Source organism: Schistocerca piceifrons, chromosome 1 (assembly GCF_021461385.2).
Source record: "Schistocerca piceifrons isolate TAMUIC-IGC-003096 chromosome 1, iqSchPice1.1, whole genome shotgun sequence".
Classification (NCBI taxonomy): Eukaryota; Metazoa; Arthropoda; class Insecta; order Orthoptera; family Acrididae; genus Schistocerca; species Schistocerca piceifrons.
Genome location: NC_060138.1, coordinates 599,297,164 through 599,369,252, shown reverse-complemented (window position 1 = coordinate 599,369,252; position 72,089 = coordinate 599,297,164).

Genomic DNA, 72,089 nt, shown 5'->3' with positions numbered 1-72,089 from the left:
TGGTCGAGATCCAATAACTGTTAGCAGAATATGGAATCGGTGGGTTCAGAAGGGTAATACGGAACGCCGTGCTGGATCCCAACGGCCTCGTATCACTAGCTGTCGAGATGACAGGCATCTTATCTGCATGGCTGTAACGGATCGTGAAGCCACGTCTCGATCCCTGAGTCAACAGATGGGGACGTTTGCAGGACAACAACCATCTGCACGAACAGTTCGACGACGAGTAGAATGTTTTTGCAGGTTCTGGACCACTAGACCAATCTTATAAAAAATAAAAAATTACTCGTTAACACTCGCAATTTTTTTCCATAAGATTGATCTAATTATCCAGAACCTACAAAAACATCCTACTCTCCCTTTTACCTAATAATAATATAATATAATAACATAATATAACAGCTATCATAAAAATCATTTATTTTATATACATTTCCCATAGGTGAATGTAATGTAATTAAATATATTAGGTAATTAACTACTATTTTAAAAACAGTTTTAAAAGAGCCATTTTTTGCATCATTTTCTTAGTTCCAAAAATTATCCTATTTTTGACTTTTGTGAAAAACGTGTTTTTTAAAAATTATATTAAAGAATAAGTACATAAAATTATTTACTTTTCACTTTAGCAGCCATAAGATTATTATGAACTGTTGTTTGTAAATGTTTTTTGAAGGAAGATTTATTTACAGTTCTACCACATTTACAAGTTACAATTAATTAAAATGTATTAGTTAACAAAGGCAAATTTTAGTAAAATTATAAATGGACAACAAATTATAGCAAACAAACGATTTATCTAAAATACAATACGATTTATCTAAAAAATAATACGATTTGTAGCACAATAACATGTATTAGTCAACAGAAGTAAATTTTAGTAAATTGTAAATGGACAACAATTTATAGCAAACAAATGATTTATTTAAAATACATCAAGATTTATCTAAAAAGTAATACGATTTGTAGCACAATAACATGTATTAGTTGACAGAAGTAAATTTTAGTAAATTATAAATGGATAACAAAAAATGGACAACAACAAGAAAAGAAAAAATGAATTAGTTAGCACAGATGAATTTCATTGTTAATGTAAGTAAAATTCATTAGTTAACAAAAGTAAATTTTAGTAAATTATAAATGGACAACAAAAAATGGAGAACAGTTATTTTTTACCTGAATTAAATGGAGAACATAGAGCAAAAGAAATGTGCTAAATGCTGTATTGTTAAAGACATTACAGAATATGGAACAAAGTTAGATAAACCAAGATCGATTTGTAAAAAGTGTATAAATAATGATCAACTTAATAGATATTAATCAAACAAAAACATTAAGAACGAAAACACATTGAACACTACAAATGATGTAAAAAAGTGTACTAAATGTGAAACAGTAAAAAGTGTAACAGAATATGGAAAAAAAATTAGGTAAACCTAGATCAATTTGTAAAAAATCTTTAAATAATGATCGTATTAGCAGATATTCTATTAAAATGGCCAATATGCGGAATAGTAAGGCAGAAATGGAGCACAGAAAACAACAAAATGAACAAAATTGTATGGAGAACAAAGAACAAAATGTATAAAATTCTATGGACAACAACAGTTTAAAAATATGTAATTTGTGTAATATTATAAAGAATTTAGATTGTTTTGCAACAAATCATGGAAAGATACTATCAATTTGTAGAGATTGCAGAAAATTAAGGTCAGAGAATAAAAAAACTAAAATAGATTACCCAAATCTATGTTTTTTGTTGTGGTATAATTCCCAGTTGTCTAACAGAAAATGAACAAATCTAATGTAAAGATATTAAAATGAAAATTTTAAGAAATTTATTGTTCGGATTTTAGAATATAAAGCTTTTAAACATATTGATGAAGATGATAAACAAGTATTAAACTTAAACCTGTCCAATTTAAATGTATTAAAAAGGCAAAAAAAAACGCTATATTTGTAAATAAATAGATCTGTTTCCTCCATTTGTAAACCAATACATCTGTTTCCTTAGTTATGTAAAACACAAAGATTATTGTATACAGCAACAATAAATTAAACACAGAAAATACACCAGATTGTTATTGGTTTGAAGAAGAAATTAAAAATAAAAGTGTATATCTAAATTACAAGTTTAAAATTAAGTTAGATAAAAATAAAACAACACCAACTGAGAATAAAGAAAGACTTATGTTTGTCATTTAATCTATATTTATCTAAAGCCGGTAAACTGCTGACATGATGGTACAGGGTGTCATTGGTTACACGTCTCGGTCACCTCTTGTTCGCACTGATGGCACTTTGAACAGTGGACGTTACATTTCAAATGTGTTACGACCTGTGTCTCTAGCCTTCATTTGATCCCTGTGAAACCCTACATTTCAGCAGGATAATGCACGACCGCATGTTGCAGGTCCTGTACGGACCTTTCTGGATACAGAAAATGTTCGACTGCTGCCCTGGCCAGCACATTCTCCAGATCTCTCACCAATTGAAAACGTCTGGTCAATGGTGGCCGAGCAACTGGCTTGTCACAATACGCCAGTCACTACTCTTGATAAACTGTGGTATCGTGTTGAAACTGCAAGGGCAGCTGTACCTGTACACGCCATGCAAGCTCTGTTTGACTCAATGCCCAGGCATATCAAGGCCATTATTACGGCCGGAGGTGGTTGTTCTGGGTACTGATTTCTCAGGATCTATGTACCCAAATTGCGTGAAAATGTAATCACATGTCAGTTCTAGCATAATATATTTGTCTAATGAATACCCGTTTATTATCTGCATTTCTTCCTTGTGTAGCAATTTTAGTGGCAGTAGTGTACTTGCTTTTTTTCATGTTATTGATTGCGTAATAAATAATATGGGGTGCACATTTAAAAAATAAGAAATTAGTGCTGAAACTTATATTTGCTTACGTTATAGAATGTCTTGTAGTATTTACTTCTATGAGTCACTGCCTTACACGCATTAGTGTGAAAGTCGTTCTTCAGTATCTGTTGTTGTACTAGAGATATTAGTGCTGAAACGTATAAGTGAGCTACTCTGTATATTATGTGTCTAGTTGTAAGTGGTCCAGTCAAATTAACATAACCCCCGCCTCGGTTCGACGTCAATGGGCAGTAGCCACTCACAGGCGGCAGATAGCAGCCTAGCAGTGGAGGGTATACGAAGCCTGTTGGGGACACTGAAAACAGTGCAGCCGATGTCACAATGCGGGAACAGAGTGATTTAATTGCCGTCCAAATGGCATAACCTTAGGTTTATGGGCCAAGGATGGAAGCATTTCCGAAATGAGTAAGTTTATAAATTGTTTACGTACCACCTTGGTTAAAGTATTATGCGCATGGCAAAATGGAGCTACAAAACCAGCGCCGAGACATCCGCGATGCACCACAAGCCATACTGACACGGGTGAATGACGGGTGGGGAGATGTTTGTGGGCGAACAGAGGTGCAACTGTTAAGGAACTGACTGCCAGATGAACCAAGAGGCTAACAACAGTCTCTCCTAAATGATCGTTCAGCAAACTTTGGTGCATATGGGCTTCCACAGCAAGCGCCTGGTTCATGCACCCATGCTGTCTGCTGTTCATCGGCGACAATGTTTGGCAACAGTTGGCCTTCTCACTTGAATCAAGTTTAATGCTCCATCAGACAGATGGCCGTAGCATGTACGGTGTGAAACGTCTGAAAGCAAACAACCTAAAATTAGCAAGGAATGTTGTCGTGGCATTCCATGGGTGATCTAATCATTCTGGAAGGCAGAATGGATCAACACAAGTATGTATCTCTTCTTGGGGAACATGTCCACCCATACATTGTTTGTTTCTCCTCAGTAAAATGGCATTTACAACCAGGACATTGCAACACGTCACTAGCTTGCAGTGTAAGTGCACAGTTCGAAATGCACCAAGATGACTTTACGGTACTCCCCTGTCCACCAGACAGCCCATATTTATACCCAGTGTGGGATCCTCAACCAAGAAAGCTAGTGGATATGGCCATGGCCCTGGAGTCAGATGGCCATGTTGGTACCTTTCAGAACCTCAGTGACTCTCTTCCTGCTTGTCCTGCGCTGGAAAAAGTGGTTATTCAGGCTTTTGACAGGTAGTCACATTAACGTGGCTGGACAGCGTGTATTATTCATACTACAAGTGTACAGCTTATGTCTGTTCGGCCGGCCGGAGTGGCCGAGCGGTTCTGGGCGCTACAATCTGGAACCGCGCGACCGCTACGGTCGCAGGTTCGAATCCTGCCTCGGGCATGGATGTGTGTGATGTCCTTAGGTTAGTTAGGTTTAAGTAGTTCTAACTTCTAGGGGACTGATGACCTCTGAAGTTTAGTCCCATAGTGCTCAGAGCCATTTTTTTATGTCTGTTCGAATGTTTATTAGAGTATTGTGCAAAAATTTGAAGTAAATCAACCAAGAAGTTTTCGAGGTTTTGCTAACAAAACTTCTTTAAAAGGATAAGCCACACATAGTATAAAAATATTTGTGTGTGTGTGTGTGTGTGTGTGTGTGTGTGTGTGTGTGTGTGTGTCTAAAACATTGACTACCTGCTTACTAGCTTGTTTGTCTGTCTGTGAAACGAAATACATCACTGATTCTGCGTATCAGGGATCCAACAGTTTATTGGTAGGTTTGTGGAGGTATGTAGCATTATATGTCTATGCACAGGTCATTTAATTTGCGTAAATAATGGGCTGCTGATTTGCATACGTGGTGATGGCATCCAATAACGATCCAGATGGGTTACACAGGATTTGCGACAGGCGAATTTGGTCGATTAGACATGAACGTTAGTTCGCTGTAATGCACCCTAAGAACTGTAGCGTGGTTCTGGCTCCAAGATATGGGCAATTATACTGCTGAAAGATTATATCGCAGTCGACGAAGTCATCAAGCATGAAGGGATGCAGACGGTTAGCAGGTGTCAATGTGTTTCGAGTACTACCACAGGTCCTGTGCAAACGCAGGACAGTGTCTCCCATAGTATAATACTGCTACCACCAACCTGGCTTTATGGCGTGCTGCACTTTTCAACCCGCTGTTCACCTAAATGAAACGGTTTATGGAGATGACCCTCAATCTAGTGTAGCAAAAATGTGACTCGTCCGAAAATCCAACACGTCTCCAAAGATCGACAGTCTAATCCTGATATTCCTGTGCCACTGCAATCGTTATTGACGATGCCGTTGGGTCAACGTGTGAACATGTAGGGGTGGTCTGCTGCAGAGCTCCAAGTTCAACAACGTACGATGAATGGTGTGCTCCGAAACACTTGTGCACACACCAGCACGGTACTCTTTTGACAGAGATACCACTGCTCACCATCTAACCTACTTTACAGATCAGACTAGTCTCCGAATTCCAAGTTTTGCGAAGAGTTGTGGACGTCCAACCATTTAGCCTCTAGTAGTATTTCACTGTCCTACCTCTCTCTGTAGATACTCGCGACAGTAGTACATGAACATTCAACCAGCTTCACCGATTTCGAGGTATTCACAGGCTCTGCGTAATAATAATCTGCTCTTTGTCAAATTCGCTTATCTCAATGGATTTCCCCATTTGCAGCCCATATCTTTGCTAGAATGATATCCCGTACGTGTCCACTACACTTCCACACTTTTGTTACCACGCCCACGGAGCCACCAGGCAGCATCCATTGTCCAGGTGGACAATGTTCATAATGTTCGGACTTATCAGTTTGCGTGTTTATATACATACAGAGTGATTATAATTAAAGTTTCAGAACGCTGTAGAAATAAGCCACTGGTCAGAATGACGTCACATTGCAACGGAATATTAGCGGAGAAGGGGGAAAACGTAGGGCAGAAGAAAAAAAGTAGTGTGAAAATTGATTAATAGTGACGCTGTATGTGTCAGAGTGTGTAAATAAAAATATCTGTCATGCGCACGACCCACTGAAGTCGATATAAACACGCCGGGTACACGGCTTTTCCTCCTTTCGCGACTGTGACGTTTGCCATGACTGTATCAATGCAGGATCGCGGTCTGCTGTATTACACGAGTGATGACTTTGCACACGTCGCTCTGCAAAAGTTACAGACACTGAAGGGTTTGAAAAAATGCGTTGCTCCGATGACTGCCGTGGGTCTCGAGAAAATGATTCGGAAATTCGAAAAGACAGGTTCTTTTCGTGTGCAACCTTGTAGAGGGAAGAAACGAATTGATTCGACGTCACAGGGAACAGTGGCCACAGCAATGCAGGAGGAGACGTGTAGCTCACGAAAGTTGCCTTAACGTTAGACATACCGGCGAGCACAGTGCGTAAAATCCTACGAAACATCCTTCTTTGCTATCCATTCAAAAACCAAAATTACCCATGTGCACGAGTTGCTTCCTGTTGACCTGCCAGCAAGAGAGACCTTTGCTTTAGAATTTCTTGCTCGCATGGGAGTGGACAATGATTGGCCGTGGAAGATTTTATGGACGGACGAAGCCCAGTTCCATCTGACAGGAAATGTCAATACACAGAGTTGTCGAATATGGGCAACAGAAAATCCACACGCAAATCAACCAGTACCACTTCACCCTGAAAAGGTCACTGTGTGGTGCGGGTTTACGGCATCATTTATCATAGAGCCATATTTTTTCGAAGATGCAGCTGCTTCCGGTCCTGTTACCTGTACCGTCACTGGTAAGCGCTACGAGTGTCTTTTGCGCAACCACGTCATTCCGGTTCTCCAACAGCATGGATGTGTGGATGGCACCATTTTTATACAAGATGGCGCACTTCCACACATTGCAAATCCAGTTAATAAGCTGCTGAAGCGCCATTTCGGAAATGCTAGAATTATTAGCCGCCATTTCCTACAGCCTGGCCGATCACAAGATCTTAACCCGTGTGAGTTCTGGCTGAGGGGCTATCTGTAAGATGTTGTGATTAGTGTTCTGATTACAGACTTAGCTGCATTGAAGGCACACATTGCACAACACATTCTGAAAGTGACCCCGGAAACACTTCGATCAGTAGTGGAACATGCTGTTTCTCGATTTCAACTTGCAGCAGAAAACGGTGGACAGCATATTGAACTTGTTTTGCGCCAGTCACACGGAAATTAATAATCCGATTTGAATTTGATGGATGCTTTTTATGCAGTTTTTGACGCCAGGACAATTAAAAACCGATTTTTCCCATCCGGTGTCATTTGGAGCTTACGTAACTAACAGTATAATACCTGAACACCCATGCTCACTGAATAATACGGTTTGTTTAACGTCAAACGCACACCTTAGGCATTGTATGATTCATTTGTCATTTGTACTCGACCACTATTAAATTGATGCTTACAGCACCGTCTGTTGGTACATTTTGTAACGATTTATTTTTCTTCTGCAATACGTTTTCCCCCTTCTCCGATATATACCGTTGCAATTTGACGTCATTCTGGCCAGTGGTGTTATTTCTACAGCGATTTGAAAGTTTAGCTTTAATTATAATGAATCTGTATATATATAAATCTTATGATAACGCAATGACATGGGAATTCCAGAATGTTTGATGAGCCAGTAAAGCAGTGTGTATCTGAATGTCAACATAAAATAAAGTTCCAATACAGGAAGTGGCGACACAGAGTGAAATGAAGCACATGTATTGGAACTGCATGTAAATTTATTGTGCTTGAGTACAAATGCGACAAAAGTTAATCAAAATCGACCACTGTCCCTCAAAATAGCCCCCCAGTGTATCCAGACAGCGTTTCCAGCGAAAGGGAAGGTGTTGTGTGGCGTTGCTGTAACCATCAATGTGTGTCACTGGTTGCCAGAATGCCGTGATGATATCTGCCCTTTTTGCAAAGCTTCTCTCACGCAATGGTTTCTCCAGTTGTGGAACGAGGCTGAAGTCACTTGGATTGTGCTCTGTTGAGTAGAGCGACTGAGGGAGGATTTCCCTGCCCCACCGTTATGCACAATTCTTGATGACGTCTGCAGTGTGGGCTGTAGCTTTATCATGGAATATGACTGTATTGTCCACCAGTGCCGGATGTTTTCACAGTCACCCGCAGCTACTCATAGTTCCGCATGAAACTGAGAAACATTTCTGTCAGCCAGAAAGACAATTTTCACATATGTTCTCTGCTCCACTCTACTTGCACCCATCTTGTAGCAAGGTCAAGCTCACAGTGGACGTGTCAGGCGCTGATATTGAGCCATCCTCAGATGTAGTCACAATGTATTGGGGTGTCAGGCGCTGATATTGAGCCATCCTCAGATGTAGTCACAATGTATTGGTTAATATCAGCATTATTTGCCTTTTGTTTTCAGATGTGTTTACTGCAATACAGTGATGCCACATGTTGCAATGATTTATGAAACCACCCTTTTATATATATATATATGCAAATTTTTTTACATGTTATTCTACAAGTAGAACTAAAGAAAAAATTTCATATAAGCATAGGTCAACAAGTGTTTGGTTAAGGAGTTACGGCTAATAAAATGAATCAATTTTATGTTATTAGTGTATTTCCTACTTTTATACTTTGACGCTGATTGGCAGTTATGAAGTAATGTGACAGGAAGTAGGCGGAGCCTCTGCATATTTAAGCTCGTGCTCAGCACTCATAACCATCAGTTGACTTCGAAGCAGCTGAGGAGAGCTCCGCCTACCGTCCTAAGGGAACCATGGGTATAATTAATTTTATTTTATCTTGTTAAATTTTGACGTCATTAGACACTTTCATTTTATTTAAAGATTGGTTTCTAGTATTTCCTAAAATTGATCCACAGGTCTGATGATGGTTATGTAAAAATAACCGAAACCGGTTACCTATGTCATTGAAACATAAATGGTGTGATCAAGACTGAACTTTAGTCAAAATATAATAAGACTTTGCCTGAAATTTAGCAAATTCGCTAATATGAAGCCATCGCAAAATTGTACGAAGTTAAAGTAAAACACGATTTCCATTTATTGTGTTTTTAGTGATCTGGTGAATCTAATAAAACATGTCCCAGAAGTGTATTTGCGGTAGTTTTCCAGAATATACATATACATACACACGAGGGTCATTCCATAAGTCATTGCAACTATGGTACCCCACAGGTGTTCAATGTGGGTGTGGGTGTATGGTGTTCATCTTGACTGAATAGATCGAAATATCTCGAAAACTAAACATTGGATCAACAAAAGCAATAATTCAAATTTTTTTTACATCAGAGTGGAAAATCCAATGTTATCACACTCGACCCCCCCATCCCACCCCACGTTGTGAGTGCGTGGCTGGGGGAAACATTGTAATCTTCAGTGGGAGCCCCCGTTTTTTATTGCAGTTTACGATTGTACAGCAAAATCTTCATAAGTTTTGTCTGAAGCATTTTCTTCGTTTTGGAGCAGGTGGCGCCGTAACCGAAGGAACAGAAATGGGCACACAATCGTTATTTACGACATGCTACGCAAAGGCCCTTGAATGTCCAATAGCATGTGAGAACCTACCTCCATTCTGCGAGGGTAGGACAGGCCAGTATTTCATAACTTCTAATTGGATACCCCATTTGCAACGTTGTATTACTTAGACATATCGAACAGGAGACTACTCGACAAGCCACAGGTGTTCGAACGCAGGATCGACAACTTCAATACACTTAATGATTCACTTTTCAAACACCATACACAGGACAGAAGCATATCTGCGGGAACGTCAGCACAAGCGTTTCTAATGAGTCGACCATCTTCAGGGGCTGTTAGAACTTGCTGGTACACTTTCTCTTTTAAATACCCCCAAAGAAAGAAATCTAGCGATGTCAAACACGGCGACCTTGCAGTACAATTAATAGAACCCCTTCTGCTGAGCCACCGACCAGTGGAAACATGGTCTAATACCTCCTGTGCTTCATTTGTGTAATGAGCTGGGCAACCGTCATGTTGAAAGCACATACGTTGTCGAACGTGTAGGGCAACATCCCGCATTAGTACCGGTAATTCCTACTCCAAAAACGTTAGATATTTGCGTCCATTTAACGTGCCGTCGATAAAACACAGAACAGTGACTTTACTACCCATGATGGCCCACTACATGTTGACTGACTAACGACACAGATGGTCAACTTGCCGCAACCACTGGAAATTGACTATACTCCAGTAATACATGTTATGCCGGTTACCGCTACCATGGTTTGTTGAATGGAGACTCATCGGAAAATAGTACCTGGGCGATGAACGTGCGGGTCGTTTGCATTTGCTGATGTGCCCATTCACAAAACACTACCAATTTATGGAAATCAGAGCCATGAAGCTCCTGTGCAGCGACACATGGTATGGGTGATACTTATGACGATGCAGTATTGTGACGTAACTACCTACGGACTTACCAGAATCACAGTGTAATTACTGAGCGTTTATCCGTGGGTAGTGATGGACTGCCGTTGGAACATATGTTTCAATCAGACATAAAGGTGTTCAAAACCTTGTAAACGAACGAACGTGAGCGAGCTTCCTCCGGAAAACGCTCTGCATACAAGGCAACGCAGACTCAACATTTCTCCTACAGTCTCTGTAAATCAGGATCATTTCAGTTTTTTCTTCTGTGGTTGCAACATTCATCGTCCATTTGCACGTCTGTTCTTCAAATGGTAGGTAGGTGTGCAGGTAATAAACATTGCGCAAGTACTGTAATGTTCGGCTCCGCTATCTGTTGTACGTTTGCAGAGTACGTGAGCTTAGATCGCAGTATCCTGCCTGTTATGATACGTCGCAGTTCGCTACACAGCCGTGGTGGCGCGTCGAGTTGTCGGCTGTTCGATACGTCGGAGGAACACATTGTTGCGAATGGGGTTTCCAACCACAAGTTGTGAAATACCGGCCTGTCCTACCCTTGCATTATGGAGGTGGGGTTCCACATGCCACTGGATATTCAAAGGCTAGTGAGCAGCATGTCGTAAATTACGACTGTATGCTCATTTCTATTCCTCCGCTTGCAGCGCTATCTGAGACGAAACGAGGAAAATGGTTCAGGCAAAACTTATAGACTTACGTAGATTTTTTTTTATAAATCTTAATCTGCAATAAATAAGAGGGTTCCCAATGAAGATACCAAAGTTGCCTCCCCCCCTCCCCGCCCTCTCCCACCGTCATCCATGCATGGAGTGGGCTGGCGAGTAGAATTTGGTATCGTTGGAGACAAACAAATTTGAATTATAGCCTTCTTTGATCCGATGTGTAGTTTTCGAGATATTTCAATGTCTTCAGTTAAAATGAACACCCCATATTAATATAAATCGGTTAAGATCTTTTCGAGAATTTTGCTAACAATGTTTCCTCTTTATTCTGCCCTTATGTGTATTAAAGTATCATGTAAAATTTAGAAATAAATCGTTCAAAAACTATTCAAGATTTTTGCTAACAATGCTTCTTATATATATATATATATATATATATATATATATATATATATGTGTGTGTGTGTGTGTGTGTGTGTGTGTGTGTGTGTGTGTGTGTGTGTGTTATGTATGTACGACATTGGGAAGGTGATCTTCAGGAAAGAACAAGAGACAAAAAGAAAGCAGCCTCATAACATTGAGGATCCCTAAAGACAGAGATTAGAATGCATGAAATTAATGTGGGCAGAAAGGAAGGAGAAGGAAGAATGCAAGAATTGCTGAATCGATTTAATGTGCTCTGTAAGAGTGCCATTCGAATAAATAAATAAATATTAATTTATTTAAAAATGTAGCTTATGTCCATTTGAATGTTTATTATTGTGTAAAAATCTGAAGTAAATATGTCAAGAGCTTTTCAATATTTTTGCTAACAAATTTAAATCTGTATTTATAATTTCTTTCAACAGATGGCGCTCCTCTAGGTATATAAAACCACATGTGTATTCCAATGGAACATTGTATCAAAATATCAAAGCATTCAGTGAAGATCTTTCAGAGATTCAAGATTTTGAACGAACAGACGTGTACATTTTTATTTATATGGATTTATTAATTAATTTACAGAGATCACTTCAGTTGGTACTAATGATTTATTCAAGCCGTAACAGGTTTGGGGACGTTAAAATCCCTTCTTCAGATGTACAAAAGTCTAATATGCAAAGGAGGAGACTGAAGAAATATAATATAACATTTAGAGCGACCAAAAAAGCAGACTAATGAAGCAAGGCAGCTCAGTATCTATGCTCATGATCAGTATGTGATCGAATTAGTCAATGCAAAGGCTCCAAATCACTGAATCTTAGGTGGAACTAAAAAAAAGAGGAGAGGGCACAATAGTCAAACAGACCTAAAAATGTTATGTCTGGATGGATAGGACGAAGGAGAAGGAAACCGAAACCAAACAATGTAGAGACACTGTCTGCCGTTGGGCAACTGCATCCTATGAACACCACCCACGACTAAGTGGAGGGTTGTGTCAGACATCTGAAGGTGTGGTGCACTGCAGACGCGCATACTATGTAAGAAAGTAAACAGACTTTGTTATTAGTGAAGGTATGGTAAGTCTTGTCTGACTGGTCTGAACACTTGCAATATTTCATTTAAAAGGATAAGCCACACATAGTATAAAAATATTTGTGTGTGTGTGTGTGTGTGTGTGTGTGTGTGTGTGTGCGTGCGTGCATGTTCCACATCTCCTCCTCAACCATTGAACCGATTTCAACCTTACTGTAGGCAACAATCGCTGTGGGGTAGGAACTACCTATCTTTTACAGTTTATTTAGGAGATATTACGTCATGCGCGGAAAAACTGTCGCGTCATGCATGATGTTTAAGTTCACTACTTCTGTGCTACTAACTGTACTCGCAATAAATTTCATAGACAGTATTCACATAGGCCGCTAAGTGGAACTACAAAATTAGGTCAAGGTACTGCCCATAGTTCAAGATATATGACACTATAAACACTGAGATGCATGAACAATTGCTGCCTTGTGCATGACATTTAAACTTTTTACTTCTCTGCTACTAACTCTACTCGTAACACGTTTTGCAGACAGTATCACATATGCTACTGAATGTATCTACAAAATAATATCATTATATAACACATAGACTGCCATCACAATTAAGAAGTCATGCGGGCAGTCTATTAAATACTTCGAAGTGGATTTGACATCTTCATGCTTTTCTCATGGACAAATGACAATGTAGGAAAACATCACAGACACTGGCTCAAATGTGGGATCACCCCAAGAATTTATCCACCGTAGCTATTGGAGATGTAACTAGAAATATTGTTTATACTCAAGGTCTGAGTTAAATAAACAGTACAGAGAATTTTTATTTTGCGCACTATGTTCCTTAATTTGGATACTGCACTTATACATTGCTACATTATGCACATTTCTATGCACAACTGTTCCATAATCTCAAAGGTCTTTTCACAAATACATGAAATTTTTTCGATATTACGCTACAAAAACAGTTCACTTTTTCTTTTTGTTTTAGGTTCTAATAGAAAATTGGAACAATGAATAACTGGGCACTGCTGGGTTTGTGTCAGCTAGTAGAATGTAAGCGAGCTGTAGCAGGCCATCAACCTAGATAACTCTCAGACATGTAATAGCATGTGACGTTTTAGGCAATAAGGGAATGGCACATAAGGAAAATGGATGAAAAACAAAAGCAAAACAGTAAAAACAGTGATAAGAATTAATGGTAACGTAAAGCATGCTAAGTAAACCGTCATAATACATGTATGATATGTTATGGACTCAAGTAACATAAAGAAGAATATATAAAAGCCATCAAAAATCTAAAATGTGAGTGTAGCAATGTAATTAGTGAAATAACAGAACAATGTGATCAGTCTGAGAGCCCTACACTACATAATAAACTATTAATATGGAAATATTGTTCTTCCATTCACTTAATTTTTTCGCCTCTTAACTACCACTTACTTAAGTTATAACACAAATTTCTTGTCTCTGTTTCTATTCAGTACCTCTTCATTATATTCACGATTTACCTATCTAATCCTCTAGCATTCTTCTGTAGCACCACGCTCGAAAAGCAACTATTAACTTCTTGTCTGAACTGTTTATCATCCACATTTCACTTCAGTACAAGGCTGTACTCCAAACAGCTTAAGAAAAAACTTTGTAAGTCTTAAATTTGTATCACACTCGTATGCTAACAAATCCCTCTTCTTTCAGAAATGCTTTTCTTCATGATGTCAATGTGCATTTTGTATTATTTCAACATCAGCCACCATCAGTTATTTCTTCTTCTTCTTTGCCTCCACTCATTTCCCTAAAGGGTCGATATTGTTGCACAAGTTTTGGTAATTTTAGTGACACTTGATGAGTGGACGCCACAACTACCCAAGGGACGAAATCGGTGAACCCTTTCTGTTTGTGTCTACAGTGCATCTCGTGTTCAAGAGTGAGTACGTTTTCTAAATGTTCGTGTAGTACGTATCTGAAGCAGGACGTATGCACCAGCGCGGTATTGAACAAGAGCAGTCCTATCATGCCTGGGGCACTCCTGATGATTCCTTTATCTCTGATGAACTGTCTTCTATTATTGAATGGATCTTTGAGCCACATGCTTAACTCAGAACCTATTCCAGTGCTCAGATCTTCATTAACAGTTTGTGGTGGGACACTGTGTCAATCGCTTATATCGTGTCATGCTCTGAATTTTCAAAAGAGAAGGCGGAGATAAAGAAATTTAAAGGATTCTACATAAAGATATTACTGAGTGGTCAGACTGTCAGAATTGTAGTCCTATACATAAAAAAGACGGTTTTGTGAGGCTGTATCTGGATTCATGAGCAATTAATATAGTTACTTTGCTGCAACATGGCCAGCTTAAGAGTACTGAAGATATTCTGCAACAGTTTAACCGCCTGATGCAGCGTAAGTGTCTCGCCATTGGCAGCGTGAATTAGAAAATTCTAGCAGAAAGAACACACAGCATTTCTCCGCTACAGACAATTTTGTCTCTTCAAGCGAAAGCCCTTTGTACTATTTCTTCTACAGCCTTCCTGCGTGTCTTAGACGAAACTGTGACGTCTCGTTGAGTGTTACATGATCAGCTTCAAAATTATGGAGAGAGCATCTGGATGTTTTGGAAACAATTTTGAAAACGCAGAAGTCAATTTCGATGCCGTATTATATCATCATCAGGAAAAGAAGCAGATCTGAAAACATGAAATGATATTAGAGATTCTACAGTAGCCACTTTTAGTAAACATCTTTAGTCATTTCTTGGATTTTGCAGTTTTTGTCTTCGATCTGTCAGAGGGCAAACTTGATGTCACCAGCACTATTACCGTTTGTTAAGAAGAACTGAATTTGACTTGGAAGTCCACTCAGCAGAAAGCATTTGAAGAGCTAGAAGAGCAGTTATTAACAGAATCTTTATTACAACATTACCCTATAACTGGCTCAAGAGAATATCTACATCAGTTGACCATTGAAAACAAAAGGAAGAACAACATACAGTTGTTTTTGCAAGCTGAGTATTATATTTATGAGAGACAATAACATTCGTGCACGGTTTCGAGAGTTTCTGTGTTTTCCTGCTTGGTAGACACACAATTGACCAAATGGATCACAGAATATTGTCATGGTCGTAGAAATATGAACTGATGCAGAATAACCTCACTATATGGACGCTAGCGCTGCAAGAATTCGATTTTGAAATTCAGTATATTCCAGATAGGTCTAATGTTGTACTAGATGCATTATCTCGCTTCCATCCGATCAGAAAAATGTCTGCTCAGAAAAGCCTAGTATGACAGAAAATAAAATTAACTTTATATAACAAGAGTAGAAGTTCTGCGCGGTTATAAGATGGAACAGAAACCCAATCAAATGCTGAATATGATAGAATACCAACATGAAAATGAAGGAAAGGTTAGAAGTTATTACGTTGTTAATAACCATATCTGATAGTCAAAATCTAACCTAAACTCACAATACTGGAAACGATGTATGCCTAAACAGTAAGTGGAAAATTTAATGAAGCACATGTCAGTCATGCACATTTCGGTCCCAGGAAGTGCATGCAGAAGTTACAGTAATGGGTGGTTTTTGACAATGTGTTGTAGTGCATAAAGGAAGTTCTAAAAAGTTGTGATCTCTTCCAGCTAAAGAAAGTATCAACAATAAGGCAAAGGGTTAATGCGCAGTGTAGTCCCTCAGTCAGCATATGGAACTGTTGTACTGGATTTGTTGGCCCCACTACCAGGATCTAAATGGAACTTTTCACAGAATATAGTTACTGTAGAACTGTTCTCTGAGTTTGTTCGGTTTTTTTACAACAAAAAGGCAATAGCGAATTTTAGTTGGGAAATTAAAGACAGACTACTTTGTGAATACAGTTCGTTGAAACTGGCCTCTGACAGACAGTGGACCACGATTTCGATAAAAAATCTAGAATGAGTTCATCCAGGAGCGGAAGTTCTTGACAGCTTAATTTCAACATATCATTCAGCTTCAGACCTAGCTGAATGCAATGTGATAGAGTTGGAAAGATTGTTCTGGGCGTATTGAGCAAAATTTATGGAAACTGTATACAAAAACTGTCAAGATTCAGAGATATTATTATAGTTTGGCCCACAAAAGAACTGTGGCACAACCATCTACTGTATTATTTAGCAAGACAGCGTTTTTGAGGAAATTTTTAACTTCCAGATCGTCAAGAGATGTCACAAGAGGAAAGGTAGAAGTTGGAATTAGAGAAAATGAAGGATAACGCATTAGCTAGTTAGATAATACATGATATATTAGTGTGGCCGTAAACTGGATGACTTTGTACTGTTTAGATGTCATATGAAATCATTAAAGTTAAAAAAAGGTGAAATAAAGAAATCTATCATTACTATCAGAGGCGGTTTTCGTAACCCTAGAATTATTCATCCAGATTCTATGGAATTATAATGTTTGAGTGGAGAGGAGTATTTTGGAATCAGTCATGTAGAAATTATAAAGCTTTATCGAATGTCGAAGGATAAGAAAAACAAGTACGAACTTATAAAAATTGGTTGTGTATCTAGATATGTTTAATGTTTTCCCAAGTGAGTTACTGGCTGTAAACGCTACCAGTGATAGTGTGTAATGAAATCACGACTTTGTACTGCTTCGAGGTGTTCACATATGATGAGTTCGACAGCGTGGGCAGTGCATGTATGGTTTCTGTGTGATTTTGCTGCCTGTTTTCTATTCTTTACAAGGTGCTGACATATAACGCTTCATCACTGCAAGTGGCTCGTGGGATAAAAGCAACATCAGCTCACATGACACCTTGAGTTGGCATTCCCACACTACACAGCTAATCATGACTGTCTAGAATATTCTGCGTAATGTTCCATCAGATACCAGCAAATGGCTCACAGAAGAATTACAATGTCAGCTCTCGTGACACCAAGAGTTGTCGTTCCCTCTCCTTATGGCACTGCAATTCACGACTGCATAGGAAGTGTTGTATGATGGACCTCCTGTTACAGGTTGCCATGAAACTTCCTGGAAACTTCAGTTGCGCATGACAAACAAAGTGCCAGTTAGGTTCTTTACAAGGAAGGGGTCCCGTGAGGTGGTTGGTTAAAATACACAGTGCGAAGTAAAGCGTGTTCATGACTCGGTATTCGAAAAATGTATGGTCAAACCTGTGTTTACTTATGTAAATTGTGTGCCCACTTCCTTGTTTTCCCTTCATTTCTGAGTTACTAATTTTTAATATTTATATGGTTAAGTTTGAAACGTAATACATATATTGCGAATATTTTACACATTACATAATCGAGATGCTATGTGCAATGAACTCGTAATTACCTGACATTCGTCTACAGTGATAATGCTTATTAAATAATTATGCTCTCTGAGCACTCAGTATTCAGAAGATAATGACTATGTATAATAAGAGGGACCAGAATTTACTGATCTGAATTTTATTAAGTTAGTTTTGAAGAGCCATTTAAAGAGTATGTTGGACAAGCAATTCCTGCTAAACTGCAGCTAGTAGATAGTAGATTATTTTCACATGCGTCTCTAATCATTTTCTTAGCTACGTCCCAGATATATGGGATTCTATGTAAGTCCACTTGCTTTTGTGGAGACACAATAAATAGATTTTCTCGCTAATATGTGTGTATTGGTTAATACTTACTTCTAGATTAATTGCTGTGATTTTATATGATAAACGAGTCCTATGAGTAATTGTATTTTATGCCCTTTCCCCATTTACATTTTTCTTCATTTTGAAGGTTTTTTACAGCTTGTACTTGACTTTTGAAGCTGTGCTCTCATTTAGCAACATTTGTTAAGTGTACATAATTCTATGTGTACGGTAATATATCACCTAGCAATCATAAGCTGTTGTTCCTTTCGTACCTGCTAAGATCTTTTTTGATTAATTGCACACTGAAACTTCAAGTTGCAGCAAACTTCCTAGTGAAATTTATTTCTTAAATTCTAAGGCTGTGTGAGGATCCTGTATCCTCGCACATCGTAATATTTGCTGTTTTTGGCATTTTTTTGTGAGATTACTGTTTATCATTACAACAGGTTGAGTATCATGTGAATGCAGCCACAGCAGCTGTAATAATGGAATCTAAATTATTATTGTCATTGTTGTGTTGAGACCTCACTTGCCTTAATATAACAGCTAGTGTTTCTCGGCCGCGTTCGTTAGATGCAGACTTCCTAAGCGTATGTATATGGATGTAACTGGTGATTATTTTCAGTGTAACTATTTGCACTGCGTTTACAGGATATCTGAAGTGTCAGGGTCAAGTACAGACTGAAACAAATAAAAGTGGCCTAGGCGAATGGATACAACTGGACCTGAATGTATGCATTTAACCACACCCTGTGACGCCACATCACGTGTACGCCAGCCACGTGATCCACACCAGTTCATAGTGTACTGTGAGCTGTGTCAATGTGGGTGGAGCAGTGCAAATGGGACGATGGTACTCACAGAGAAGCAGTGGGGTGTTCGTCGTGGAAAGGTACGTGACAACAAAGTCGTGAGAATTGTGTGGCCAATTGCTTGCAGAGAAGTTTAATGGCGTCAAAGTGCCAGCAAAATGTGACATGCAATGCTTAGTCCGAAAATGGCATCAGCCAGGAACTGTTTTGAAGAACGGGCCTGCACACCAAAAAATGTGGCTGCAGTTCCCCAGAAAGGCATCAGATGAGATCTGTTTTGAAGAAGTTAAAAAACATTATGGAACGTGCTCGTACAGCAGAAAATGTGGCTGGTGTTCCCCAGAAAATGCTTCAGGGTCCTGCCAAATCAATCCGACGCCTGTTGCAAGAAAACGGCTTATCACGTCGATCATATGAACGGATATTTCACCTGGATCTGCACATGCTTCCCTACTCACCACCGCGCGGGGTAGCCGGGCGGTCTAGGGCACCTTGCCACGGTTCGCGCTGCTCCCCCTGTCGGAAGTTCGAGTCCTTCCTGGGGCGTGGATCCCATTATAAGTCGTCGACTGACAACTTATTGCCATGAGGTCACTTCGACGGGCGGACACACACACACACACACACACACAAGTGAAAGTTGCACTACACGAATATCACGGCCCATTCCGCTAAAATTCGCTGAATACGGTCCTTGACGTGGTTGTGCACTCTCGCGACCACATCCTTCCGTCGGACAGTGCATGTGTGTGTGGCCAGCGGTCGGGCGAGTACTGGCTGTCCGGACCTCACTGCTGCTTCGTCCCAACTCCACTCCCTCGACACACGACGACCCGGAAATAATAGAGGCCGCTCCAAAAATGGTACTACAGTATGCGCTATCGATAAGCGCTGCTGCTGCCACTCACGGACAGACGAGGCGAGCAAATGTAGCGGCACCATTGAACAAACTAAGCAAACGAGACGCCACTGTCGCTATTACAAGATTCTAAGCTACGAACGGCATCAACGCGAGCCGCACATGGCTCAAAGATGTTTATGTTGATCTCTATTCCAATTTTCTGCACGGGTTCCGAAACTCTCGGGACCGAGGTGATGCAAAACTTTTTTTGATGTGTGTACAATGAAATATGAGAGAAATGTTCTTAAATACGTGAGACGGAAGACTGAAAAAAAGGTAAGAATATCAGAAAACGCGGGAAGCAGCCTTAGATGGGAAAGAGAATTGGGTTGCACAGGTACCAGGAGGCAGGATGCAGCACTGTTCGTCTGTGAGTCTCTGCGTTTGCCGAATGTGCGCCGAACTGGCCGCAGTTGGTCGCTCTACTTTTAACATGATTCAGTCGAAGGTGTTACTTCGGCTAGTATACCCGGACTTGAGTATATATCATTGCACAACGGTTGCATGTGTTCTTAGCACTTCGCCTATGGTCCAGTCACCAATAATTTAGAACTTATTTGAAGTGCAATGTAAACAAAGCACTGTTATAACACAAGCTGCTACATTGTCGCGAATAAAACAGTGACCCGTATATAGAATAAATTTCCTTTAATTTACGTCTATGGTCACAAACTTTTTGTTCACAGATCACCGGTTTCGGCCTATAGTGACCATTTCAGATGTATGTATTGTCCTTAGCGTAAGTTAGTTGAAGTTAGATTAAGTAGTGTGTAGGCCTAGGACCGCTGACTTCAGCAGCTTGGTCCCATAGGAACTTACCGCAAAGTCCAATTTTCCCTACCGACTGTCTGTTGTTCATGTATTACAACCAGCAGCCCCCAGTTTTGTGAGTAGCTGTTCACTAAGATAACAATGAATGGGTTGGATCTGCTCTTTATGTCTGATGAAGCCTCGTCACCTGAGTGGTTATGTCAGCTCACAGAAACACAGGCTCTGGGCAGGGGAGAAACCGCGGTTTGGTGTGTAGTGTCTGCACGCCGCATTACTGGTCTCATCTTCTTTCATCAGATGCTGAACATTCCCAACATTTTTAAACCATTTGTGGCAGCATTAACGCAGGAGGAAAAGACATACAGTTGCTTTCAGAAGGATGGATCAACTGCCAATACAGCTGGCCGAGCCTTGGAGCACATTTACTCAATGTTAACGCGTGATAGAGTTTTTAGCAGAGGTCAGACTGAAAGCGTCCCTAGATAGCCACCCAAGTCATCTGATCTGTCGGTGTGGGTTTACTTTAGGTGGATCGCCCTCTATTCTAAGGTGTATCATAACAACCCTCGCAGTCTTCAAGAAATGCAGCAGAACATTTCACATGAGAGTGCAACAATTCCAGCAGTTCAACTTCGATCCGCCTTCACCAATCTGCTGAGCAGGGCCCAAGAGTGCCAAGAGATGAATGGTGGCCATTTTCAATATCTGTTATAGTCCTATCCTCTGCTGTGTTTCTTTGTACCCAGCAACACTATTCTCTGGGCCACTTTTATTTGCCCCACCCTTCAGTTAATTGTGTTTTGTGGCAAACAGGTGTTATTAAGTCAAAGTGTTCTTTGAACTATTTTGGAAGAAGTATCAGTTTCATCAATAACTCACAAATCTATTATTCCCCATAACCTGTCGTCAACTAAATCCTTCCTCTAAAAACGCTAACAAAGGAACACATATATCTGGGTAGATGGAGATGGGAGGAGTAATGTAGCACTGTTGCTAGTGTTACTGTGGCCTATCCACATGACGTTTTAAATTTTCCGACCCACCTGTCTCACTTAAGGATCTAACATTCCAGACTCTAACCTGTAGTATGACAGTTTTGTTTCCCTAATTGGCGACTTCCTCCTGAGTGGTACTTGTCTGGATATTCTAATGGTGGTTATTTTACCACCATAATATTTTACCCAAGAGAAAGGCCTCGTCATGTAACCATAGAGTAGTGCTGCATGACCCAGGAAAAATAACAGCTGTAGATTCGTTTTGCTTTCAGCCCTTCACGGTACCAGTACAAGGAGACCATGTTGGCTAATATTACAGACTAGATCATTTAATTCTCCACACTGTTGTCCTTGCAACCCGTATAAGGCTGCTACCCCTCTTCAGGAACCATATGGTTATCTGTCTCTCCACAAATAGTCCTCTGTTAAAATGGCTCTGAGCACTATGGGACTTAACATTTGAGGTCATCAGTCCCCTAGAACTTAGAACTACTTAAACCTAACTAACCTAAGGACATCACACACATCCATGCCCGAGGCAGGATTCGAACCTGCGACCTTAGCGGTCGCGCGGTTCCAGACTGAAGCACCTAGAACCGCTCGACCACAACGGCCGGCGCATAGTCCTCTGTTGTGGTTGTATATACTGTACAGCTATAAGTATCATTAATGCACACAAGCCACCCCATCCAAGCAAGATCCATAGTTCAAGAGGGTTACACGTAACAGTTACGGAAAAGAGTATAGTAATGAACATAATTATTATAACAATTAAGACTCTATGAATTATATTTCTCAAATATACTGCTCACGTCATAATAAACTGTGCAAGTGAAAAAGAAAGTAATGTTACAATAACACAAAGGCATTACAGTAATATCGAATGAATCAAATGTTGAGAAGAAATATTTATCTGGCAAGAGTGTAAAAGTTACTAGGAAAGAGAATAAAAGAAAAAGCAATGGAAATGGAAAAATGTAAAGAGGCAGGGATGAATATATTTGGAAATGCGTTGACAGTGGGTCAAAGGCACTGGTTCGATTACGACACGGGTTGTTAGCCTCACTATGTTCCTCAAGATACTCTCCACAACCCCCACCAGTTTATTGGTATTGTTTTGCTACACAATATGCACCTTACGCAAACTTTCATGGCAAGCTCGACTCATGTGGAGTTTTCTCTGTTCACTTCATGTTCACCAACATCACATTAGTAGAGATTCGATGGGACTAATAATGGCAAAAGTTTTTGTTCTATTTCATTCTGAATTTATTTTCTAATTTTTTTATAGAATAAAAGCTAGACAAAGATTCTTGATTTATCAGAAAGTGGGTTCAGATTAGAGGTTCATCCAGGATTATGTTGAGATCGTTTACTATTTTTGATCAAGAAATAAGGTATCATCAAAGACTGCGGGAAGTACTGCTTCATGAAAACATCCTTTGGTCACCTTTCGGTTGGTGTAAAGATTTTTTATACTTTTAGTAATTAAAACTCTCTTTTGAGGCCTGTAGTCGAGACCATACTAACTCGTAATGCCTTCAAACAGATGACTACATGTGAAATGCTGCACTTGTCTAGTGAGAGCACTGCTGTACAGGCGTGTGTGGTAACATAATGCGCGGCTACACAGTCCTCGGAACTGTCTACCTGTCCGGGATGCACTTTGCAGTACCTGTCAGCCCTCACGGACATTGCTTGCAACGAGGCAGCTAGGAGATGAGGACGTGTACCATATAAAGCCTGACAGCTGTATTTTGAGTTTTCTCTTGCTAAATTACACGTCAGTTACAAGCAGTCGTATATCAGAAAGGGTACTACGTACTGCAGAAGCAGTGAATACAACCCATGAAAGTGGAGCTTTCTTTCTTGGGAATTTTCCACAGAGTTGGGCAGCAAGCGCGAAGTTTTTCAATGAAGTAATTTTTGTGTAGAAGACCATCGGACACCTTCATGGAAAGAAGAACTATGTTCTTCGAACACATAATTAGACTGCGCCAAGTTTATTGTGAACAAGAGAACTGAAGCACGCAGAATCGAAGCATGCTAGATCCAAGAGATGTAAATGAACGTGTAAGAAAGAGGATTACAGGAAACAGATATTTACAACAGAATGACTTTCAATCAAAAATATGGGTTGCCTCGGGCTCAACGTACGGAGTTATACGCTGGACAAAAAAACCACGGCAAGAAGAGCGAAGAAGGTTGTTAACTATAATAAAGAATATTGGAGAAGGATAAAGTCCAGAAAAAAGCAAATTGACCAGTGTTAACATGGTTTTCAAATGGCCAAAGGGAAAAGAAGAAGCTGAAGGATGAGAGATGCACTTCCACACTGCGCAGTCATTACGTGAAATACTTTTCGGCGACAAGTGACTGGAGTCGTAAACTTGCCAGGATCTGTCAGAAAACGCTTGCATCACGTGCTCATTACTTCCGGCGTTGCAGCAACAGATTTCCTCTAGTATTAGTTGTGAGTTGCGCCAGTAACTACATAAAGAAGAGGATATGAATAATAGGAAAGAATTATTTTCAAATCATACGTTCCTTATCCGAAGTAAGTAGAAACCGTATTGCGTGTATGTGGGAATTTGGTATCTCGATCGTATTGCAGAACCAACTGATGCGTCAGAAGTTTCTACAAAAATGTAGGCGAGAAGATAAGTAAGAGGAGGACGAAGAAGGTCGTCTTACTCTCTAAGAATCAGAAAGTCATAAGGTAACTACTGGGGGATAAAATAGTTCTCTTACATGCCACCAGCATCGAAAATCCATTCAAGCCACCGGAATAATTGTTGGAAACGTCGACATGCGAAAGAATGGGATACTGTTTGCCGACGTCTTCATGTTGCTGGCTTCTATAATCACAAGCTTGTAAGAAAACGGGTCATTATATAACGTCATCGAAAAGCACGTTTTGTCTGCTGTGTTTCCCCGCTGGCGGGCTCCTGGAGCGCCATGCTGTGGTCCATCAAAAAAGCTTTCTGTTCGCACGAGGACTGCAGACTGCGTCTGTGGAGACCCTACTTTACAAACCTACAAATCAAGTGGAAGGACTAGCTTTGATGTTTGTAGTTGGATGAGTGAAGACGAAGCGAGAGAATTGGCTTCCTCGAGGATGGACTCGGAGAAACACTCTCACGTTTTAGAAGAATATGTTGTCAATCGGAGGAGCTCTTTATCCAATAGAAGAAACGTCTGTCAAGTAATTCACGATAGGTAACAGTGGCGTGCAAACACTGAAAATTGGTTAAATTCATATTCAAAAGTATCGAGGTTAAAATTTTTCCCAAAGTCTCCAGACTTAAATCTAATCGAACCTGTTTGGACACTAATAGTTCAAGTATGTGAGCTGCGTCAGGACAGTTCTCGGAACCATGTGTTGTTTTTTTTTTTTCATACGGGAGACTTGCAGGTGACAAAATATTTACAGCTCCATCGTGTACTCCATCCTCGAAGGCTCAACTAAGTTGTAGACAAATTGTGACAGTAGAATACATATTAAAACTAAAACGAACGTACTTCACTTCACAGTATTTATACAACATTATGCAACACTCAGCGAAGTGCTAGGCATAGATAGATTGTAGGCTTCGTATTGACATGTCAAACTCTTTGATGTTGCACATTAGTCATATGACTTATACGAAAGTGTTTCCCAATCGGACTTTGAGTTGTTTTAGGGTGATACTTGTTTTCATGATTGTTGGTTAGCCGGAAGTATCCCACAGGTTTTGATTACTGAGTTTTCAAGTGCCAACGTATGTGTCAAATGGTTCAAATGGCTCTGAGCACTATGGGACTTAACTGCTGTGGTCATCAGTCCCCTAGAACTTAGAACTACTTAAACCTAACTAACCTAATGACATCACACACATCCATGCCCGAGGCAGGATTCGAACCTGCGACCGTAGCGATCGCGCGGTTCCAGACTGTAGCGCCTAGAACCGCTCGGCCACCCCGGCCGGCACGTATGTGTCATATGTGGCGATATCGTTTGATTTTGTTGACTTAGAAGTTTAAAATTACACCACCAATGGACCATAGATCTTAATATGTGACATAAATTTTAACTTGATACGTCTACTCGTTCCTCAGAAAAAGTGTTATTAACAGTCTGACAGACAGACAGATGGACACAAAGCGATGCTATAAGGGTTCCATGTTTATAAACTGAGGTAAACAACCCTAATAAATCAAACCTCTTTCATTTTCAATTTTATTATTTATATAACTATTTTTTCGAGAGAACACAACAATTCTGGACAGTGAGGATTAGCGGAATGAAGTACTTAATTTGTAACTTTTATCTGCTATGAACGTGGAATACTCGACTGCATTGAAAAAAGGATTGCATAAATGACTGCATCTACTACCTTACATGACGGCACGATTTTTATTTTCCCATTACTAGTACCAAGTCACCTAGCGATTCATCACCAAATGACACCGTTCTTATCGATTGTTCATAGCATTGTGGGGGTTATTGTGTACAGTTATTTGATTCCGTAGGGTTACTCCTGGTACACAAATCGCTATGTAAAACACTGTTCCCCCACTGTTCATGTACCTTAGTTATATTTATTACGAAATACTCCTCCAAAGGCGGTCACAAGTCCGGTTGAAAAAGGACGAGGGGGAGGAGTAACGCCTCGTTAAAAAACCTTGGTTCACCTGGCCCGAGTGATAGTACCTCGTGAGGGCCCCTTGCCAGGAAAACGGTGAAGACCTCAACGGCTGTGAAGGCGGCGATGAAGATCATCAGAACGGCGGAACTGGCGGAAGAGGCAGGCTTTTGTATAAAAGCACCAGACCGTGGCGTCTGTTCCCACGGTGGGCGGCTACAAATGGCGTCTGTCCCTCATGTCAGTGGCGACCTCACTTACAATTCTAAGCTAAATGCTTGAATTCTTACCATGGTTCAACTACCTTTCCCCAAATTAAACTTTAACCTAAGACATGATGGTAAATTTCAAAAGGAAAACTACTCCAGGACGTATCCAATTTTCCATCGCTATTCACGGCGGTGCAACTAGGCTTTTGGATTCTGGAGAGACTAGAACATCATGTAAGGAAGAGTCGGAGCTTCCTAGAACTTCTTCAAAGATACGAACCAAGAAAAAAACACCTACTGGGGACTCTGAACATCAACACATTTATGGGAGTTAGAAAACTAAAACACCTAACGGACACTCTCAATCAACGCAACATACTTATATTAGCACTTCAAGAAACAAGGTATCTGGATGAAAATGCATTTGAATCAGGTGGTTACAGGATCTACAAAGGGAAACCAGCCATTAAAAAATTCCCGTAATACTACTATATCAGGGACAGCATTTATGGTCAAACAGCAACTTAATTTTAGCTCCCCATCATACGAATTTCATTTCTGACGTTCAAGTCAGGTAATAAACGTTACACCATTATAGATGCACCATGCACCTATCAACCAATATAACAGAACAAATGTTGATAATGTGGAAGATTTTTGGGAAATGCTAGAATACGAAAGATCCAAATTACCAAAAGAACATATCAAAAATTTAGTGGGCGTCTTTAATGTACAAGTTGGCAAAGAAATAAAATTTAAATCGGTAGTTGGAGATTATCCAGCACATGAAAGATCCAAAAGAAATGGGGAGGAACTCATAGACTTTAGTAAACAATTTAAACTAAAACTAATGTCGACATTTTTCAGGAAACTTGCAAGGAAGAAAAAAAGCCTCTGTATCACCTAATCCATAACAAGGTGAATATTAATTAGACCATGTGGCAATAATGACTCGTAACTACAAGAAAATCTTGGATGTCAGAATGAGGAAGGGCCTAACCGTAGACTCAGGCCATTATCTGAAATAAAGACCATGTTACAACCGAACAAACCCTTAACCAAAGCCAAAAAGATTTCCAAGAGTAAAAACTAAATTTCTCACGCAAAATGAGGACAAATTCTGTGATATATTAAACACAAGAAAATGGATGATTGGGAAGAAATTAAAGAAACAATGCTAGATTCAATTAAAGAAATGGGATAACCACGAAGAATACCAAGACACATATGGTGGAACGAGCTGTGTGATGAAGCAATTGACAATCGACTAAAGGCATGGAAAAAATGGAACAATAATAAGAAATATGAATACTTGGAAGAGATTAAAGAAGAAAGGAAAAAGGCGGCAAAAATCATCAGATCAGCGAAAAGAAAATATGGCAAAGACAGATTAGAAGAAATGGATTCAGACTTTAAAAGGAACAACACTAGAGACTTCTATAAGACTATCAAAGAAGTTTTAACAGGATTCCAGTCACCAAGTTTACATTTTAAATATAAAAATGAGAAAATGGTTTAAGCACTAAAGAGAACTGCAAAATTTTAGCTGAACACTTTGAGAATCTATTAAATTGTGAAGAACCTAATGACATGAAAATTCACTATCAGAACCACCTACAGTAGAAGAAATAGAAAAAAACTATCAAAGCACTGAAGAATAACAAAGCACCAGGAGAGGATGAAATAGTAGCAGAAATGTGGAAACTAGGGGTATTATCCGCATGGCAGAAAATTCAGAAAGTAATTAAAAGATTTGGACAAAAGGAATCATACCCAGTAACTGGAAACAAGCATTGATCCATCCTCTCAATAGAAAAGGATATAAAACAGACACCAACAACTACAGGGGTATATCCTTGTTACCAGTAAAGCACTTTTAAATAGAACAGAGGAAAAAGTAGGATCTAATATAGGAGATTATCAAGCAAGATTTAGAAAAGGTAGATCATGTACAGAACAGATTTTTAATTTAAAAGCAATTTTGAGAATGAGAGCTATTACTTTCGTAGACTTCAAGAAGGCTTACGACTCAGTTGACACACAAACACTATTCCAGATACTTTATGAATCAGAGATAGATGAAAACACCAGAAGACTTGTTGAACAAACGCTCACAGATACAACATCAAGGATTACGTTTCAAGGCGAAATTTCTGAACCATTCAAAATCAAAACAGGCGTTCGACACGAAGATGGACTGTCCCCAATTCTCTTTAACTTGTTTTAGATAAAATAGTAAAAACATGGAAAAGCACATTAAAAAACAGAGGCACAAAGGGTAGTATAAGCATGGGCAGAGGAAAGAACAAATTTGAAGTGAAATATTTGGCCTTTGCGGATGATATGGTGTTGATAACTGAAAACCGAACAGACGCAACAGTTATGCTTAATCTGTTACATAAGATTCCTGAAAATACTGGGCTAAAAATATCTTATGAAAAAACCGAGTATATAGAACACAAACATAATACAGAAAAGTTTATGAAAACGAAATATGGAAAAATTAGAAGAGTTGTTAAATTCAAATACCTTGGGGAGTGCATCCAAGCCAATGGACTGAATACCACAACAAATAAATAAAGTATAAAAATGTTAGAATTTGAATATAAATTAACACAAAGCTACTACAATAAGAAATAAATATCCATATAAACGAAGCTTAGACATTATATTTCAGTTATTACGACACAGGCAACATATGGATCAGAGTGCCTAACATTGAATAAGAAAGGCGAATTAAGAGAACTAGAAAAAAGAGAGAGAAAAATACTAAGAAAAATTCTAGGTCCTGGAAAAACTATGGAAATAGGTGGTTTAAAAGGAGAAATGAAGATTTATACAAAAATACAGAAAAGATCATAGATACAATGAGGAAGAGACGGCTAAAATTTTATGGACATTTAAAAAGAATCGAAGAAACACGTATTACAAAGAAAATTTTTAATTTGTTAGTAAGCTGAAAAAAACTGTAGGATGGATAGAAGCAGTAAAGAACGATGCCAACAAAATAGGTGTTATAGAAGAAGTAATACGTGACAGGAATCACTTCAGGCTACTGATAGAAAACGCGAACTATGAAGAAGATGAGCCGAAACCTCGATCCAAGAGAGTGTGGACAGATGAGCAGAGACGAGCCGTTGGAGAGAAAATGAAGAAGTACTGGGAGGAAATGAAGGAAAAGAAACATCGTAAGTCTTAAGTTGTATGCGGTCCATAGCTGGACTAATTCATAAATTTAAAAAAAAAAAAAAGTCACGCCGTACCTGCAATGCTATACACATATTTCCACCGGTAACAACCCCCACTTGTACGTATTGTTGAGTAATTAACATAACTGGTGAACATAAACAATGTTTATCGGAGTGCTTTGTGCACCAGGGGCAATCCTATTGAATCAAATAATTCTACTCAATGATCCTCACAACGCTAGGAACGATTACTAAGAACTGTATCATCTGATGATGAGTTGTTAGTCGGCTAAAAAGCAGTAACGACAAAATAAAAATTCTGCTATGACGAAACGTGGCTGCTGCCATTCATTCCCGAAAACCAGCACGTAATTTATTCTGTTTCTTATTGTTAAACGTTTGTATTTTTTATCGTTGTTCCAAAATGACGTGCCGTTAAATTCCATCAAAAGATTAGTTTTTCCGCTGTTTTTATAACTGCATTTCTATGTACCTTTCAACAGCACAGGTAACCTTGATAATTTTTGCATTATGATCACAAATTTTATCTTAGAATAACGGACTCCGCAATTGGAAAGTGTCTTCATTCAGCCTGCAGAGAGGAAACTTAACAAATATGTATAACAGGCATTTGATTTCAGAGAAGGATCCAGTTACCAAACTCTTCTAAGATTTGTTGTATTGTAGCACCATTATCAATTTTGAGGGATCTTGAGTACAGTGTCCTCCCATCTCCAGACGGTATTAAAATTTTAAAAAAATGTTTAACAAATTAAAAATACGGGTTTTCATCCAACAACCATGTTATCACATGTTTATTTCAACTTTGTCGTGTCATTTTCTGATAAATATCTTAGAACGTAGAAGAATGGTACGTTGAACTCTATGCCTGTTGTTATCTATACATTAAAAGAAATTACAATTTGGAACGGATAAATTCTGATTGTCAATTAGTGCTTGGACTCTGCTTTGCAAAAGGAGCCTAGTGTACAGCTTGTGGAAAGTAAGTGTGAATCCCTTATTAACGAACTATTCTGAAAGGACTTAAAGAAATACTGCCCACAAAAAGTTATACCATTTGTCCTTTGTATGCGAAATGTAGGACATGGCAAATTCTGTGGCCTTCAAATGGGGGAGAGTCACTTCTGAGATTTTATTCATTATAAAGTAAACTGCAGTTTACAAAAATTTTAAACAATGCCCTTCTCATTTGTAAAATGTTCTTGCTTTCTGATAAAAAACACGAATTTCAGAGACTAATAAACACATTAAACTTAATTTTATAAAGATGTGTAAGCGGTAAAAGTTAGAAATCTGGTGGCCTAATTTGTAGCAGTGGGTGCGCAAATTGTACCACCCTATACAGGATGAACATTAACAAAATCGACAAAGGGTAGGGAGAGATTCCTGTCTGGAAATTGAGGAAAAAAGGTTCTACGAACATATGTCCAGAAATGCATCATTGCCACGGTACATGCCGCTGACGAATAATAATTCCTCTGACCTCGTGCCGCGTGTTTTTTGTGTGGTGCAAACACAGTGATTGAAGCAGCGTACTGTAAGTAGCAGGATGGTCTACTATTCATGTCGGGAATAAGCTGAGATGGCGTATGCGTACGGCCAAGCAGACGGAAACGGTCGAGAGGCAGCACGACTATACCAAAACAGGTACCCTCACAGACATCAATCACGTCACACAACATTTCAAGCCCTTTTTGGGCGTTTGTGTAATCATGGGCCCTTTCAGCCAGACAAAAGTGGAGGTAGGCGACGAGTGTGCTTACACCAGATTTGGAAGACCCATTTCTACAGCATATCAAGACAAACTCTATTACAAGCTACGTGCAAGTGGCCCACCTATATGGTGGAAGCCAAAGTACGGTTATGTGCATTCTGCATGACAACCGCTACTATCTCTATCACTCGGATTACCATGCAGGCCACTTTAAAAATCTGTTGTGACGTGGATGCGATGCTGTTCTGTATTCTGTTCTAGGACGGTTTGTTGTCGTTGCACCGTCCATTTACGGACGCGTGTCTATAGGACCTTTTTTCTTATGTTTCCATTCAGAAATCCGTCCCTGCAGTTTGTCGGTTTTATTTATGTTCGCCCTGTATATACCAACTGAGCTTATGATACATCTAGTCTAAGTCTAAGGAAATTTTACATACATTAGTTCTAACATAACCATTTTTACGAATCAGTGTCGTGGTAGCTTCCTCGCATTCTTTATGATAGGCAGAGCTGTAGGTCTAGATTTCTTCTCCTTTTTTCGCTTAGATACTTTTTTAGTATGGAACAAGTTTCCTTACGTCCTACATGCAAATCGAACATCAACTATCGAAATATAAGAAATTGCTCGTGCAATTTATTTTCAACTCCGTTGGAAAAAACCTTTACTACCGCCATAAATTTGTATATCCCAGCTAGCATTTTTTTTATTTTTAGCACGTTGGCTTTAGACAGATTTTATATGCGTGCGCATTCATTGAATTAGTTATGTGCGTTTTGATATATCGCAATTGCTAAATGCAGTACATCTGTGCTCCACTTCCACAAGGTCTTCCGTTGCCATACTGGAATGCAAAACAATTATTTAACCAGTAAGTTAGGATAAATAACACGTTAAAAAATTCACCACAACATTTCTAGACTTTATGTTACACAAATAATGCTACAAGCATTTTTAAATTTCACTATATGTGCAACTTTCTTAAAATGCCGGTACAATATCGGAAACATAGGGGTACATTCTAGACACGCCACCAATTTGCTTCTGCCAATTTTCCACAAATGAGCCACAACGAATACAGTTTCACGACAGTCTGGGAACGAAAAAGTATTTCATGCTCGTATTTTCATCCATACATAAAACATTAGGTTGTCACTTCCTTACAACAATAATTCTCTTCGCCTCGTGCACTGATTGTTAGATGAAAATTACAACAAAATCAACGCTGTCCTCAGACGATCGCTTTCTTGACGTAAAGAGCTCATAGCTAACAATACAACACCAAGAAGCACGTAGTTCACGCGGACATAACTAAATGCCGGTTAGTACAAGAGATACGAATTTTATAGCAGTGGTACAAATCAGGTAGCTCTCCTCCAAACTATTTCGGAAAACAGTGAAAATGGATGTTATATTCTTGTGATATATTCCCTTCCCAATGTTGCCCTACATAGACTTATATTTTACCTTGATACAATCTGCATACATGCCTACCTCGTAAATGCTGTCATATCATCAACCCTTCAGTAATACTTCACATCCATCGCTGCTAGGTAACCCGTAGATATAACTGGTCCGAACAAAGAGGAGATGCACTAAACACAAACATCAGAAACTGCTTGCCGTAAAAATTAAATCATCTGATAAACTTGGTGCAGCATTTCACAAGATGAATCCTGTGTGGTCCGGCGTGACAAGAGAAGATAGCGGAACTAGATGGCCTCGAAGTATTTTAATAGCTGAATGTCGAGTCATGCATTTACTCTTTGATCAGCAAACGCGATCAGCAGAGTTCTTTATTGTCGTTGTTCATTTAGACGCGACCAATAATTTCGGTGATATGCTCGTTGCAGCAAAACGTACATAACCCTTCCGCTGTTCCATTGTTTTACTGTGAACTTCGTTGACATAGTTCTGCTTCATTTAAAACTTTACATTCGAAAGAAACCTCACAGACAAAAGAACTGTTTGCTAATAATGGTCCTAACTCTTGCATTTCATTTCACATCACTGTTCTCTTGATTTTCAGGCATGTCATAGGCTATCTGCAATTATGGCGAAATAGCAGTGCATACCACGTTCTCCCGAATTTAGTCACTTGACTAGCAAATGCTTTTGTACTGAGTTGTGTCAAAGGTTTTACGATTGAACGATACTTTACATATACACGAGGCTGTTCTCTTAGCTAGAAGTTACACCTCTTTACTACAATCTTTTATGTGTAAAAAACTTTGTTAACAATTATGACAGGAAAAATGGAAGCTGCTAATGACTCACTATGTGCATCAGGAGAGCGACAGAAAATGGGTGTCCAGGAGGAGCAGGGATGGACCTTCTACGGGATGCAAGTATTACACTTCACAAAATGGTCACCGTCGACATTCAAGAAATGGTCAGAATAAACCATTAACTTACATCATGAACACCGAATAAAAATGGCGCACCACATTTATCACAAGGTTTGCACCATCAAGATCGAAGACGAACTCCATGGGAATTAGAAACCGTGAAGGACGTTCAGCCTGGTATCCACTCCTAAGGAATATGTGTAGAATGATATTGGTGTAACTGGAATTGATCGAATGTGATGGCATTCAACCAAATGCGAAAAAGTCAACTGCCTATCCTTTAAGGCTTAGCCGCAGATAGTGCGGTGATGATTTATAGGAACGCAAAATTTGTACAGTGGTTCCAGGTGGTATGAATTGCAATGTCACACACTTCAGGAGGAATAGTTGGCTCTAAAAGAGTACGGTTCTTATAAGCAGACCAGGAATCAAGCAAAAACAAGTTATTTTGACTACCTATTGGCCAAAAGCAGTGCTCAAACCACAGTTGTAGATCTCTTAAGCCCGTTTTCCCGATGTTGCTTGCTGTGACTAAACATTCCCTGCTGCCCTTTCAACATAACATACACGAGAAAGAATCGTAGGGCGAGAGCACCACCCTCTTCTTGCAGCACAATAAATAACTTTCCAGCCAATTTACCATCCAGATTAACAGTCGATGTACTCGTATACGAATGAGTTGGTTGATCTTGATACAACTCTCTTGGTACCTCTAATTTCCAGGCTTCCTTTCATATGCATTTCCTCTTCAAATCCCAATAGGTCGGAGTTGTAAACAACTTTCTTACTGAACGATGGGATAACTCTGTTTATCGAATCTACAGATTTTTTGGCGATTCCGCAGTTTGCTGTGCATCGTCAAGTTGACACTTTGTTTGAAAATTCATTATCTTAAGTTTTCCAATTTTGTAGCACTGTTTGAAGTTATGCTACCATCCACTGCTTCCCTTGAAATCGCTGAAATCTATGTCGTGCGCAGTTTGATGTGCACATCCTTTAATTTTTATCGAGCATCCTTGAAACGCGGAAACACCACTTTTTGTAACAAGTGCGCCTTGTCCTCTGTTGAATATGCATGGTTTTGCTTATGTACAACACGGTCACATTGCTGCGAACTTATTCGGAATCTGTGCATAATTGTTTTTTATTATTCTGCTAATGGTCTTCCACGTACGTAATTATGTTTAGTACCCGCTGCTTGGACAACGATTGTCCTTTACTACATTTCACTGGAGACAGGATTTGTGGCTCTTTGTTCGACAAGGATGATGAACAACATGGTTCGACAACTGTTTCAATATCACTTTCACTTATTAAGTATGTATCGTCATCGTTGTATTCCTCAAGTACATTGTCCGCACAGTCGAGACTAGACGACACGACACATTTCACTGACTCATCTTGCAGAAACGCTAATATTTCGTTTGCTACTTGTTTCTCACTCTGTGAAGTTCTTTGGATTCCTATCTGGCTAAATTTCAACTTCGACAACTGTTGTCGCACATGTAACACAACGTTTGCTTTGTTTATCTTTTCTGTCGCTCTGTTTTGTATCAACACCACTAGCACTGTAGCAGTCTTGTCAATTACTCGTCATCTAAGTAGTTTTGGTGCTATAACACATCCAAGTTGTAGCATACCTTTTGAGACACCGTTTATTATTAGGAACCAGTTATAATTTAAATGCGTCTTGAAATACAAGCTATTGGAACCTAACACAAGTTTCCAATTTCAACACAAGTAAAACACAGGTAAAACTGTTAAGGAAACTCAGGTCATTTGCAACTATAACATGTTCCATAGTAAAAGACTTTCTTTTGTGTCAAGGTAGTAGGTCAGGCAGCAGCCGCTAGCCAATACAGAGCAGCGGCAGGGAAGTAATCGATTTTGTGACATTGACAATTTACTAAGCAGGAGAGAATTGTTTAGTCTCGCCCGTGTGCTCTGGTAGTTTAGTTTTTGAATCTCTGCATGTTAATCTATTTTATTACATACAGTTCTTGCGTTTTCGTCAGTGTCTACAGCAGAATTTCGTAGAGTGTGACGATACTCGTTTGTTTTTCTGTGTAATAATGCTTTCCACCGTCTTCAGTATGGATAGGGATTGTGATTGCTGTGTGCAGATGCGAGTGGGATGGCAACATTTTGCTCTCAGCTCCAGGCTGTGATGGCTTCAGTTACACAGCTTCAGGCTGCAATGAACGGACATCACTGTTGTGGACCAGTCGTGCTAATCCAACGGTCTTCCAGCCTGGCCCACGAGTCCGCTGATCAGTGTGCACCAGTGGACAGCCCAGCCAAGTTACTGCTTGCACTGAGGTTAATCGCTCGTTTGTGGTCGAGTGGGATGTCGCCTCGGAGTGTGGCAGGCACCAAACGACTCCCCTGTTGGTTTGACAAACAGGTTCTAGGTGTATCTGTGGCTGACAATGTCACACAGCCAGACCACGTCGCTTGCCCTGTTTCAGAGGAAGCCTCTCAGCTTGCAAGATCCGGACAGTAACAGAGGGTGGGGCTGAGAGGCGGCACGCCACTCTCTCACTTTAACTACACTGTCGGTCAGATTAATATTCTTATTTTAGGTAATGATCTCCGTGTTCCCCAGTACTGTATTTGGTATGCGTGGTGTATGACGTTTTACATAAGGAAATTGTGGGCAGAATGCCCTTATAATTACATGTCTAGCCTGTGGGGAACTTTTACCCGATGGACCGTAATGGAGGTGACAGAGAAAATGGAGAAATTCATGGGTCAGCTACCTGCAGCTACAGTAAACCAGCCTCGTCCATTCCAACACTGTGGAGTAGACTGTGCAGGCTCTATTACTGTAAAGCATGGTGGAAGATGGAGTAAGGTTACCACCAAGGGTTATATTGCTTTATTCATTTGCATGGTAACCAAGGCCATCCAGTTAGAATTAGTTAGTGACTTGGTAACGAGTTCATCTTCGACCGCCCTCAGAAGATGCATTGCAAGAAGAGGGAAACCTTCTCACATGTACAGTGACAGTGGCACCATATTTGTAAGTGCACACAATGAACTTAAACTTTTTTCTCTAATTATACTTTTGCTGAAGATGTGGTGAATTTTTTGACCTCAGAGGGAATCAATTGGAGGTTCACTCCACCTCGTGCCCCTCACTTTGGTAGATTCTGGGAGGCAGGAATCAAAAATATGAAGTCACATCGCAAACACGTCTGCGGCAATGCGATACTGACATTTGAAGAACTGACAACTGAGTTAATTCAGATAGAAGCATGCTTGTATTCAAGGCCGTTGTGTCTTCTCTCTGATGAGCTAGATTCTCCTGCTGCTCTCACTCCTGGTCATTTGCTAATCGGACAGCCCATTTGATCTCATCCTGAACTCTCTCTCCTTAATGTTCCGGCCAACAGGTTGCACAAATGGCAACTTGTACAGCAGTTGCATCAGACCTTTTGGAAGAGGTGGTCCACAAATACATACACGATCTGCAGCAACGCAGGAATTCGACATTGGAAGCAGCATGGCAACCCCAGATCGGCGAACATGTGCTGGTAAAGGCGAATAACTTGCCTCCCTTGGTGTGGAGGCTAGGTGTAATCGACCAGCTGTTCCCCGGTCCTGATAAGTGTGTGCGTGTGGTCATAACCTCCCCCCAGTTTCGCACCGAACTTTATTATTCGCGTACGTTGAAGATGAAGTTATATTCAATTAATTTAGCATAATAAGTAATAGCTCCTTTTCATGAAAATCATTGTTGTGCCCTTCTGTTCTTGTGAAATCTTGGGAAAACTACTACATGATAACATCTCCTTTCTCAAATACTGAATTTTATTAATTAAAACACCCCTTTGTAAACCAACACCAACAGAAATCACATACTGTGTGCCATTATGCCTATATTTTGCCACTCACCTCCGGCCCCATTACCAAACCACCATCTCTAGCCTCTCGCACACCCGACTTCCATTCACGGACTCCCAACACTCGACTCTCGCTCACCCACTCGCACATTGTTGACTGCACTGCATTCTTTGCTTTAGTTTATGATCTCTGCATAGAGTGTATGTTCGATGCTGTGTAAGGGTACTGTACCCTTACATGGTGATGGTGAAAACTGCTAACGAGCAGATTAAGAGGCCTATAGCAAAATTGTATCCCCTGCCTAAGCAGTAAATCAGTTAAGTGTTCCCACAGATCTGTGTAGTGGTACATGATGCAGGCCACTGCCAAATTACCATTAACAAAAATAAACTCCTAATTCATAAGATCAGCTTGAGAAGCTGCGTATGTTTTCTTGTGTACTGAATGCTGTTAGTACTGACTTTCATGTCTTTATGCAGTATGATATTAATGGTTGATTGTTTTGTTTCCTACATGTTAGTACCCATCGTGTCTCACAGCAGTGTGACATTGGCGTTTAGGTAGTGTGGGAATCCCAAATGTTAGTGTATTCATGTCTTATAAGCATTGATATTGTGTCTAGTTATATTTTTATTGTTTTCCTTGTTTTGGATTTGTCGTTTGTTGAATTTACGGTTATTTGTAAAATGAGAAGACTCATTTTAGAGTGGGAGTATGTTTGGACTCTGCAACTCACTCCAGCTGACATCTAGCGGCAGCTTCCAAACTGAGCAGGTCAGAGTGTCCAGTATAATCGGCTCCCTGACGAAAGTCCTTATAACCTGATGTGGATCTCCCAGGTCCTTCGTGAGCACAGGTAAGATTAGCGCTGTTGTAACGGCCGAGCAGGTAGCTTCGAGACCCCGTAGCGGATGGGCGTGTATGTCTCTCAGCTAAGCCAGGAGCCACAGTTGACGCGCTGCATGCGCACTTCGTAAAGGCTATTACAATAAATACACTCCTGGAAATGGAAAAAAGAACACATTGACACCGGTGTGTCAGACCCACCATACTTGCTCCGGACACTGCGAAAGGGCTGTACAAGCAATGATCACACGCACGGCACAGCGGACACACCAGGAACCGCGGTGTTGGCCGTCGAATGGCGCTAGCTGCGCAGCATTTGTGCACCGCCGCCGTCAGTGTCAGCCAGTTTGCCGTGGCATACGGAGCTCCATCGCAGTCTTTAAGACTGGTAGCATGCCGCGACAGCGTGGACGTGAACCGTATGTGCAGTTGACGGACTTTGAGCGAGGGCGTATAGTGGGCATGCGGGAGGCCGGGTGGACGTACCGCCGAATTGCTCAACACGTGGGGCGTGAGGTCTCCACAGTACATCGATGTTGTCGCCAGTGGTCGGCGGAAGGTGCACGTGCCCGTCGACCCGGGATCGGACCGCAGCGACGCACGGATGCACACCAAGACCGTAGGATCCTACGCAGTGCCGTAGGGGACCGCACCGCTACTTCCCAGCAAATTAGGGACACTGTTGCTCCTGGGGTATCGGCGAGGACCATTCGCAACCGTCTCCATGAAGCTGGGCTACGGTCCCGCACACCGTTAGGCCGTCTTCCGCTCACGCCCCAACATCGTGCAGCCCGCCTCCAGTGGTGTCGCGACAGGCGTGAATGGAGGGACGAATGGAGACGTGTCGTCTTCAGCGATGAGAGTCGCTTCTGCCTTGGTGCCAATGATGGTCGTATGCGTGTTTGGCGCCGTGCAGGTGAGCGCCACAATCAGGACTGCATACGACCGAAGCACACAGGGCCAACACCCGGCATCATGGTGTGGGGAGCGATCTCCTACACTGGCCGTACACCACTGGTGATCGTCGAGGGGACACTGAATAGTGCACGGTACATCCAAACCGTCATCGAACCCATCGTTCTACCATTCCTAGACCGGCAAGGGAACTTGCTGTTCCAACAGGACAATGCACGTCCGCATGTATCCCGTGCCACCCAACGTGCTCTAGAAGGTGTAAGTCAACTACCCTGGCCAGCAAGATCTCCGGATCTGTCCCCCATTGAGCATGTTTGGGACTGGATGAAGCGTCGTCTCACGCGGTCTGCACGTCCAGCACGAACGCTGGTCCAACTGAGGCGCCAGGTGGAAATGGCATGGCAAGCCGTTCCACAGGACTACATCCAGCATCTCTACGATCGTCTCCATGGGAGAATAGCAGCCTGCATTGCTGCGAAAGGTGGATATACACTGTACTAGTGCCGACATTGTGCATGCTCTGTTGCCTGTGTCTATGTGCCTGTGGTTCTGTCAGTGTGATCATGTGATGTATCTGACCCCAGGAATGTGTCAATAAAGTTTCCCCTTCCTGGGACAATGAATTCACGGTGTTCTTATTTCAATTTACAGGAGTGTATTTATACCAGATATTGTGTTCCGTCTAATTATTGTGAGAACAGTGAGTCGTCTCGCACTTCACGCTCAGACTCAAGTGTACTAACTTGGGAGGAAGAGCCCGTGCGTACATGTGCCATGAGTACATTCACTAAAATGGTTCAAATGGCTCTGAGCACCATGGGACTTAACTTCTTAGGTCATCAGTACCCTAGAACTTAGAACTACTTAAACCTAACTAACCTAACGACATCACACACTTCCATGCCCGAGGCAGGATTCGAACCTGCGACCGTAGCGGTCGCGCGGTTCCGGACTGTAGCGCCTAGAACCGCTCGATCACTCCGGCCGGCACATTCACTAATTTCATATATAAAAATTAAGTGTGTAGCTCACAATTTGAAGATTGTTGAGAAGATAATATTTTTCTTTACGTGAAGATAATGGCATTTAGCATCACTTGGACATATATCAATGATAAAAGCACATTGCACAGCCAATGTCGGTACCAATAATGTGTGTCGCTTTGGATCAGAAGAGATTCTCTCTGGTTTTGAGCGGCTATCAGAAGTGGTAAAGACTGCCAGTCTTATTTGCAAGATGAAAGCAGAGCTCATCATTTGCAGCATAGTCGACAGGACCAGTTGCAGAACTCTGGTACGAAGCCGAGACGGAGGTCTGAATTAGTAGTTCAGACAATTCTGCGACCGTGTAGGCTGCAGATTTCTGGACTTGCACCATAGGTTGGTTGGGTTTCAGGTTCTGCTGAATAGGTCAGGAGTCCATTACACACAGGAGGCGGCTACGTAGGTAGCAGGGGATGTGTAGTGTGGTCTGGGTGGTTTTTTTTTTTTTTTTTTTTTAGGTTAGGAGGCCTCGGGGAAAATTAGAAAGGGCTTCCATCTCAATTGATGCAGGTCGAACACAAGAATAGCGTAGGCCAAGGAACTATCGGTATTACAGTCTTAAACTGTCGTAGCTGTGGTGGGAAAGTACTAGCGTTCTAAGCACTAAGAGAAAGCACTGATGCTCAAATCGTTACGGACATTGAAAGCTGGCTAAAGCCAGAGATAACTTCAACCGAAATTTTTGTGAAGGACCTAACGGTGTTCAGAGGGAGGCCAAATACTGTTGGCGATGGCTTGTTTGTTGCTAGAAGTGGTTTTTCTTGTAGCGGTATTGAAGCAGATAGTTCCTGCGAGTTAGTTTACGTTGAGGTTATTCTTGGCAATCGGAATAAAATAATAACTGGCTCCTTTTACTGATCTCCCAAATCAGATGATTCAATTGCTGAAAGGTTCGAAGAAAACTTGAATCTAATTTCAAACACATACCCGATTCATGCAATTCTCGTTGGTAGTAGCTTCAATTTACCCCCGGACGTTGGCGAAAATACTTGTTTAAAACCGGAGATACGCATAAAATATCAACCGAAATTGTACTAAATCAATTCTCTGAAAATTATTTCCATCAGTTAGTTCATGAGCCCACTCTAATAGTAAACGATTGCTAAAACACACTTGATCATTTAGCAACAAATTATCCTGATCTAATAATGAGCATCAAAATGGATATAGGGCTTAATGAACACAGAGTTGTCGTAGGGAAACTGAATATTATAACCTCCAAATCCTCCAAAAACAAACTAAAAATATACTTGTTCAAAAAAGCAGATTAAAATTCACTTCATGGCTTCCTGAGAGACAATCTCCACTCCTTCCAAATTAACCAACTAAGTATAGACCAGATGTGGCTGGAATTCGAAGAAATAGTATCGACAGCGATTGAAGAATTCATGCCGAATAAATTAATAAAAGACGGAGCCGACCCCCCCTTCCACAGAAGCTCGAAATTTACCGTGGACTTCAGTACGAGATGCTTATAATAGTTTCCACAACGAAACTTTGTCTAGATACCTTGCAGAAAATACAAAGATGTTTTGGTCGTATGCAAAGTACGCTAACGGCAGGAAAAAATCAATGCTTTTTTCTGTGCGACAGCAATGAAAATACTTTCGATGACAGCGCTGCTAAAGCAGAGTTACTAAACACAGCTTTTCGAAATGCCTTCACCAAAGATGTGGTAAATATTCCAGAGCTAGAATCAAGAACAGCTGCCAGCATGAGTAACTTAGAAGTAGATATTTTCGAACTAGTGAAGTAACTTAAATCACTTAATAAAAACAAGTCTTCAGGTCCAGACTAAATCAGGTTTCCTTTCAGAGTATGCTTAACAATCATATACAACTGCTCGCTCGACGAAAGATCCGTATCCAAAAACTGGAAAGTTACGCAGATCACACCAATATTCCAGAAAGGCAATAGGAGTAATCCACTGAATTACAGGCCCATATCATTAACGTCGATATGCAGCAGGATTTTGGAACATATATTGTGTTCGAACATTAGGAACTACCTCGGACAGAACAGTCTATTGATAGAGGGTCAACACGGATTTAGGAAACATCGTTCTTGTGAAACAATGCTAGCCTTTTACTCACACGATGTGTTGATTTGTATTGACAAGGGATATCAAATTCATTCCGTATTTCTAGATTTCCAGACGGCTTTTGACCCGTACCTGGCAAGCGTCTTGTAATCAAATTGTGTGATTATGGAAAACTGCGTCAGTTATGCGACTGCAGTCGTGATTTTCTGTCAGAGAGTTCACAGTTCGTAGTAATTAACGTAAAGTTATTGGGTAAAAAAGGAAGTGATTTCTGGCATTCCTCAGGGTAGTCTTAAAGTCCTTCTGCTGTTACTTATCTATATAAAAGATTTAAGAGACGATCTGAGGAGGCGTCTTAGGTTGTTTACAGATGATTATATCATTATAGTCTAGTGAAATCGTCAGAAGGAAGCAATTGCAAAACGATTTAGATAAGATATTTTTATGGTGTGAAAACTGTCAATTGACCCTAGATAATGGAAAGTGTGAGGTTAACCACATGAGTGTTAATAGGAATCCTTTAAACCTCGGTTCCACGATAAATCAATCAAAAGCAAAACCCATAAATTCAACTAAATACTTAGGAATTACTATTACGAACAACTTAAATGGGAAAGAACACATAGAAACTGTTGAGGGAAAGGCTAACCAAAGACTGCCTTTTATTAGCAGTACACTTAGAAGTTGCAACAGATCTACTAAACAGACTGTCTACACTACGTTTGTCTGCCCTCTTTTCGAGTACTGTTGTACGTTATGGGATCCTTACCAGATAGGATTAACGGAGTACATTGAGGAAATTCAAAGAAAGGAGCACATTTTGTGCTATCGAGAAACAGTGGAAAGAGTGTCACGGACGTGAACAGGATTTTGGGTGGGCATGATTGAAACAAAGGTGTTTCTCGTTGCGGCGAGATCTTCTCACGAAATTTCAATCACCAGCTCTCTCCACCAAATGCGAAAATATTTTGTTAATGCCGACCTTAACAGGGAGAAACGATCATAATAAGAAAATAAGAGGAATCAGAGCTCGCATGGAAAGTGCTTGTTTCTTCCGCGCGTTGTTCGAGGATGGAATAACAGAGAATTATTGTGAAGGCGGTTCGACGAACACTCTTTCAGGGACTTAAGTGTGATTTGCAGAATATCCATGTAGATGTAGATGAGGATGGTGCACGTCCGACGAAGTGTTGTTAAACTGTCCACATGTTATATAAATAGTTCTAAAAACATACAGCATTTTACTAACCGTAAAATTTTCTACCTGTAGAATTAACAGTATGTTCCAAATCGCTGTAATGTATTATGCAGTAGTTAAATATGTAAAACGCAAAATATTTACAAATGTTGTGCGAAACACAACATCGTGTCTAACAACAACAAGAAGTCTAGCTCAAAAAAATGGTTCAAATGGCTCTGAGCACTATGGGACTTAACATCTGAGGTCATCAGTCCCCTAGAACTTAGAACTACTTAAACCTAACTAACCTAAGGACATCACACACATCCATGCCCGAGGTAGGATTCGAACCTGAGACCGGAGCGGTCGCGTGGCTCCAGACTGAAGCGCCTAGAACCGCTCGGCCACAGCGGCTGGCAGAAGTCTAGCAATTCTAGCAATTAGCAGAATCTGCTTACGGCGATCCATGATGCGCATTCCTTCACGTAGTTCTACAATCGGTCACCACATTGAATTACTGACAAAAAAAAAAAAAAAAAAATCTTCGCTTTTTCTTAAATACACTATTCTCGAAGGTTCAACACTCTCCCCTACATTATCTGTGATGTCATTCCTTCGCTAAGTACTTTGCGAACAGAACATGAGCAGCTTTGTGAATTCCTCCGACCTTCTTGAAAAGTCGTGTTTGCGTTGGTCACGTACATGACTACAACATCGTTCAGAAAATTTTACTTCAGTTATATGTAGACTGTTTTTTTTTTTTAATCTTGGATGTGGTTAATACAAACTAATTTCAATTTTTTTGGTTCTTGTGATACTGGATGAAGCAGTAAATTAATAGCTCTGTAGTCCTATTTGCTCTGTTTGCCCATGAATATTTAAACAGACAACGCTGCTCATTACCATCTGATTTATTAATGTTGCAATGAAAGTATGAACAACTAAACTGGACATCTACCTAACACGCCTTCACAAGGGGGACGTCCAGGGCGCGCCGTAATGTGGGCTCTACAAGACAGAATTTCTTGGCGAACCATCCTGTTACCCATGGGCACGCAACGACCGCCCACAGCTCGTAGAGATTGTACGGAGCCAGGTCCAAGGCGTGTTCCTCCAGCCAGTACTGCCACAGACTGTGAGTGATGGGATTATGCATTGTTTTCCTCAAGATACCAGGGCGCCCGCAAGATTGGCGAACAAACGGCTGCTCGTGATCCGGCGGTAGGTTCTTGTATCCTTCACCAATTAGAAACAATGCGAGTATTTCCATCGCCTGCTTAAAGGAGCTCCTGTTTATAAACAGGGCATCGTTCCTGCGGTAAGTGTTGCTGCTGTGCCGCGAGTGGAGATACACTTACCATCATAAAAATTGGCCGTCGGTAATCCCAACCAATAACGACGCAAATGAAATGTAGCATTAGTTTCTCCTTTCGCCCTGGGAAAAGGTGGAAGAGGAAGTATTATTTCAGAAATTACGTGAAAATGGCCCTGTGAGTATTCACTAAAAATCCATTGCAAATCGTGAATGATGTTTTTATTAGCACATAATTTTGGATGTTGAATAAAAAGAAGAAGTTTTGTGAGTGCCATTTGTTTCTTCTGCAGATAGTGAAGTTCACTGAAACTCCCTGAGGAAGCCTTGTCTTCTCAACCTTTTCTGCTAGGCGCTGGAATGATACATATACGATGTCGAAGGCCAAGTATAGTTTGTTCCAGCTTGAGCCACCACCCGCAGTTGGTTGCTGCCTATTCACTTAACTGGAAGCGGAACAGCCTCTTCAACGTGTTTAAAGAGAACCTCAGGTATATGCACCGTGTGCACCTAATATTTCTTCCCATCTCTAGTAGTCACTTTCCTAACGAGTACCATTATTCGCCATAGTTTTGAACTCATCTGTCAGATACCATAACCTTTGCGTAACATAACGAGAACTGATGCTACTAAGCAAACCGTCTTTTCTCCTGTTGTGCATATCATTTGAGGAGATGTCCTATTTATGAAGGCCAATATATCCTGCATTCAGTTCCAGAAGCGAAATGTTTCATTGCATAAGATGAGATAAGGAGTGGAAGCCATCACTGCGTTGACTGCAATACCGAGCAAGGTGGTTAGCACACTGGACTCGCACCCCGGAGGATGACAACTAAAGTGTGGCTATCCAGATTTCCTTAAACCATTCCAGGCAAGTGTCGGGATGGTTCCTCTGAAAAGGCACAACCGATTTCCTCGCCAACCCATGACATGGTCAGAGCTTGTGCTGCGTGTCTGATGACCTCGATCTGCCTTCCTTACATCCTTCCTTGACGGCAGCGGGCTCTTTGCTTGTAATCTGTCTTTTTTTCTAAAAGGTTAATGCTGTTTGTGTCACTACGCCGTACTGAAAGATACTGAAGTAGTAGTTGTAGGCAAACGGGTTATGGATGTTTCCCAGTAGAGTTAGCCAGTCTTACTGCTGATACTTAAGAGTTAACAAATAGTACTGTGTGTTTTCTGTCATATTGCAATAAATTCAGGATGTTGAATATCTTGTTTTCGTCCTTAACGTATCAAGCTTCATAAAACAGACACTTGTGTTATCGCCACTGGGTGTCTGTTAGTTGAGATAATTAAAATAAAGTGATTCTATTGTAGGGTTACATCACTACTGGCCATTAAAATTGCTACACCACGAAGATAACATGCTACAGACGCGAAATTCAACAGACAGGAAGAAGATGCTGTGATATGTAAATGATTAGTTTTTCACAGCATTCACACAAGGTTGGCGCCGGTGGCGACACCTAAAACGTGCTGACATGAGGAAAGTTTCCAACCGATTTCTCATACACAAACAGCAGTTGACCGGTATTGCCTGGTGAAACATTGTTGTGATGCCTCGTGTAAGGAGGAGAAATGCTTACCATCACGTTTCCGACTTCGATAAGGGTCGGATTGCAGCCTATCGCGATTGCGGTTTATCGTATCGCGACATTGCTGCTCGCGTTGGTCGAGATCCAATGACTGTTAGCAGAATATGGAATCGGTGGGTTCAGGAGGGTAATACGGAACGCCGTGCTGGATCCCAACGGCCTCGTATCACTAGCAGTCGAGATGATAGGCATCTTTCCGCATGGCTGTAACGGATCGTGAAGCCACGTCTCGATCCCTGAGTCAACAGATGGGGACGTTTGCAAGACAACAACCATCTGCAGGAACAGTTCGACGACGTTTGCAGCAGCATGGACTATCAGCTCGGAGACCATGGCTGCGGTTACCCTTGACGCTACATCACAGACAGGAGCGCCTGCGATGGTGTACTCGACGACGAACCTGGGTGCACGAATGGCAAAACGTCATTTTTGCGGGTGAATCCAGGTTCTCTTAACAGCATCATGATGGTCGCATCCGTGTTTGGAGACATCGCGGTGAACGCACATTGGAAGCGTGTATTCGTCATCGCCATACTGGTGTATCACCCGGCGTGATGGTATGGGGTGCCATTGGTTACACGTCTCGATCACCTCTTGTTCGTATTGACGGCACTTTGAACAGTGGAAGTTACATTTCAGATGTGTTACTGTGGGGCGGCGGATGTTTTTGTAAAAAGTCTAATTAATATCTGATTGCTGTATAAACGCTTGCGTGTTGAATCAGTTTCTAGCTTTTAGAATGTTGTTATTGCTGTCTTTTGCCGTTCTCAACACTGGCTCTCTATTTACTCCGTGACCCCCAGAAAGTGATTTAATAAAACTTGGAGCCAGTAAATAGATATCCTAGTGCCCACTTTACCTGAGAATGTTCTTATAGCTGCTGCTTATAGCTCTGAGGAATTAGGAGATTGTCCGGGATTTCTAATCAAAAACGGTTTTCCAAAATAGTTGAGTATATTCTGAAATTCACTAATAAAAACCACAAGTATCCCTACAACCTAACTAACAGAACAGTTCAGAGCCTAATGCGCTGATGCAACTATAAATGTCCGAATCAAATGTTAAAAAGAATGCTCGCCATAATTTGATGAAAATACTTCATCAAACGCCACGCAAAATTTTTGGTAGAATGTCTGTCCCGCGACGGCACGTGAAAATACGACAATACGCAAACTGAAGCTAGATAATGAAAATCATTCCAGAATTAACACTTCACATGAAATGTTTTCATGGTTCCGCATATCTCTAGTAACTTAATACGGCACCCGAGGCTGTTTGTAGCAGATACACTGATGCGACGCGACTACCGACACAGATGGCGTGTCATTCAGCGTCTGGAGAGAACTGGGGCCTTGCTTCCTCGCGCAGTGTTCTTATATATAAAGCCGCGGTGCGGACGGCTGAGGGAACGCCTGATTAAATCCGCTCTCCCGACTAGCCGCTGGGCTAGTAACGCACCACTTCAAGTTACATAATAATTTATAGCTTCTTTGGCTGATGGCCGAAGAAGCTCTTAATTTAAACGTGCATTCAGCACGCAGGTAAGTATTGATAATAAAATTTTGACGTGGCTAAGTTAAATACTTTGGGCGAGAGAATTAATTAAATTACACTGCATGCAGCTGATGAGCTCTGAACTGTCCCTCTTGAGATTCGCTATCGCTATAATTTTATAGGTATTAAAAAGAAACTTTACACATGTTCATAATCATAGCGGACCTCCAACCTATTTAAATCTAAACATCCTAGCCTTATTTACTAGCCTACTTAATCTATCTTTCTTCCTTCAGTTTTGAGACGAAAACCACAAAATCATGAATTTCCACTAAAATCTTAATATGTGAAATCCAAAGTACTGTTTTTATTAAATCATTATGAAAGATGAATCTAAATATAAATTTTGAAGTCTCTAGCTCTTTTCTGTTGCGCCAATGATTTTTCCAGAAAAACGTCCAAATCTCGGAAATGGCTGAAGTTATCGCACTGATTTTTAACACACATTAATTTAGTATTATTTCTGACCTGCTAGAAAAGTTTTAGGTCATTTGCTTGATTTTTAAGGTATTGCGCAACATTTATGACGTCAGAGCTAGTTACAGCAGACTGGCTGGCACATAATGGAAACTGATGTGAATTTATTACAGCGTGAGTAGGCTGCTTCCCTACATTACGACCCGTGGCTCTACCCTTCATTCGATCCCTGCGAAACCCTACATTTCAGCAGGATAATGCACGACCGCGTGTTGCAGGTCCTGTACGGGCCTTTCTGGATACAGAAAATGTTCGACTGCTGCCCTGGCCAGCACATTCTCCAATTGTCTCACCAATTGAAAACATCTGGTCAATGGTGGCCGAGCAACTGGCTCGTCACAATCCGCCAGTCACTACTCTTGATGAACTGTGGTATCGTGTTGAAGCTGCATGGGCAGCTGTATATATACACGCCATCCAAGCTCTGTTTGACTCAATGCCCAGGCGTATCAAGGCCGTTATTATGGGCAGAGGTGGCTGTTCTGGGTACTGATTTCTCAGGATCTATGCACCCAAATTGCGTGAAAATGTAATCACATGTCATTTCTAGTATAAAAAATGGTTCAAATGGCTCTGAGCACTATGGGACTTAACATCTGTGGTCTTCAGTCCCCTAGAACTTAGAACTACTTAAACTTAACTAACCTAAGGACATCACACACACCCATGCCCGAGGCAGGATTCGAACCTGCGATCGGAGCGGTCACGCGGTTCCAGACTGAAGCGCCTTTAACCGCACGGCCACACCGGCCGGCTTTCTAGTATAATATATTTGTCCAATGAATACCCGTTTATCATCTGTATTTGTTCTTGGTGTAGCAATTTTAATAGCCAGTAGTGTAATTATTCATGTAGTACCACCCTACATATATTATTCATGTTTTCGTGCTCTACTAGATTTCACAGGTCTACTAACACAACGAACGTATAACTAAGTTGTTCTTCTCACAAATCTTATTACTACTTGCTAAAAGTAAGTGTAATTCCACATGTTGCCTATGGTCAGGCTAGGAACTGAATTAGCTGTTCACTTCATCTGGCGAGAAGCTGTATTTTTCCGCTTATTCGGCACTGCAGCCTAGCAGAGAGACACAGTGGAAGGACGCAAGCATTCGAACTTTGCCACAGCCATAAACAGGTGTAGCTTTAAGTGTCCTTTGAGACCGATACAGCCTCCGCTCTCTGCACTTCCCTCAACTCAGGGCTGGCCTTGTTAACTAGGTAACACGCTGGGCTACGTGAAAGTGCTTGTGCAAAGGTGCGATGCCACATGGAGGAATGCCTCCTTTACTTAACGAAAACAGCAGTTGGAAGTTTCCTGTAAGAACCGCAAGAGACAGCATCTCAATGGCTGCACTGGAACGTGGCTAAGAAGACGGTTAGCTTCTGCCCATGTAGCCGGATACTGTGTAAATTACATTGTGGCAGTGGCCAGCGTTTTTGGTGGAGAAAGGTATACGTAACTGCTGAAAAACATTACTTGTTTACACATTTCTGTTGGTGTAGTTGGGTAAAGCTTCGCAGCTAAAATGTGAGTAGAGATAAAATTAACTACTTTTTTAGGGTTCTGTGATTCGGTTGGTAAAAACGAAAATCTTCTAGGGTCATTTTGTTGTCCGTCTGTCTGTCTGTTTGTCTGTCCGACCGCTAAACGCGATTTTTCTGAGGAACGGATAAACGTGTCAAGTTGAAATTTGTGTCGTTTACTAGGATCTATGGCCTCTTGACGATGTAAACACTTAAGCTTCTAAGTCAGTGCAATCAGAAGATACGGCCATTTATGTCACCTATTCTGATACTCGCAAACTCTCACTCATCAAAACCTATAGCGTACTTCTCTTTGACCTAGGATTATGAAATTTGGCAAGAAGGAATGTTTCACAAAACAAGTAAAGGAAAAAGTACGAAAATTTTAAATTTCTAATTTATCATATGGAAATAAATATTTCATTGTTTTTTTTATGATCGACGTCAAACTTAAAATTAAAACATTCTCGAAGGTCTTGAAATTCTCGGGACCGATATCTTGCCAATAGCAATGCTGATAACGGGCAAAAATCGTCGAGTTTTTCGATTCCCAGAATAGATGGTGTATCTACATACATAATTAAATTTGTACGGGTCTCTCAGTGCGCGAGTCCTCACAGGTGGCCAATTTCATTTTACTGTACTATTATATTACACACATGACGTTCTGGCCTGCACCGAGGATTAAATACAAAAAAACTACAGACTACCATCTCGCACATTTATTAAATATTTTTACTCCCAGTGAAAGGCAATAATAAATCGGTACTGTCGTTTGAGAGAGAAGGGACTTGCACTCTGCCGTCAGAACTGCCGCCTGCTGCATAGAGCGAGCAACATCTCCACTTTCTGTGACGAGAAGTAGTCGTGCAACACTTTGTCGGCTTCTCGTAGATTCACTGCCATAAACCAATTTCCGCAGATACTCGCGACACGAGAACGTCAAGAGCCGACCAGTTTCATCGTTTCCGAGACGCTCGTATCCGCACACTGATCCATAACCATCTGCGTTTAATCAGCGTCAGTGGGTTTCCCCATTTGCGGTCCGTGTCGTCGCTAGAACGGTTCCCCATTCGCCTCTGCTCCGCTTGCACGCATTCATTACGCTAACGCCACCAGGCGGCAGTCAATGTCTCGTGGCGGGCACATCACTGTACGTCATCCGTTTAGTCTGCAATTAGTTTCAGTCAAAGGATATAGTGTGTGAGTAGAAGCCGTGAATGCTGCGTTCGGATACTAGCTGATTCGGTTTCTCGCCGCTCACAGCTTCAGGTGGCGCTGGCTTGCTTCGGTCACGAAAATGGATGCGTTTGTAAGCCGGATTATCGCATGGAGCTACACTTGGAGATCCAAGGCACTTTCTTCAAATGAAAAAAATGTTCATATCTACTTACTTTTATACATCTGCTCCTATAGCACAGCGCGCAGCGAACTTCCTTACTGGACAGGGAAGTGAGGCAGATCCGGTTCGAATCAGCCGTGGGCGGGTTAACGGCCGAGCCTGGTACGCTGGCCTGCCTAAGCGTGGTGTTTAGCTGGTTTCCACGCTCCTTTAGGTAAATGCTGGGATTCTGCTCAAATTTCGCATCAGTGAAAACGTTATACAAACAGTTAAAATACGATAACACACGGAACGCAGTTTACACCATTCAGAGCCAGACGATTGCCCTCCCTCAGGTACCCTGACAACCGTGGCGTCAGGAAGTGCATCCACCTACAAAGTTAAATAATGAAATAAAATTTGCCAAATCCTGAAAAACCGGACCACGTACTAGAAGGGATAAACGCTGTGTAAAACGAAAGAATCCCTTCACTTTCATAATTTCAGAATCCTATTTCGACTGACAAAGAAAAGGAATAAAACCCATATAAATAATTTGATGACATGATATTGTGCATTCTATATACGTACTTAAGGAATGCAGAAACAGGTATGTGTCTGGTTTGAAGACTTGATACTGAATTTCTGTATGTCATTTCACTTACGATGCAGTTATGAAGGGAGGGCACGTCGTTAGAAGAGACTTACGAAATACAAGAAGGATTGCACATATTTGGAAAGTGATTGGTTGAAACACTGTCAATTGACCCTTGACATATATAATCTCCAGTTACGTGAATAAACAGGCACAAAAAGCTCATATGCCTTGACTGTACCAACAGGGATTAGCTACTGTAATCACAAGCTCGAAGTAGAGCTCTGTGAACATCAGTCGGGCATGACTTCAGATGAAACAACAGATCAGAGCCAGTTATGCTTAAGCCAGGTATACCAGATCGAAACCTATCCGGGAACACTAATGAAATGTAATTTTCTTACAAAGGAAATCGCTTTCATATGCCATTTTCGATCGGTTCTTAAGAACTGTTTGTCGCCTAATGACCTTACTATGCTGTATTAAAGAAAAGGAAGAAGAACTGGCAGATTCCTCACGGGTTTTCTTTCTTTTTTTCAGCCATCGAGAGGCCGTTACAAGAACGCTGAAAAACTCCAGTGGACGACGGTCAAGGAAAAGTATTTCGCGTTGCAGAAAACCTTGTTCTGCCGTAATAGTCCGAGACCACACATTCCAGTGCCACTGACATGTCCTCCAAGTTTAACCTCAGTCACCATGAGGGTAAAATTAGATATATTTAGAACAGGAAGAGCGAATAATAATTGTAGCGCATGAGACAGCCTTCGGCACATAGATTATAGAGTATAGATGAATATTAGAAGTATTTAAATAGCGCCATGATTCGTATGGTAGTTTTCGAAATTAGGCGGTGGGGGAAGGGGGTTGGGTTGTTTGGCGGAGGAGACAAAACAGCGAGTTCATCGGTCTCATCGGATTAGGGAAGGATGCGAAGGGAAGTTGGCCATGCCCTTTCAAAGGAACCATTTCAGCATTTGCCTCGAGCGATTTAGGGAAATCACGGAAAACCTAAATCAGGATGGCCGGGCCCGGGATTGAACCGTCGACCTCCCGAATGCGAGTCCAGTGTGCTAACCACTGCGCCACCTCGTTCGGTCGAAGTTAGGACATGGCTGTGTAAAGATATAGGATAATTCTTACAAACAGCAGTCAGCCACTGTTAATATTCCTACTTATTACGAACAAATAGCACCGTTACTGATTTTGACCCGACAAGTTCACTTCATGCACCTGTTCACGTTTGAAATTGCTTTCATCTGCACATGCACATGCGATGTGGCCTCTTTGTCGTCGTGGAAGAGTTTTCTTGGGTGGTGATATCCTTAAGTGAAAAACGGTGTTAGAAACAGAGCAACTTTACTGTAACTGGATCTAAGAATGAGCTACTAGAACGTAAACAACTTCCTAAGAAATGCGTTTGTTTTGTGTTACTTGCATCGAGAAACCTAAGATATCTTGTAACACTGCTGACTGCCTTTTAAATAAGCACATAGTTCTCTGAATAGTAAGCAAGATTCTACGCTTTTCTCAACTTCGAAAGTGCAATATTATGGGGAAAATTAAAACAAATGTTGACTCTTTCTTGCTACTCCGTGAAATATAAATTTCATCAGAAGCAGTGAGCAGTCCTATAAAACGAGGCAGGAATTTCGATGCACGAGTAAAATAAAACCAAGTTAGTTCTTATCTTAGAAAATTGTTTACGTTTTTTAGTTCATTGTTAGGTCCAATTATAGTAAAGAAGTCCTTTTGCTCGGTCGTTTTTCTGTATGGCACGACCACCCCGAGGAAGTTTCACCACATCGTTAATCAGCCGACATCGAATGCGCAACATAAGATGTACCTAACTGTAAGTGTGAGCAGCCGTCCGATGATGAATCAACCGGTTCGAAACCGGTAACGACGCTATTTGTTCATAATGAATATGATTATTACCAGTGGTTGGTTGCTGTTTTTAGTTTTTTTGTAAGAATTATCCCGTATGATTCATATATTCATGTATTTCTAATTACGCCTTATACATTTTGTGGCTATTTCTTGACGAGTGTCATATCAGACTTCTGAGATACGCTGGAATGAAATACAAAGAACTATCAGTGATGTTCCACCGCGTTTGGGTTCCCTGAAGACTGTCAGAATTTCATGATACAAAATGACAGCACAGTGACTCCATTTCACAGTTAAATAGAGACGCGATGCCATACAAATGCAGCTGGGCTCTGAGGGTTAGAGATCCTGCGGCAGCGCGATGCGGCTGCTGCGTTGTAGAAGGGCGTGCTTCACAAAACCCGCGCTGCTCTAAACGAAACTTTACTCGCGAAATATGCGGCTAACGCACCGCGAGAGGGCTCGAGAAAGCACGCTGCGAAGTTGGCCACCCTTACAAAATTTCGAGTGCTGTCGGCAGCCGCTGACGCTCGGGAAGCCTCGGGCGCAGCAGCCGCTATTCACCCATCGGTCGCGCGGCGCTCAATGAAGACGGCTTAGGCCGCTGAATGCCTCCTGATGAATGGGGGAGGGGGGAGCGGCAGGACGGAGGGACTAACTGCTCATCCCGACACCTCTGCTGGCGCAGCCGCCTCCGCCTCTCCTTCTGTCAATAACGTCCACCGCTACCTGTGCTACCACACTGTCAAGCGGGTGCAAAAGGAATGCCACGCGAGATAGCAGTTTTTTCCTAATTATCGGCTAAACTGTCCTTATTCAGTTCTAATCATTTTTTGTCCCGAGCTAATCGCTTCACTACCGTTGGATTCTTATTCGTCAGTAGTACATTTACGGGTATTTATCTCAATCTGGGAGGACAAGGTGACACAATTTACTTGAAAAAAAAAGAAAAGAAAAGAAAAATAATGCCGTTCCTTTCACCTTTTAGGTCGACGCACTTTACGCAACCGTTTTCCACTGAAGTAATGATCCCTCAAGTGTGACTCTGGAATGTCTGCAAAGCATCAGTGTACGGTTGATATTATTACCCCAAATGGCTCAAAATGTATTCTAACAGTGAACCTCATACGGAACAAAGTAGGCTGAAATATGTGGATGGTACAACTCGTGCCGCAAATACACTCCTGGAAATGGAAAAAAGAACACATTGACACCGGTGTGTCAGACCCACCATATTTGCTCCGGACACTGCGAGAGGGCTGTACAAGCAATGATCACACGCACGGCACAGCGGACACACCAGGAACCGCGGTGTTGGCCGTCGAATGGCGCTAGCTGCGCAGCATTTGTGCACCGCCGCCGTCAGTGTCAGCCAGTTTGCCGTGGCATACGGAGCTCCATCGCAGTCTTTAACACTGGTAGCATGCCGCGACAGCGTGGACGTGAACCGTATGTGCAGTTGACGGACTTTGAGCGAGGGCGTATAGTGGGCATGCGGGAGGCCGGGTGGACGAACCGCCGAATTGCTCAACACGTGGGGCGTGAGGTCTCCACAGTACATCGATGTTGTCGCCAGTGGTCGGCGGAAGGTGCACGTGCCCGTCGACCTGGCACCGGACCGCAGCGACGCACGGATGCACGCCAAGACCGTAGGATCCTACGCAGTGCCGTAGGGGACCGCACCGCCACTTCCCAGCAAATTAGGGACACTGTTGCTCCTGGGGTATCGGCGAGGACCATTCGCAACCGTCTCCATGAAGCTGGGCTACGGTCCCGCACACCGTTAGGCCGTCTTCCGCTCACGCCCCAACATCGTGCAGCCCGCCTCCAGTGGTGTCGCGACAGGCGTGAATGGAGGGACGAATGGAGACGTGTCGTCTTCAGCGATGAGAGTCGCTTCTGCCTTGGTGCCAATGATGGTCGTATGCGTGTTTGGCGCCGTGCAGGTGAGCGCCACAATGAGGACTGCATACGACCGAGGCACACAGGGCCAACATCCGGCATCATGGTGTGGGGAGCGATCTCCTACACTGGCCGTACACCACTGGTGATCGTCGAGGGGACACTGAATAGTGCACGGTACATCCAAACCGTCATCGAACCCATCGTTCTACCATTCCTAGACCGGCAAGGGAACTTGCTGTTCCAACAGGACAATGCACGTCCGCATGTATCCCGTGCCACCCAACGTGCTCTAGAAGGTGTAAGTCAACTACCCTGGCCAGCAAGATCTCCGGATCTGTCCCCCATTGAGCATGTTTGGGACTGGATGAAGCGTCGTCTCACGCGGTCTGCACGTCCAGCACGAACGCTGGTCCAACTGAGGCGCCAGGTGGAAATGGCATGGCAAGCCGTTCTACAGGACTACATCCAGCATCTCTACGATCGTCTCCATGGGAGAATAGCAGCCTGCATTGCTGCGAAAGGTGGATATACACTGTACTAGTGCCGACATTGTGCATGCTCTGTTGCCTGTGTCTATGTGCCTGTGGTTCTGTCAGTGTGATCATGTGATGTATCTGACCCCAGGAATGTGTCAATAAAGTTTCCCCTTCCTGGGACAATGAATTCACGGTGTTCTTATTTCAATTTCCAGTAGTGTATATTTCCCGTTTCTCCATTGTCGAAGCATTGTTGTGGGCTGATAGACTGTTCAGATTTTTTCCTTTCGTGATTCAGACTTCTTGCGTAGTATTTCATTCGAATGCCGGACATTCGCCACGCCGGACATTTGCCACCCTTGCCCCTTCGCCAGGTAGCTTGAGTAGCGATCCCTCAGGTAAGGGACGCCTTTCCTCGTACTTCTTCTGTCCGCTTTCAAATCGCCGTCTCCACATCTTACTCGATACGACCAGTATGTAAGGGACCTTCTTCATCTTGGTCAAATACAGAGCTTCTTTTCCGAAATCGAAATATTTATAGCTTTTGGGAAACGAAAGCATTACCGACGATTTTGTCAGTATGTAATTAGTTCTGCCAAGAATAAATATAGATCCCTCTGTCTGTACGGTAGCTTCCTTTCACGCTTACTGATTGCGATAGAAACAGTCCATCGCCATGGGAGCAACAAGAAAGGAACGATGTAACGAGAATGCGAATGTACACTAATCATTTCTTTTTGATCACTGCATTTGTGCCTATTTTAATTACTACAACTGCATACCCAAAAGACAATAAGGAAAGAATAAATCGGTATGTGAATGTTTGAAAAGAAGAACGACATACTCCATATTAATTTACTCTCTAAAAACATTAGTTAATAAAGTGTAGCGGGACAATGTTCAAAACATAACTGAAAACATGTTCACTAAATATAGATAAGAACATCTATGATTGACATGTCATCTAATAATAATAATGGCGTATGACGAGGGCCTCCCGTCGGGTAGACCGCTCGCCTGGTGCAAGTCTTTCGATTTGACGCCACTTCGGCGACTTGCTCGTCGATGACATGTCATCTAAAGTCAACGCACAATTTTAAAATGTTAGAAATAAGGAAATGAAGTAATACAGAATGCTACGCTTGTAACGTATGTTGTTGTTCTACATTGTTTAGCTCTGGTATTGACAGGGTCACAGAGAAAGCATCCTAGGTTCTGGAGGGAAAAGCCGTAGTTGTAATTATCTGCACTACAACAGAACCAAGAAGGACAACTTAAGGAAAAATAATGTAATGTGTGTTCAAGCTCACAATCGACATTGAAGCAGATAGCTCCTGTGACTTAGCATGGGCAGAGGTTATATTCGACAATCGGGATAAATTATTAACTGGCTCCTTTTACCGACACTCTGTCTCAGATGAAACAGTTGCTGAAAAGTTCAAAGAAAACTTGAGTCTCATCACAAATAGGTACCCTGCTCATACAATAATGGCAGTGACTTCAATCTACCTTCCGTATATTGACAAAAATACATTTTCATACCCTATTGTAAATAGAAAACAACTTCCGTAATTGTTCTAAATGCTTTTTTTTTAATTATTTTTAACAATTAGTTGACGAGGCCACTCAAATTGTAAATGGTTACGAAAACATACTTGACCTCTTAGCCACAAATAATCCTGAGCATCACGACGGATACAAGGATTAGTGAACACTAAGTCGTAGCGAGGCTCACTTCCGTAACAAAGAAATTCACCAAAACTAAACGCGAAATATATCTATTTATAAAAGCAGTTCGCTACGGTCGCAGGTTCGAATCCTGCCTCGGACATGGATGTGTGTGATGTCCTTAGGTTAGTTAGGTTTAAGTAGTTCCAAGTTCTAGGGGACTGATGACCTCAGATGTTACGTCCCATAGTGCTCAGAGCCATTTGAACCAATTTATAAAAGCAGCTGAGATAGTCTCCAATCCTTCCAAACTATGTAAATGAAGGCCATATGTGGCTTAAGTTCAAAGAGATAGTATCAACAGCACTCGAGATATTCATACCAAATAAATTAATAAGAGACGGAACTGATCCCCCCCATGGTACACAAAACACGACAGAAAGCTGCTGCAGAAGCACCGCAAAAGGCACGTATAATTTAGACGAACGCAAAATCTCTAAGATTGGTGAAATTTTTCTGAGGTTCGAAATTTGGTGCGGATTTCAATGCGATATGCATTTAATAGTTTCCACAACGAAACTCGCTCTAGAAATGTGGCGAAAAATCCAAAGAGATTCTGGTCCCATGTTAAGTAAACCAGCGGCAAGGCTCAGTAAGTACATTTACTGAGCGACAGCGACGGTAATGTTACTGATGACAGTGCCACTAAAGTGGAGTTACTAAATGCATTTTCCGAAATTCCTTCACCAAAGAAGACGAAGTAAATATTCCAGAATTCGAAATGAGAACAGCTGCAAACATAATTTAGAAGTAGATATCCCTGGTGTTGCAAAGCAACTCAAATTACACAGACAGTGACAGAGGAAATGATCAAATATCTTCTCAAAAAGTCTCTAATGTATAAGAAAAGTAGGTCTAATATATTTATTTGTGATGTTCTTTAGTAACAATTAATTTTCAGTAGTAAGCTCCTTGCTTTTACTGGCCGTTTGATGATAATCAACAATTTAGTAAGAAATTTTAATTTTTAAAGGAATATATCTAAATATACTTAAGTAGATTGACATCTTCTATAAATGTTTGCAGCAAAACTTAAATAAAAAATATTTGGGGTGCCAAAATTGTCAACCTTATGATCAGATGAGTTTTGGGATGTCAATTTTAGGTGCAATTCAAAGGTTCAGTTTCCATTTTCTTTTACAAAAGCGTATACTATCTGTTTAACAAACCATGATATTTTAGGTGATAATTGCAACTCTGAAGCTTCAGAAAATAATTTTATAACTCACAATTATTTAATAGTATGGCCACAATATTGGAAGGTAGAAAAAGGTTATCTTAACGTGACAACAATAGAGATACTTTTGTGAGGCTTGCAATACTGTTCAATTTTTACATTAAAGGCTGATTCCCATCACACTTTGCACAGGCTTTGGACCGTCAAAATGATAGATTACAATTTACCATTCTGGCGTGTGTAAAATCAATCTAAACACGCTGAACTAATGAACATTCTATTTACAATTACAACTTAATATTAGCTCCGACAATGCTGCTTCAGTGTTTTAATAATTTTAACTCGGTAATCTGCGAGGACTCAGTGGTCTTCATAGTTTCTTAATACATTATTTTTAACGTATTTTAGTCCAGTTTCTGAATATGGGCAATGGCTTTCAAGCAAGGCCTAATGTTGCCAGCCTCTTCATAATTCTTTACGATTCACTCTATCCTGTCGTCCAGCTTCAAGTACTTCTTCTTCCTCTTCTTACCTTCAAGATTCATTTCCAATTTCATGTACATGCAGTTTGTGAGCTCTGCTTTCTTTTTCAAGCACTCCACAAAATAGTTGATTCTAGGGTAAGGGTTTCCAATAATACTATTTATTTTGTTGTGACACCCTTCAACAGCATTCGTCGTTCGGCGCCTTTTTCCGTAACAGTCCCACATTTCTATTGCGATATCCTCATTCTCAAGCCAGTTATCTAGTCAAAAAATTGAGAGAACCTTCCGTTATCAGGAGCACCTGCAAGAATCTCACTCAGTCCATCCATTGCTTACGTCCTCCGGTCTTACAAAAGCCAGTGCTGCACACATGCTGACGTGAAGTCTCAAATCCTCGTTCTGGCGGTAGTACTCAGTTAGACCGAGAACTCGAATTCTTCTCCATAAACTCTTCTTCATATGGAATTAGAATCCATTTATTATAATTGTAGGAAAAACTTGACGAATATCGCAGCTGCCTCAAAGTCGATCTTTACTTGTTTAGGACACCACTCAGGGACTGCCTGTTTTATCAGACGAAACAGACGAACATATGTGTCTTTCTTCTTATTAGGGAGCAGTGCAAATACAGTAGGAAGAATGTTTGTTTCTTTAATCGGGCCTCTTAAGTCTACGTGTATGGTGTAGATTTGTGCAAACTGCTTGCTGCAGCTCTTAAATGTTCCATCCATAAAAAAATGGGCACATGTTTTTAAACTTTCTTTTCCTTTGCTTGCACTAAAAATCATTATTCTCTCCTCTAACCTATTGTCTTCCAGAAGAAAACTACTGCCATCTCCCATTTTTAATAGATCTTCATGAAGATCAATTTCGTAAGAGTTCTTAGGCTCTTGTTGGTTCCCCCGCGCTTGACTCCATCGACGACGCGTGGTTCTCTTCATAGATTCTGAATTAGGCATCACTGTAACAAAGTCAAAAACTTTATTATGTAGATTTCCCATTTCATCCACTTATATCTCCGATAACTGTGTAGTTTCTTCTCGAGGCCTTCTCTTCGCCCTTTCCACTTGCTTTCTCACTTTCAGAGCCGCATCGTCAGGTGGTCCACAGAGATGTTCTAATACGTTCAACACTCCTCCGTTCCTCGAAAGCCGCTTTCCCTTGCAATGATCCGCTTTTCGGCGTAAGCACATCCATGTAACAACACCTTCTTTAGATTCCCTCTGTTAAAGATACGCGTAAGCTTTGTAATGAGCAGGAGGCCTGTCCTTGCTCGTTGTAATAACGTCCGAACTGATAGTCACGTTAGGAACTTCGAAAGCAAACTGGGCGGGCGGGTGAGGAGAGGAGGAGGAGGGGGGACGAAGGCAAGGGACCCAACCCCCGGAGCAGGTAAAATCGAGGCAAATGTCCGGCGTGCCAAGTGTCCGGATACCATTTCATTCACTTAAGCCAGACGCCTTATGTAGTATTTGTTGCTGAGGACTGTTTTTTTTTACATTAGTGGTTGTACGCTAAAGTAATTGTAACAATTATCTTCACAACTGTGGTCTCTGGTCCTTAAAGTGGACAATATTAGAGTATTTGTATATCATTGTTTTACTCTTCACAAAATTATCAACGGAGCACGTCAATTTATACAACTGAAAACTATTACCATTCTGACGGATGGAATAGAGATCACCTTGTTTTTCTACAGAGTTCCAGTCGCTGATTTGAGACATGTTTCTCGTAAATTATTTCCTGTAGATCATCTTGAATTTAGTCGTCCATTTATCATCCGCGGCATATAGACGAATAGACTTACTGCAGATAGTCAAAAAAAAAAGGATGAATTTGTGATTGCAAACCAAACAAATTTATAGTCGAATGGCATTCCAGTTAATCCATTTAAATGAAACATACAGACCACGATCGCTGTTGGGCCATTGAGACAAATCTGTTCCGAAGACTATTTTGTTATTTGACATAAATTACTTCAGAATCTGTACCTGGATAGATAAAAATTCCATTCAGAACAAAACCATGTATTTGGCAAGCAAAACAGATTCCAGTTTGATTTCGTACGGCTGAAATCCTCTACGGCTCCCTTCGTTTTCAGTTAACTGATCCTTTATCCCTTAGTTAATGACCCACCAGTCTGTTGCTTCTAATGACAATTTTCAACGCAATTTTGTCAGTCCCTGTTCTGAAATGTTTTCAGAACGATTTCATCTACTGACTTCATTTCCAAATTCCTCCTGTGGAACTAGATCCGCTTGCTCCCAGTTACTTTTTTAAAATTCCATTCAGCGCTGTGCTTCAAGCGTACAGCTGCATAAACTTATTTCTCTTCTCCGAATAATCTATTGATTTTGGCAGATTGGTATAAGCTTGTTCCTTACTTTTAGACCGAGTTACAAAAGCCGTAGGTTTGTTTTACAAAGTAAAATATTTTCTGAATAGCTAATGCGATTATTTATACATTTTTGTCTTCACAATTTTGTAACTTTTTCCCTTTCACGATAATTCAACAGACATAGATTCCCTCCCTCCATCCTAAGTTTTTCGTCACCGTTCCATGGTTGTTGTTTGCAGTGCTGCTATGTTTTCCCCACAGTCCTTAGGGAATATTTTACATCTCACCTCTTAGCGACAACGGCAGGTACACTGCCTGATAGAGAAGCGTGAAGCAGTCAGAAGGGACACCTGGAACAGAATGAAACTTCGCCGGTTGGGAGGGTATGTGATGTTATGTCAATGAGTACAAAAGCAAATGTAATTTACGTTGCGACTCCACTAACCTGGATGCATTCACTGATTCATTTGGAAAGTGTGTCATAAAGCCATTGTATCCCCTCCTGAGGCAACCTAACCCACAACAGTTGCAACAAGTCCTTGACACTGTGGATACTGGCAATGAGACAGACCAGTCCCGCGCACACCTTGTGTCAAGGACATATATGTGGCCTTGCTCTTCGCAGGATACCTCAGCATCATGTAGACAGCTCGTAGAGACACAAGCTGTAAGTGGACAAGTATTGTCATGGTAATGTATGGCACCATGATACTGTTGTGTGAGAGGTAACAAATGGGGATGCTTGATGTCGAAATACTGTAGCATATCGACTGAGCCAGCTGCAGGCAGGCAAGAGTGTTACGCGTTGTAAAGCGAAACAAAGCCGACAGGTTCTGCAAAGCAGAGCCCGCTGGATGCGCTATAGCAACAGCCAATGCTGCAATACGCTAGCAGGACAGAAGCCTCTCCTCACTTGCCACCACAGAAGCGCTTGGAGTATGGGCCTCGTGCCCTAATTGAACACAGTCTGGAGTGTACAAGTACTCAGCCATTCATGTACTGAAATATTCTCATCTCGCTATCACAGCCGACACCATGAGCCTGTGAACCAAGAGTGACATCCTGGAATGCAGTATAGGTCCACTGTTCGACCATGGGATGGGGCAGCTTGGCATGAGTCAGACCACACGCAGCCGCAACAGAGAGCTACCCACTTGCTGGAGGGAGGTCACGGCTGCCTCCTCAGTATCGCCGGCAGCGCTGCTGTACTGTCGTCATGGTCACAGCTGGAGACGTCGCTGAAAGTGGCATTTGGGTGATCCTACGCATGGTCCTCCTCTTTATGCTGTCAGCAATTACGGACGTCTATCGTTTCGCATGAGAGACAACTGGACGCCTCTACCAAGCTATTCCTGAAGTACTCTGGCCGAGGGCCAGAAAAAGAAGTTAATTACTCAACTCCACTGTTATCCTGATATCTTATTGCACTTTCCATGGATGACAATCAATGTGTCATCTGATAGGACCATTGTGCCATCAAAGTTCCTACCAACTGTGACTTGAAGGCATATCCAATGGCTCCCCATACCATAAAGCCAGGAATAATACACTTTTACCTCTCCAAAGGATTGGAATAATGGAGCCTCTCCTCGTGTCACAGCCACGTTCACTGATGATGGTCATCCAGCGTTATACAGAACAGCAATTCGTTGCTGAACACAGTGCTACATTATTCATCAGCAGTCGCTTCTTCCTAGTCACAGCAGCACTCCAAATGCAACCATTTGTGTTGAGGTTTTAATGACAGCCTGAGCATGGGATGGTAATTATCTAGTCCAGCTGCTGCTAGTTTCCAACTAATCATCCAGGCTGACACAAAATTTTTTAGGGAGCCCGTTTCTTTTTTTGGATAGCAGGTGCAGATGTAAATGGGTTAAGATGTGCTTGTTGCCCAATATGGCGATTCACTCTTATGGTGGTCAGACCTGGTCATCCAGAACCCTGATAACGAGTATGTCTGCCCTTAAGTTCAAACACAGTCCAACACTGAGCCACGACTTATCCCAGCGTCTCACAAATCTGGATAGTGAGTGAGTCGTCTATCTGTGCAGATGGAGACTCACAATGAAACCTTTTTCATGTTGTGTCATGTGCTGATAACGCTGCCTCACGCAAGTATGTAGCATTTCTGTGTCCTTTACAGTGATAACTCGGCATCTCCGCTGTTCCCGCCTCTTGTATACCATACCAGGTCTGGTAATCACACTAAACACGAACAGTACTAATGCACCTTGGTGTCCGTTTTCTCTGTCACAGAGAATTGGAACTGTAATCGTTTACACACCCAGGTGCGTGCTTGTATAAAGTTGCAGCCGACCATGTCTTCTGGGTCCTTTACTTTTTTGCCAGTCAGTGTGAAACCTAATATTACTATATATTTTATTCCCTCCGATTTGCTCTTATTATATCAAACTGTTTTCTTGTATCAACCAATTTAGTAACAGGTTCTTCTGTTTCGGATATTCACTTGCATTGTAAACACTTTATTTTTGAAAGTATTATAAACCATTATTTTATCTCTTAACTTCATTTCAGATATCATATTCCTTGTCTTCGTGCCCAACATGGATGTAAAATCTCAATCCCCATTTAGCACTGGCATCGAGGCGGATCCTCAGTGGGAGGTCTTGTAGCTATCCACTAATGATAATGCCCAGTGCCGCCTCGAGAAGCAAACACTTGTCATAAGAAATGGGCGTGTCCGTTGGGAGTAGCCCATAAACACGCCACTGCGAACGCTAGCACTGTCAACGCTCCTTAAACTCAAAGATCACGGTGTTTTGTGTATTGTGTATTGTACCAGGGACCTAGAAACAACGGAGAGGTTTCGTTCCGCCGTAGCCCTCAGTGGTTCACAACCCCACAACAAGCCACGGCAGTCCACCCACGCCGGCCGGAGTGGCTGGGCGGTTCTAGGCGCTACAATCTGGAACCACGCGACCGCTACGGTCGCAGGTTCGAATCCTGCCTCGGGCATGGATGTGTGTGATGCCCTTAGGTCAGTTCGGTTTAAGTAGGTCTACGTTCTAGGAGACTGATGACCTCAGGTATTAAGCCCATAGTGCTCAGAACCATTTGAACCAGTCCACCCACCTCACCACCGCCCCACACCGAACCCATGGTTATTGTGCGGTTCGGCCCCCAGTGGAACCCCCCCCCCCCCCTCCTTCGGGAACGTCACATACCAGACAAGAGTAACCCCAAATGTTTGCGTGGTAGAGTAATTATTCTCCACGCGTATGTGGAGAGAGTGTTTGCGCCGCAATCGCCGACATAGTGTAACTGAGGCGGAATAAGGGGAACCAGCCCTCATTCGCCGAGGCAGATGGAAAACCGCCTTAAAAACCATGCACAGGCTGACCGGCATATCGGACCTCGGCACTAACCCGCCGGGCGGATTCGTGCTGGGGACCGGCACGCCTTCCCAATCGGGAAGCAGCGCCTTAGCCCGAGCGGCTAGCTGGGCGGGCGCATCACAGCACACAATGTGGCGATCTGATGGCAGGGTGTGGGTATGGTGAATGCCCGGTCAACGACATCTCGCAGGGTGTGTAGTGCCAAGTTCGGAGGTGGTGCTGTTATGGTGTGATCGTGTTTTTCATGGAGGGGGCTAGCACCCCTTGTTGGTTTGCGTGGCACTATCACAGTACAGGCCTACATTGATGTATTAAGCTCCTTCTTGCTTCCCACTGTTGAAGAGCAATTCAGGGATGGCGACTGCATCTTTCAATATGATCGAGCACTTGTTCATAATGCACGGCCTGTGTCGGAGTGGTTACACGACAATAACATCCCTGTAATGCACTGGCCTGCACAGAGTCCTGACTTGAATCCTACAGAATACGTTTGGGATATTTTGGAATGCCGACTTCGTGCCAGGCCTCACCAGCCGACGTCGATACCTCCCCTCAGAGCAGCACTCCATGAATAATGGGCTGCCATTCCCCAAGAAACCTTCCAGCACCTGACTGAACGTATGCCTGCGAGAGTGGAAGCTGTCATCAAGGCTAAGGGTGAGCCAACATCCTATTGAATTCCAGCATTACCGATGGAGAGCGCCACGAACTTTTAAGTCATTTTCAGCCAGCTGTCCTGATACTTTTCATCACATAGTGTATCTGTAGATGCACACTTCAGCAGTTATATAAATGTTAATCTAGTAGTGAATGGCCACATGGCCACTCTGACCATGATGCACAGCAAGCCATATTTAATAACATACCTAATCATAATGAAGTGGTATGGTCGAAAACGGTCAGCTGTTAATGAATAGACAACAGAAACTTTTATGGCAGCTTAACAGGAAACTGACTGGAAGGCTGTGGGTAATGTGGCACATGTCCGTTGTAAAGTTAACGTTTTTACAAGTTGTTTTGTCCGTCTTTAACTGCTGATTATTCCAAAAATAATAAAATATGACACAAACATGGCTTAACAGAAGCCTTCGATTACAAAAGTTATGTTACCCAATTATTATACACAAGGAAAGCAAAAATATAAGAAATCATTGAGATGGAGTAAAATTTATCTTATACTACAAATAATACTCCGTGGTCTTAATCAATGTGATTAAAAAGAGTGAAGAAACCTCTCCAACGACCAACAGTTAAAAGAGAAATTGGGAACACAATTAAAGATTTGAGAAATTTGCTGGTAATGGATACTGTCTAATTTTAACTGGCAGTTGTCAGGTAGAAAGCGTTTAATAAAGACTTTTCTGCAAGTAGTTCAGATTCATTTTGACAGTCAAGGGATAAATAACGGAATACACACAAGAAACAATACCAGTGTCACATTCACCATAAATATTCCACACTATGCCAAGGAAAAGAAGAATGTAATAACTCCATTATAAGCAAAATTTCTCACTGGATAAAGAATATTTCAAGTAAATTACTAGAATTCTGTTCTTCATATACAAGCAATATTATAGAATATTCCGTCAGTACTTGGAGAAACATATACATATTAAAAACGGAAATATGCAGTACTAACATCCCACAGTAATACACACATCAGAAATAGTTTTTCATCTCCTCGGTTACGAGAGTTCTACAGCAAATTGGAATAGAGATCAACATAAACATCATTCCCGCCCTTTTTATTGCACATGAAAACTGCACATTGCATCTTGTACCACCATACAGCGAGACCTTCACCGGTATCTTTAATACCTAGTAGCACGTCCTCTTGCATTGAGGCATGCCTGTATTCGTCGTGGTATACTACCCACAAGTTCATCAAGGCACTGTTGTTCCATATTATTCCACTCCTCAACGGCGATTCGGCATAGACCCATCAGAGTGATTGGTGGGTCACGTCGTCCATAAACACCCTTTTTCAATCTACCCCATGCATGTTCGATAGGGTTCATGCCTGGAGAATACGCTGACCACTCTAGTCGAGCGATGTCGTTATCCTGAAGGAACTAATTCACAAGATGTGCACGATGGGGGCGCGAATTGTCGTTCATGAAGACGAATGCCTCGCCAATATGCTGCCGATATTACTAGCTAATTTAAGCAAACGGCCTCGTTCGACTACGTGTTAATGATTCTATCCAGTGTTCTCAATGGACGTAGAGGTACTCAGACAAATAAGTTTTTGCAGAGTGAACAACGATTAGCTGTACTGCGAAATGCAAAGGGTTAAAATTAACAACACATAAAATGAATCACACGTTTACACATCAGAGGGGATGTAAAAGTAAAGTGAATTTATCAGTTGCACTGTTTCTGCTTCGCGAAATATTTATAAAATTACATTACCATCAAAACAGAGTCCATCAAACCTAATCCACTATTCTCAACGTTTCAGCCGTTAACTGAAACAATATTCAAAGTCGTCCCAACCAATTCCGTGTAGTACTTCCAACGTTTTTTGTTTCACTTCTTCTATAGCAAATCAAACTTTCGTTTTAATTTCCTTTCTATTGTAGGTTTATGGAAACATCACAGGAGGCCAGAACCTGCGAGGACGGTGGATGTGAAGCCGTTGGCTTTTTCTGTTGACCAAACATCGACGTTCAACTTTGTGCTACCACAAGCATTCTTGTAGTGGAGGACCAAATCCATTGATCACCAGGATGCAGGCCAACTGACCACGGTGCCTATTGTAATCTTTTCAGTGGTTGAAGGTAGCAGTTCTGGTAAAGTGTGCTACCTTTGTGGACAAATACATGATGGGCTGTCCCTTTCAACTCAAAAAACAAACCAAGATTTTTTACGTTAGTTTGTATTTTTTAAATTCTGTCGTAATGATGAAGTAATCTTCGACCAACTGAATTGTTCTTTGACGTACTCATTCTACGTCACACCACCTCTAAACATTTCAGAGTCGATTTATGACTGTTCGTCAAATCCTGGGATGCAATCACATGGATGGCCCTCTGTTCATTGGGAGGCATAAGCAAAATGATATTTGCTGCAACAGCTTTCTTTTTGAAATTTTTAAATAAAATGCTTAACTCCAAGATTTTCCAGTGAGTTCCTGCAGTTTAATTTCTCACCAATGGTCAGACATGATAGTGATGGAGGTATCTAACTATGCTGTGGTGCAGGGATCGGTATTTTTGTCTTGAATGGACAGCTTAAGATTGCGTAGAAAAGTGTTAAAATGAGGATGTCGAGTTGAAGAAATAGGAAGTGGGAGTGGTTTTGATAACGTGTGGCATTTCCAGCTCAATGCAATGGGGGACAGGCAGTCAGGGTGACTTGATGGGGGATATGGTTTTGGGAGGGGGGATGAGGTTGCATTACAGTTACAGGTAGGTGGGATGGTATTTGTTGCAGGTGTTACAGAGGGGTAGGGACAGTAGGACATTGCTGCTAAAGCTGGTTGGTTTTGCAGTACCAGTATTTGGGTCAGTTTTGGCAATCAGGAGTTAAATAGACATTTTAGAGGAACATTTGTTGCATCATTTGGCTTAGGCTTGAGATTGAGAAGGTATTACTTTTTGTTTTCCGGTGATGCATATAGGATCCCTTCTGAAGGAGGTGATTATGGCATATGAGTCGTCAGAGAAGACATGGATGAGGAATGTGGGACCAGAGTCCTTTAGAGGACTTAGGAATAGAATTCAGCTTCCATTCAGCTTCCCCCACTTAGATCTTGGGATCAGCGCTCTGGATCACAGCTGTGAGAGTAAGCGAGCAATTTGTGCTAAGGGTTGTCTGAGGCATGGTGAGCTAACTGGGAGTACTTGTGCACATGAACCAAAAGTCATGGCAGTAGACCCAAGCAATAGGTGGTTGTAGAATACAGAATTAGAGACCTTAATAATTGTAGAATCTTTGCGGAGTTAAGTAGTAATACTTTCTATTCAGAAAGATAGAGTTTTAAGTCTGAGGAATTTGACATATGTATGTGATAGGATGAATGAACGTGAAGATGTGTGAAATCTTACGGGACTTAACTGTTAAGGTCATCAGTCCCGAACGTGAAGATGTTTGGGATGCTATGGGGGTGGAGGCCGTAGGATCTGTTATGTGGAGTTGCTGTGGCGGTTTTTGGCTTTTGGGAATGGGTGTGGTGTCTGTGCTAGCTCGGTTTTGCAGGGGTGGGTTGTGTGAGAATATTGATTAAGAAGTGGGTTCGTTTTCTTTTTACTTTTTTTTTTTTACCTGGAGCTGGTGTAGCTGAAACCCATGTAGATGTGGCTGGTGCAGTCACAATTGATCTATATCCAGTTAGTGCAGGTCTGGGTGTGGCTGCAGTAGTTGGGGCTGGTGCTTCTGATTCTGGAGCTGGTTGTAGTGGTGATGGTTGTAGCAAAGCAGCAGTTTAAAGGGCTGATAAAATCAACGACTGTGTAAAATATACACTCCTGGAAATGGAAAAAAGAACACATTGACACCGGTGTGTCAGACCCACCATACTTGCTCCGGACACTGCGAGAGGGCTGTACAAGCAATGATCACACGCACGGCACAGCGGACACACCAGGAACCGCGGTGTTGGCCGTCGAATGGCGCTAGCTGCGCAGCATTTGTGCACCGCCGCCGTCAGTGTCAGCCAGTTTGCCGTGGCATACGGAGCTCCATCGCAGTCTTTAACACTGGTAGCATGCCGCGACAGCGTGGACGTGAACCGTATGTGCAGTTGACGGACTTTGAGCGAGGGCGTATAGTGGGCATGCGGGAGGCCGGGTGGACGTACCGCCGAATTGCTCAACACGTGGGGCGTGAGGTCTCCACAGTACATCGATGTTGTCGCCAGTGGTCGGCGGAAGGTGCACGTGCCCGTCGACCTGGGACCGGACCGCAGCGACGCACGGATGCACGCCAAGACCGTAGGATCCTACGCAGTGCCGTAGGGGACCGCACCGCCACTTCCCAGCAAATTAGGGACACTGTTGCTCCTGGGGTATCGGCGAGGACCATTCGCAACCGTCTCCATGAAGCTGGGCTACGGTCCCGCACACCGTTAGGCCGTCTTCCGCTCACGCCCCAACATCGTGCAGCCCGCCTCCAGTGGTGTCGCGACAGGCGTGAATGGAGGGACGAATGGAGACGTGTCGTCTTCAGCGATGAGAGTCGCTTCTGCCTTGGTGCCAATGATGGTCGTATGCGTGTTTGGCGCCGTGCAGGTGAGCGCCACAATCAGGACTGCATACGACCGAGGCACACAGGGCCAACACCCGGCATCATGGTGTGGGGAGCGATCTCCTACACTGGCTGTACACTACTGGTGATCGTCGAGGGGACACTGAATAGTGCACGGTACATCCAAACCGTCATCGAACCCATCGTTCTACCATTCCTAGACCGGAAAGGGAACTTGCTGTTCCAACAGGACAATGCACGTCCGCATGTATCCCGTGCCACCCAACGTGCTCTAGAAGGTGTAAGTCAACTACCCTGGCCAGCAAGATCTCCGGATCTGTCCCCCATTGAGCATGTTTGGGACTGGATGAAGCGTCGTCTCACGCGGTCTGCACGTCCAGCACGAACGCTGGTCCAACTGAGGCGCCAGGTGGAAATGACATGGCAAGCCGTTCCACAGGACTACATCCAGCATCTCTACGATCGTCTCCATGGGAGAATAGCAGCCTGCATTGCTGCGAAAGGTGGATATACACTGTACTAGTGCCGACATTGTGGATGCTCTGTTGCCTGTGTCTATGTGCCTGTGGTTCTGTCAGTGTGATCATGTGATGTATCTGACCCCAGGAATGTGTCAATAAAGTTTCCACTTCCTGGGACAATGAATTCACGGTGTTCTTATTTCAATTTCCAGGAGTGTATATATAAGCAACGATAATTACGTGGGCTCTCCTCGACGGATTTTCACTGTCAACGATCGACAGACCATGCACCTCGTACCTTGTCCAGTAACCACAGACTACGCCCACCATTAGAGCAAATGCGTAGACCTCATCATAATCCTCTAACATCTCATCCTGGTCCACCCGAAATAACGCTGCGTTACTTATCCACATCTAAATTTATACTCCGCTAGGCACTACAGCGCCATATAGTGTGAGGTGGAGGGTATTTCTGCTACCACTAGCCCTGATGGGACAGTTGGCACTTCCTGCTGTAGCGAAAGCTGACGTTTTGGCTTTTTCAGACCTACGATGTCTGTTAGGTTCCTCCTCGACCTTGGTTTTCGTGACTTCAGCGATATGTCAAAGTGTCTAATACGAAATACCAATTCAAGTCCGCATTCAGTTACCCAGGTTTTACACGATTTCACTAGATCGCTTAGGACAAATTCTGACGAGGTGTGTCTTAAAAGGGCACTGCTACTCGCCTTCCTCTTTCCTTCCAACCTCAACTTGTAACCGTTCTAAGGAGCGTTAAATCCTGTTCTCGCTTATTTCGAAGACTTTAAGTCAGTTGGACAAAGACGACCTTTTGAAACAAGCACTCGGTCCACACATAGCCCTCGTAACAACATGACGCCTTCACCTTATTCTAGCGTTATTCAACACACGCACTGACTACCAGTTGGCCTTATCGTGAGACTAGCCCTCTGGACCGGTACAGTCTAACCTTCAACAAGAACAGCAACAGAAATTTGTACGCTCACTTTCTGTTAACTGACTACTCACATCGCTGTGGGCTGCAAAACTGCTGGTGGTTGCTCTGAGTCGCTGTGATCTAAATTAGGCAACAGCTCATTCCTCATCTCATCCTGGTCCACCCGAGATAACGCTCCGTTACCTGTCCACATCTAAATTTATACTCTGCAAGGCACCATAGCGCCATACTGTGTACAGT